This window comes from Dryobates pubescens, chromosome 29, assembly GCF_014839835.1.
Source record: "Dryobates pubescens isolate bDryPub1 chromosome 29, bDryPub1.pri, whole genome shotgun sequence".
Classification (NCBI taxonomy): Eukaryota; Metazoa; Chordata; class Aves; order Piciformes; family Picidae; genus Dryobates; species Dryobates pubescens.
In genome coordinates, this window is record NC_071640.1 from 2918279 (window position 1) to 2988811 (window position 70533).

Consider the following 70533-nt stretch of genomic DNA (forward strand, 5'->3'; position numbering starts at 1 on the left):
GGAACACCAGATGATTTCACTTTCCTAAGACAACTGCAATTATGCCTTTGAGGCTTTAGCAGTCACTGTAGATTCAAACCATGCTGGATGATGTCAGTGGGAAAATATGAAGGCTCTGCTGGCTGCTTAAGGAAGAAAAAAAAATAGAAAGGAAGACAGAAACAAGCAGAAAAGGCAAAAGAGAGCAGTTTCTGCCCTTTCATTTAGCAGCCTGAAGCAGAGGAAGGTGCTGTCCAGATGGGCTCTTTCTCCTTGCTTGCCTAACCTTGGTGGTGCTTTGTTGATCCCTTGGGAGAGGGGGAAATGCCTCCTGTGTCCATCCCCAAGAACCTCCTCTGTCCTGCAAGTCCTTCTTTTGCCAGGAGCCCCCCAGAGTCCCCACGGACAGAGCTGGGGCTGGATGGCTCCCAGCTGAGACACGTCCCAGGCTGAGCTCTTCCTGCTCCCACCACCGAGGGAATAGTTGCTCTGTGGAAGCCCAGCTGGTGAGTGGGGTGAGCAGGAGCTGTTGCTTCTTAGTTTAGCAACTCTGAGGACTCCTATTTTCAGCCAGTTCCCAGCTAACCTTGCCTTGAACTCCTGGGCCAGGCTGGGGAGGCTGGGATGTGGTGTCTGTGTCAGGAGCCTGGAGCCCCAGAGCTGGGGCAGAGCCGCTTGAGAGGATCAGGATGCTGCTGTCAGATTTAATGGACATAGAGCCATAGAATTGTCAGGGCTGGAAGGGAGCTCAAGGCTCAGCCAGCTCCAACCCCCCTGCCATGGGCAGGGACACCTCACACTACAGCAAGTTGCTCACAGCCCCCTCCAGCCTGGCTACAAACACCTCCAGGTATTAGGCTGCCACCACCTCCCTGGGCAACCTGTGCCAGGCTCTCACCACCCTCCTGGGGAACAACTTCTTCCTAACATCCAATCTGAACCTCCCCACTTCTAGTTTTGCTCCATCCCCCCCCCAGTCCTATCACTCCCTGACACCCTCCAAAGTCCCTCCCCAGCTTTCTTGTAGCCCCCTTACAAGACTCAGAGTCTTCTGGGGCAGTAGCTTTGGGGAGAGCCAACTGTGGGCAGCACTCACAGGGCAGCACCAGGGCAGCTATCCTGATGCAAGGTGCCCATCACCCTCCAGATCTCTTCTCCCCATGGGGCAAGGGATGGTGGTGGGGAAGGGACATGGTTTGAGTGGACATCTCCTTCCCTGCCCCTAGGTGAAGCTGTTTTGACAGGGGAGTTGGACTCCATGATCTCCAGAGGTCCCTTCCAGCCCCTCCCATCCTGTGACTCTGTGATCTCTGTGATCTCCAAGGAGGAGATGGATGCTGCTGGGCTGTCCACACAAGAGTCTCTCTTTAAAGCAGGGGTGTGTGTGGGGGGTGTGTGTGTGTTTGCTCCTTACAAATGAGGGCAGGGGAGAATCTCCAGGAGTTTTGGCTGGGGGGAAAAAGGCACAAAAAAAAGAGGGAGAAGAGGCTGTTTCCTCATGTTTTGGCTGCTGAAGCTCAGAAAGCAGTGCTTGGCTGGGAGTTCTCAGCTCACCACTACTGGAGACACAGACCCTGATTATTTCAGCACAAACCCAGGGCTGTCTTGAAGAAAAAAACCACCCAGTGAAAGACAGCTCCTTTGTCAGAAGGAGTTAAAATCCCTTAAAATCGAATGCAAGGGCAGCCCTGCCCTGCCTGGGTGGAAACACCAAGCTCCTGACCACACAAGTGGGACAGAACAGGGCACTGGGTGGCTGTGGTGGCCCCAGAGGTGGTCTCCAGCATCTCCATACCACAGTCAGGCCAGGCCCAGGCTGGGGCTTTTGCCAGAGCCCCAAGCAGGACTGGAGTGATGTGGGATCCTCTACAACCTCCAGGTCTCCCATGCTGGAGGAATGTTGCATGGTGGTTTCTGCCCTCTGTGCCTGAGGAGGGGCTGGTGGGAGAGGTGGGAGATGCCCCTGGAACCATTCCAGGTCAGGTTTGGAAGTGTGAGCAACCTGCTCTAGTTGCTGATCTCCCTGCTGGCTGCTTGGGGGTTGGACCAGATGACCTTTAAAGGTCTCTCTTCCAATCCAAAGCAGTCTGGGATTCTGTGATTCAGCCTCTGGCCTTGCTGAAGGAGAACAACATTTTTGCTGCCTTTATGGCTTCTCAAAGCCAAAAGCTAATTTCCATGCACCCTGGAAACAACAAAGGATGAAAGTTCCTGGAAAGCAAATGCCTCAGGACTGGAGATGTGGATGCATTCACAGTTGGAGCTGGGTTTGATAGAATCCTAGACCCATGGAACTGTTTTGCTTGGAAAAGACCTCTGAGGCCATCGAGCTCAACCATCAAGCCCAACAGCACCCTGGGCACACACTAAAGCCTCTCAGAGGGAGGGATGAGAGAGGCACCTTTGGGGAAACCAAGCCCTGTGTAGGCTTTAGGTCCCTCCTGCTCCACACACAGCATCTAGAGGGGGATAGGGGGAGCACGGCACATGGGACTGGGCCAAGCTTCAACGTGGTTAGGGCTCACTCTGCAGAGCACTGAGGAGAAGGAGAAGAGATCAATTAGTGACATAATCATTCTCTTTTCAGGGAGGAGAGACTGTTGGATTACTTGCTGGATTGCTTCAGCATCATGATGTGTTGGAGTTCTTTAGCATTTTGGGGGGAGAAGGGAAGGGAAGGGAAGGGAAGGGAAGGGAAGGGAAGGGAAGGGAAGGGAAGGGAAGGGAAGGGAAGGGAAGGGAAGGGAAGGGAAGGGAAGGGAAGGGAAGGGAAGGGAAGGGAAGGGAAGGGAAGGGAAGGGAAGGGAAGGGAAGGGAAGGGAAGGGAAGGGAAGGGAAGGGAAGGGAAGGGAAGGGAAGGGAAGGGAAGGGAAGGGAAGGGAAGGGAAGGGAAGGGAAGGGAAGGGAAGGGAAGGATAGAAGTAGAGTAGGATAGGATAGGGTAGGGTAGGATAGGATAGGGTAGGGTAGGGTAGGAAAAGACATTTGAGATCATCCAGTCCAACCTCTCACCCAGCACCATCTGATCAACTAAACCATGGCACCAAGTGCCTCATCCAGGCTCTTCTCAAACACCTCCAGGGATGGAGACTCCACCACCTCCCTGGGCAGCACATTCCTGTGGCCAGTCTCTCTCTCTGGGAAGAACTTCTTCCTCCCATCCAGCCTCAACCTCCCCTGGTGCAGCTCGAGACTCTGAGGTCTGCAGGTCCCGGGATGTGACTCTTGTCTCTGCTTTGTGCTTTCAAGGTGACTCTGCTGGGGGAGCATCCTCTTTATAGATGCAATCCATGCAGCCAATTCACACCTCAGCTGTCCTCTGTGTATATTTTTACCAGCCTGACCTTTCCAGGCTGTTAACACTGTCCGTGGGATGATGCCTTGGACCACTTACAAGACTCTGTTTTCAGTGGTGGCAGTAAATAGCCTCTCCTGACATGTTTGTGGAGATGCAGGTTAAGCCTCGGGGGGGTGCACCACAAGCACCCTGCACACGACGCTCTCAGCAGCCTCAGAGGCTCTGCTGACAACCTCAGAGGGAGGCAGGAGCACAAATAAGCACTCAGGAGTTCACAGCCAGCCTCCTCCAGCCCCTCTTTGTAAGGCATCCTCCTGCCTAAATGTCCTTTGTGTCACAAAGACACAGTGACAGCCCAGAAAGGACCTTTGGGGACCTGAGTCATGCTGGTTTCCATCAGCTGGGTGTTGAATGAGAGGTGCCTGAGCCCCTCTCCAAGCCCTCCCTCAGCGCCTGCCTCTGCTTCCCTGATCTCCAGCTGAAGAAAATATTATTCCTTCTCTGCTATCCTTTTGCACAGGCTGTTACCCAGAGCTCTTGCAGCTCAGGTTACAGCTCCAGCCTCACTGTCTGAAGCCAAGACTAATCCTAAATCATGAATGGATATTAGGCAGATAGGGTGAAGGCGAGGGCACGGCACAACACGCCTGCCTAAGCTCCCCGAGGACGTGGAGGAGCCCTGGCAGGGCTGGGAGCTGCTGGTCCTTGTCAGCCACATCACAGGATCATAGTTTTGGTTGGAAGGAGACAACTTTAAGAGCATTGGGGCCAACCATTCCCTCACTCTACCAAGGCTGCTGTGAAACCATGGCCCTCGGCACCACTTCTCTGCCTCTTCTAAATGCCTCCAGGGATGGGCATTCGGCCAACTCCCTGGGCAGCCTGTGCCAGGCTTTGAGAACCCTTTCAGAGCAGGAGTTTCTTCTCATGTCCAACCTAACCCCCCCCTGGTGCAACCTGAGGCCATTTCCTCTCACCCTGTCACTTGTTATTAAGGAGAAGAGACCAAGCCCCACCTCACTCCTGCCTCCTTTCAGGCAGTTGTGGAGAGCCAGAAGGTCTCCTCTCAGCCTCCTTTGTCCAGAGTAATCCCTGGTGCTACCTCTGTGCTGCTAATGTCTCTTCCTCCTTCTCCTTCTCCTTCTCCTTCTCCTTCTCCTTCTCCTTCTCCTTCTCCTTCTCCTTCTCCTTCTCCTTCTCCTTCTCCTTCTCCTTCTCCTTCTCCTTCTCCTTCTCCTTCTCCTCCTCCTTCTCCTTCTCCTCCTCCTCCTCCTCCTCTTTCTCCTCCTCCTCCTCCTCTTTCTCCTCCTCCTCCTCCTCCTTCTCCTTCTCCTTCTCCTTCTCCTTCTCCTTCTCCTTCTCCTTCTCCTTCTCCTTCTCCTTCTCCTTCTCCTTCTCCTTCTCCTTCTCCTTCTCCTTCTCCTTCTCCTTCTCCTCCTCCTCCTCCTCCTCCTCTTTCTCCTCCTCCTCCTCCTCTTTCTCCTCCTCCTCCTCCTCCTCCTCCTTCTCCTTCTCCTTCTCCTTCTCCTTCTCCTTCTCCTTCTCCTTCTCCTTCTCCTTCTCCTTCTCCTTCTCCTTCTCCTTCTCCTTCTCCTTCTCCTTCTCCTTCTCCTTCTCCTTCTCCTTCTCCTCCTCCTCCTCCTCCTCCTCCTCTTTCTCCTCCTCCTCCTCCTCTTTCTCCTCCTCCTCCTCCTCCTCCTCCTTCTCCTTCTCCTTCTCCTTCTCCTTCTCCTTCTCCTTCTCCTTCTCCTTCTCCTTCTCCTTCTCCTTCTCCTTCTCCTTCTCCTTCTCCTTCTCCTTCTCCTTCTCCTTCTCCTTCTCCTCTCCTTTTCTCCTTCTCCTTCTCTTCCATCCACTGCCACAAGCCTTTCCTCCCCATATGGCCCCTTGGGTCCATCAGAGCACCCACAGGTGACTTGCAGCTCAGTGCCTTTGGCTCAGAAAGTGTTTTAGATCCCAGAACTCCTGTTTTTAACCCAATTAAAATGTTCACCCAAGGACTCCAGGGCTCAGATTCCATCAATTAATTCACTTCCAGGTCCCCAAGCCCATCTTTGCCTCACTTGCTCAGACAAAACCAGGAGAAAGACTTCAATCTCTACCTCCTCCCTCCCCACCCCAACTTCAATTTCTCCTTTTGATGGCTGGGAACTGAGCCTAGATATGAAATAATGAAGCAAACTCCTTCCAAGCTGTCAGAGAGAGAAATATTCCCTCCCTCCTTTTATTATATGTGTTGGTTTTTTTTCCTGGTGTACCAAATCTCCTTCCCATCTGGAGGTATCCTGAGGTGGGGAAGGCAGCCTGAGGAGCCCAGTGTGAGACTGTCAGCACCAGCATGGGAAGCTCTTTAGAGAGCACAAATCAGGCTGGGGAGTGAAAAGCTTCATCTTATTTCTCCCTTTATTGCTTAGTTCAGGTTTGCTCAGCATTTTCTGCCTCAGTGAGGATGTGGTGAGGGAGGTTTTTTCCCCTCCTTGCTTGGCAGGTTAAACCCAAGCCCAAGGTTTGTCATTAGAGCCTTAATTGTGTTCAGCCTTCTCTGTGCTGTTGGCATTGGGCTGTGGCATCTCCCCTCTGCTGAGCCCCAGAACAGAGGCAGTGGCTCCACTTAGGCATCAAAATGCTGGTGGGGGAAAAAATACCTTCTAAGATCATCAAATCCAGCCTTTGGGGCACTCCAGTACCAAGTGTCCCCCTCCTCCAGAAGACCCCTCACAGCTGGCCTCCAGCTGTGCCTCATCTCCTGCCACTTGCCAGCAGCTCCCTTCCCTGCAGCACTCTGGATGGGTTGTACCCCCTTAGGGGAAGCTCTGAAGCCTCCTGCTGAGGGGAAAGGGCCAGATGGCATTTAGGGGACGAGTGCTGGATGCTGGCAGGGCAAACCTCCAAGAGCCACAGCACTGAGTGCCAGCCTCGTCTGTGAGCCTCTGGAACTGTCCTCTCCATGTGCCCAAACCTGGTGTCTGTGTGAGTGGTGCCCAGGGGCTGCCCAGCACCAAACTCTGTGTCTGTGTGAGTGGTGCCCAGGGGCTGCCCAGCACCAAACTCTGTGTCTATGTGAGTGGTGGTCCTGGGGCTGCCCAGCACCAAGCTCTGTGTCTGTTTGAGTGGTGCCCAGGGGCTGCCCAGCACCAAACTCTGTGTCTGTGTGAGTGGTGCCCAGGGGCTGCCCAGCACCAAACTCTGTGTCTGTGTGAGTGGTGGTCCTGGGGCTGCCCAGCACCAAACTCTGTGTCTGTGTGAGTGGTGGTCCTGGGGCTGCCCAGCACCAAACTCTGTGTCTGTGTGAGTGGTGCCCAGGGGCTGCCCAGCACCAAACTCTGTGTCTGTGTGAGTGGTGGTCCTGGGGCTGCCCAGCACCAAACTCTGTGTCTGTGTGAGTGGTGCCCAGGGGCTGCCCAGCACCAAACTCTGTGTCTGTGTGAGTGGTGGTCCTGGGGCTGCCCAGCACCAAACTCTGTGTCTGTGTGAGTGGTGGTCCTGGGGCTGCCCAGCACCAAACTCTGTGTCTGTGTGAGTGGTGCCCAGGGGCTGCCCAGCACCAAACTCTGTGTCTGTGTGAGTGGTGGTCCTGGGGCTGCCCAGCACCAAACTCTGTGTCTGTGTGAGTGGTGCCCAGGGGCTGCCCAGCACCAAACTCTGTGTCTGTGTGAGTGGTGCCCAGGGGCTGCCCAGCACCAAACTCTGTGTCTGTGTGAGTGGTGCCCAGGGGCTGCCCAGCACCAAACTCTGTGTCTGTGTGAGTGGTGCCCAGGGGCTGCCCAGCACCAAGCTCTGTGTCTGTGTGAGTGGAGCTGGGGTTGCTTAGCCTGCAGAAGAGGAGGCTCAGGGGAGACCTTCTTGCTCTCTCCAGCTCCCTGAAGGGAGGTTGGAGCCAGGTGGGGGTTGGTCTCTTCTCCCAGGCAAGCAGCAGCAGAACAAGAGGACACAGTCTCAAGCTGTGCCAGGGGAAGTTTAGACTGGAGGTGAGGAGAAAGTTCTTCACAGAAAGAGAGCTTGGATGGGATGTGCTGCCCAGGGAGGTGGTGGAGTCCCCATCCCTGGAGGTGTTCACAAAAGGCTTGGATGTGGCACTTGGAGCCATGGTTTAGCTGTCAGGAGCTGTTAGGTATTAGGTAATAGGTTGGACTTGATGATCTCTGAGGTCTTTACCAACCTGGTTGAGTCTATGATTCTGAAGCCACCAGAGAGATTTAGGAGCCAGGATTTATTCCTAGGAATCAAGGTGGGGCACTCCTAAGAGCCTTCCCTGCTGTGCTCATGGGTATCAGGTTGACCTTTAACTACAAGCAGCCACAAGCTCTGGTTTTCTGATCTCTGATCACAGAACCCCCAGAACTCTTTGGGTTGGAGCAGCCCTCTCAGATCACTGAGTCCAACCAGCAACCCAACCCCACCATGGCCATCAAACCATGTCCCCAAGTGCCATGGCCACACATTTCTTGGACACCTCCAGGGATGGGGACTCCACCACCTCCCTGGGGAACCTATTCAATGCCTGATGCCCAGACCCACCAAGCCTCCCAGATCAGCTCTGATTCTTGGCTCATCCCAGGCACACCAAGCACTGCTGTGCTGTCTCCTTAAGTGCTGCATGGAACCAGAGCCCCCTGGGACTGCTGACAGCCTGGTCTGCCATGGGAGATGTCTCTGAGATGTCTCCATCACATACACATCCCATGGGGGTTCCCATCTCCCTGCTGGCCTTTGAAGGCACAGGCAGCAGATGAGAGTGGGGAGCTGTGGGAGCTGTGTGTGGGGTAAGCATGGGAGATGCTGCTGCAGCTCTTCCTGCCTCGCAGCAAAACCAAACCATGGGGCTGAGCTTTGCTGCTTGCTGCAGGCTCTGGCAGCTGGAGCTGGGAGCAAAACACTAGATGGCAGGATGAGGCCATGTCTGAGCCCCTGGCTGCCAGCCCAGGCCCAGAACAGAGTGGTGTAGGATCACCGATGGCTCGTGGGGTTGTGCTGACTCTGTTGATTGACTCTCCGAGGTGGAGGAGGCTCAGGACCCTTTCAGCTTTATCCAGCTGCACATTTGCATGGAACTCCTTTCAAACTCTTCCCCTCAGGCTTCTGGGCCTCCAGCAAATTTGGCAGAAGCTGGCAAGGAGGTTGGAGTGGAGGCATGACAGCAATGGAGGCAAGGTGGTGGCCTGAGCACTGTGTTTGCAGAAAGCTGGGCTGAGAACTTGGAGAGGTTATCACAGAGAATCCTAGAATGGCTGGAGCTGGAAGGGATCTTCAAGATCACCCAGGTCCAACCCCCCTGCCATGGCCAGGGACACCAGACCAGCTTGCTCAAAGCCTCATCCAGCCTGGTCTTAAACACTTCCAGGGATGAGGTGTCCACAGCTTCTCTGGGTACCTGTTCCAGTGCCTCATCACCCTCCCAGTAAAGAACTTCTTCCTGATGTCCAATCTAAATCTGCCCTGCTCTAGTTTCAAACCATTGCTCCTCGTCCTAGCACTACAACTCCTTACAAAAAGTCCCCCCCCAGCTCTCCTGCAGCCCCCTTCAGGTGCTGGAAGGCTGCTCTAAGGTCTTAGAATGTGCTGCACACTGGGATGTGCTGCCCAGGGAGGTGGTGGAGTCCCCATCCCTGGAGGTGTTCAAGAGAGGATTGGATGTGGCACTTGGTTTAGTTATTCCTGAGGTGCTGGGTGACAGGTTGGACTTGATGATCTCTGAGGTCTCTTCCAACCTTATTGATTCTATGGTCCTCTTCTCCAGTGTGCACAGACCCCAGTCCCTCAGCCTGTACTTGTAGAAGAGCTGCTCCAGCCCTCTCAGCCTTGCTCTGTAAGCCCTGTGCCCCTGCAGGTGCTGCCTCTGCTCACCACTGCATCCCCAGGCACTTCCGAGCTGCTCAGCAGAAGCTGCAAAGAGCCACACACAGGGAGGTAGGAGCAGGACCCCCCCAGAGGGCAGAGAACCCCAAAAGCCAGCTCCTGCCAGAGCCATCCAGCCATCCACGAGCTCTGGTTGCTCTGAGCAGAGCAAGGCTGCACAAGCAGGACACAAAGTGAGTGCAGAAGGGGACCCTGCATAAACAGGGACAAAAAGGGCTTTCTGTCCCAGAAATAGCTGCTGTTAAAGGCTGACTTTTGAGGCAGAGTTTCTCCTTTCTCCTTTTATTGCATCCCTGCAAGCTAGAGTGCCACATTTACAAACAACCAGGGATCCAGCAGGCACAGGAGGGGCTGATTAGGGACAAGCCAGGACTTCTTAAGGACAAGGACAAAAGGTGAAGCCATTCTCCAGCAGGACACTGGCAGTTACCAGGCTTTGTGCCTGCTTGTAATGGAGTCTGGAGCCATTCGGTGTCCCTGCTTGCTCCTGGGAGCTGCAGGCTGGGGAGCTGTGGAAAACTGGGCAGCAAAGTGGAAGGGATGCAGAGATCTGGGCTTTAGGTCAGTGCTTGCCAGCAAACAGCCAAAGCTGCTGGTGGGCTGTGGTTGCCTGGAGCTCTTTGATTCCTGGAGCAAAACGTTGTTAGGAGCAAAGGGGATGGAGGCTGTGGGCTCCTGCTCCTGGCTGGGAGCTGAGGTCAGTGCAAATCCTGGCTGGGAGCTGAGGTCAGTGCAAATCCTGGCTGGGAGCTGAGGTCAGTGCAAATCCTGTCTGGAGCTGGGCAGCTCCAGGATTGTTGTCCACTCGTGGGAGTTTGACTTTAAAGAGAAGCCAGTGGCTGGGACAAGGCTTTCTCCAGGCCAGTTCTGGAGATTAGAGACGTTTCACATCAGCCATGGCTGAACTCCTGAACTCCTACACACTTCCCAGAGCAGCAGCCCAGCCCCTGGGCTGGCCCTTGGCTCCAAGGAAAGCCACATCAGGGGACATCAGGGGACGTGGCTGCTTAGGGGTGGCTTTTTCACCCAGGGAGCCTCCAACACTCTTGGCACTTCCTCAGCTCAAGGCAAACACTCAGAGCGTGCCAAGAGCTGGAGGAAGCAACATCACCAAATAATCAAGAAGCCAGCACAGGCTCCCCCTGGGGCTGTGCATGCAAAGAGCAGCTGGCTCCTGGCACACCGTGGTCCATCTGCAGAGCAGCACTAGGTGAGGGACCCCCCCCGGGGGGGGCTTGCTCTGAGAAGGGGAATGTGCCAGCTCTGCAGCCTCTTCGTGAGCATCCTTGCTAAGGGCACCGTGCTGAGAGCTGGCAGAGGGGATTTGGGTGAGGACCCAGTGCTGCAGGCTTGTGCTCCCCCATCACCCTCTCCTCCATCACCCTGTTCCCCAGGGTGGGATGCTGGGGAGCAGGACAATCCCTCCAAGCTCTTCACCCCCAGACCTGTGAGTCAGGCAGGTGCTCAGGTTCTGAGCGAGGGCTTTGTGAGCCTTGCTCCTGCCCAGGGTGCTGGTGTGGGCTGCTGGGGGAGACACAGTGACCAGGGCTGTGCCTCAGCAGAAGGGAATGTTCTCCTTGAGAGGTTTTAAAGGCAGCCTGGAGGGCTCAGGCCAGATCTCATGAGTCACCCCCTGCTGCACATGTGGGCTCCAGCACAGCCAGCGTCCCTCACGCCAACAGCAACACACCGTAGCCTAGCAATCGGGAGCAACCCTACCATAATAAACCAGAGGGGGAAGCAAACCCTCTGCAGCAAACCCTCTGCAGCAAACCCCTCTCCACTAATTATTGTTGATGAGGATTTTCCAGCAGGCAGCCAGCAGAGTCTGGGATCCTGACGAGGGAAAGCAGAGGCAAAATATTTGCCTGCTGCAACCTCGAGGTCAGGGCTCTGGGGCTGCCTGCTGCTCCCACACCTCCTCCATCCCCTTTTCCCCTGCCCCATTCTCCCTCCAGCTAGCTCTCAATATTATGTATAGAATACTTAAGGTTGGAAAACACCCTCAAGATCAAGGCCAACCATCACCCCAGCACCACCAAGGCTGCTAACCCATGTCCCCAAGTGCCCTGGCCACAGGTTTCTTGAAGCCCTCCAGGCATGGGGACTCCACCACCTCCCTGGGCAGCCTGTGCCAATCCCTGACCACTCTTGCAGCAAAGAAATCATTCCTGATATCCAACCTAAAGCTCCCCTGCTGCAACTTGAGGTCATTTCCTCTCATCCTATTGCTTGATACTAGAGCCAAGAGTCCAACACCCACTTTGCTGCGACCTCCTCTCAGGGAGCTGTAGAGAGTGATGAGCTCTCCCCTCAGCCTCCTCTCCTCCAGACTAAACAATCCCAGTTCCCTCAGCTGCTTCCCACCCTGACCTGGGGGGGAAATATTTTCTCCTGGGCCATTTCTTTGCTGATTCATGGCAAGAGAAACTCTGGCAGGAGGTCACTGAGCGGAGGTCTGGCTTGTTGCTCCTTGCTGCTTCAGCCCTGTGGTGGGGCTGGCTCCGGGCTGCTGCAGAGGTGCAGTGTGGGCAAACACAGCTATTAGTGTCTCTGAGTGCCTGGTTCAGAGATGAAAAGAAGCCCCATTAAACATCCTGAGCTCAGGTATAAATTAAGTGGCCTGGCTCTGGCCGTTTATGATGTCTTTCAGGTTAACAAATGGTCCTCATTTCTAAGGATTTAGAGTCCCCCACCTGCCTTTAATGGGGACCATTCTCCTCACAGCTCTCACCCTAGGTAAAGACTTAAAGCCACACCATAATTACTCCCAGGGAAGAAACACTGTTTGCTTGTCATGTTCCATTAAACAGTTCACAGCACCAGCCAAAGAATTAATGGCCTTATTATCTGGCCTTCAAAAGAGATCACATGAAAGAGGAGAAGGCAGCTTCTCCTGGGGTTGGCTCAGCCGTGGTAGATGTTTTGGCCCCTTGCACAGCAGTCCCTGCAGACAACTCTCAGTGCTCAGGTGATGGCACAGGTGTTGGTCCCAGGGCCTCGCATGGATGCTCTCCTCCAGGCTCAGCAGCCCCAGGGGCTCTCAGCCTTTCCTCCCCACAGAGATGCTGCTCCAGGCTCCTCAGCATCTTCACAGCCTCTGGTGGACTCTCTCCAGTAGTTTCTCTTGAGCTGGGGAGCCTGAAACTGAACCCAGTACTCCAGGTGTGGCCTCACTAGGGCAGAGTAGAGGGCGAGGAGGAAGAGAAGGTTTCACAGAAGCACCAAGGTTGGAAAAGACCTCAAAGATCATCAAGCCCAACCTCTCACCCAACACCTCATGACTAACCATGGCACCAAGTGCCACATCCAATCCCCTTCATGAACACCTCCAGGGATGGGGACTCCACCACCTCCCTGGGCAGCACATCCCAATGGCTAACAACTCTCTCTGGGAGGAACTTTCTCCTCACCTCCAGCCTAAACTTCCCCTGGCACAGCTTGAGGCTGTGTCCTCTTGTTCTGTTGTTTGGTCAGTGCTTGCAGACCACAGCTTAGCTTTCTCTTCAGGATGGACAGAGCAGCTGGAACACTTTTTAACAGCACTTTCCCTCTCCACACCCCTATGCTGGGAGCTCTTTTTTCTGTGCTTTGGTCTGTGTTGATTCCTTCACCTACTTCTGTAACCTGATGTGAAGACAAAAGGGGCACTCTGCTGCCAGCCTGTTGCCTGCTCCAGCCTGATGACATTCATCTGGCTTGCAGGAGCTTCTCATGATGGGGCTAGGACTAATATGGCACTTCAGGGTTGAAAAATCATAGTATCATAGAATCAGTCAGGGTTGGAAGGCACCACAAGGATCAGCTAGTTCCAACCCCCCTGCCATGGGCAGGGACACCTCACACTACATCAGGCTGGCCAGAGCCTCATCCAGCCTGGGCTTAAACACCTCCAGGGATGGGGCCTCAACCACCTCCCTGCACAACCCATTCCAGGGCTTCAGCACTCTCATGGTGAGGAACTTCCTCCTTACATCCTTGCAGGGTACTTGCAGCACATGGCCTGAATCCAGGGAGTGTGCTTCTACTGCAGGCAGTGATCTCAGCTGAGGACAGTGGGAAGCCTTGGAGTGGCACCAGGCATGCAGCAGCACAGAGGCTGCTGGGGTAGGAAAGCTCTCTTTGGAAATCACACTCAGGAGGAAGCTCTGGATCAGAGATCCATAGAATGGCTTGAGTTGGAAGGGACCTCAGGGGTCAGCCAGTTCCAACCCCCCTGCCATGGCCAGGGACACCTCACATTAGCCCAGCTTGCTCAAAGCCCCATCCAGCCTGGTCTTAAACACTTCCAGGGATGAGGTGCCCACAGCTTCTCTGGGCAACCTGTTCCAGTGCCTCATCACCCTCATAGTAAAGAGCTTCCTCCTGATGTCCAGTCTGAATCTGCCCTGCTCCAGTTTCAAACCACTGCCCCTTGTCTTAGCACCACAGGCCCTTGTAGGAAGTCCCTCTCCAGCTCTCCTGTACCCCCATTCAGTCAGGGACTGGAAGACCTCTCTAAGGTCTCCCTGGAATCTTCTCTTCTCCAGGCTGAACAGCCCCAGCTCCCTCATCCTGTCTCACAGGAGAGGACCTCCAGCTCTTTGATGATCTTTGTGCCCCTCCTCTGGACCCCCTGCAAGAGCAGACATCCCGAGCCTGCTTTGGGCACCTAAAACGCTGTCGAGACACCAGATGTGATCAGGGTCGTTGGCTTTGTGCTCAGTGGCAGTGCTGTGGCTTGGGTTTGGGTGCTGGCTTCTTTTCAAACTGCTCCTCCTCACCCACACAGAAGGGAAAAAAACATCTCCACCTTTCTCTTGCTCCATGGAGCTGACTGACACCCCGAGTTGGGATGGGAATGGAAGCCAGGCTCCTTCAGGACTCCCAGACTGTGTTCCCACAGTTCAACTTGGGCACAGGGAAAGGGAATGCTCGCCAGAAACCGTCTTGGATTTCCCTGGATGAGGGGAAAAATACAAAGCTGATGCCCTCTGGTGGCTTCTCCCAGCCGAGAGCTGGGCTGCAGGCTGGTGGCAGAGCTGCCTCAGCTTTTTGGCTGCTATGGGCTAGGGAAGAGAAGAGGGTTGTGTGTGTGTGTGTGTGTGTGTGTGTGTCCTCCCCACATCCCTTCCTTTCGATGTGATTCCAAGGGCTCGACACAAGGGGGAAATTCTTTACTGTAAGGGTCACAGAGCACTGGAACAGGCTGCCCAGGGAGGTTGTGGCTCCCCAGCTCAAGAGGGACAGGGATCTGCTGGAGAGGCTCCAGCAGAGGGCTATAAGGATGATTAGGGGACTGCAGCACTGCCTGGGGAGGAGAGGCTGAGGGACCTGCGGCTTTTTAGCCTGGAAAAGAGAAGCCTGAGAGGGGATTTAATCAATGTTATAAGTATCTGAGGGCTGGGGGGCAGGAGGGAGGGGACAGGCTCTGCTCACTTGCTCCCTGGGATAGGACAAGGAGCAGTGGATGCAAGCTGCAGCACAGGAAGTCTCAGCTCAACTTCTTTACTGTTAAGGGTCACAGAGCACTGGAAGGGGCTCCCCAGAGAGGTTGTGGAGTCTCCTTCTGTGGAGACTTTCAAGGCCTGCCTGGATGTGTTCCTCTGTGACCTGAGCTAGATTGTATGCTCCTGCTCTGGCAGGGGGGGTTGGACTGGGTGATCTCTTTGGGTCTTTTCCAACCCCTGACATCCTGTGGCCCTCTGAAGGGCTGCAGATGAAAGCTGGAGCTTGACTCATGCCTGTGAGGGAAACTCAGGCTGCCTCACAAGCCTTGGGCAGGGCAGCAGAGGGTGACAGCTTGGTGGATGGGCTGGGATGCAGGCAGCAAGCACTCAGCTGGAGGACTCACTCAGAGTCACAGAGTGGTTGCCTGGTTGGGAAGGACCTCAAAGTCAAACCATAGCTCAACATCTCTCTGTGCACAGCTCCCAGACCAGTCCCTAAGCTCCTCATCCAATCCTCTTTTAAACACCCCCAGGGATGGTGACTCCACCACTTCCCTGGGCAGCCTGGGCCAGTGCCTGACGTTCTGCCTAGCTCCTGGCCTTGGCAGGCTGTTCCCCACCAGGATGCAGTGGGTTTAGAATCCTTTAAGTCAGGTTTTTGGCAATCCAAACAGCATGTTGAAAAAAAAAACCAACCACCCCACCATAAATGATGGCATGAGGGATGGAGGATCCAAAGCTGGTCACCCAGGCAGGCAGCCACAAAGCCCATCCAAGCCAGCAGGAACATTTAGCTTCAGTAAATGAAATCATTTTGGAGCTTTTTGGGTTGGTTTTTTTTTGTTCTTTTCTTCATCAATGGCCACTTCTCCTTTGGCCTTGAACTGCTCTGAAATGCAGGGGGTTTTGCCTGCCTTTGGTGCAAGGCACCCAGGGCCACATCCAAGCACATCCAAACCATTCCCCTCCCCCCCCCCCCCTTTTCTAAGCCCAGACATCAACATTTTAAAGACAATAATTCAATTTCTCCATGTTTCAGAGCCCATGTGCCTGCTCTCCCCCCCCCCTGCCCCCAACCTTCCAGGAAAGACCTCCAGCAGCATCTGCTTCCAATTAAACACCATTGGGTTCCAGCCCAAAATAGCTTCAAAGATTTGTGGCCTTCCATGAGTCCTAAAGAGCTCCCAAAGAGCAGTGAGGAGCTCGGTGCTGGCTCCACTAACCTGCTGGGATGAGACAAGTCCTCCACGCTCCTTTCTCCCAGTCCTCCACGCTCCTTTCTCCCACAGATTGCCAGAACATGAAGCCAATCCCTCCCCATTTGAATGTGAACCAACCTCAAGCTGTTTCCACCATGAAATTGTAGGAATTTAGGGCTAGGTTAAGCAGAGCAGAGATCAAATCAGTGCTCCTCCACATTCCCCAATATCCTGCCCCAGAGCTGACCTCTCATTGCCTGGGGGAACTTCTCATCAGAACGTTTTGGGTTGGAAGTGACCTTTAAAGGTCACCTAGGCCACCTCCCCTGCAGAAGGAAAGGACATCTTGAGCTGGATCAGGTTGCTTAAAGCCCCACGAAGCCTGACTGTGGTTGGGGCAACTGAATACAGGACTAACCAGGTTGGAAAAGACCTTTGAGGTCATCCAGCCCAACCTGTCACCCAGCACCATCTGATCAACTCAACCATGGCACCAAGGGCCTCATCCAGGCTCTTCCTAAACACCTCCAGGGATGGGGACTCCACCACCTCCCTGGGCAGCACATTCCCATGGCCAATCTCTCTCTGTCTGGGCAACCTGTGGCAGTGACTCACTACCCTCACTGTAAAAATGCCCTCCTGTCCCATCCATATCTACACTCAGGCTTCAACAAGGTCTCCCTAGAGCCTTCTCTTCTCCAGGAGGAACAAACCCAGCTCCACAGCTTCTCCCATTGACTCTCACAAAGCATTTCCCTACCAATGTGATGTCCCTTAGGGGCTGGAGTCCTAAACCAGGAGGACCAGAGCTCCTCCCTAAGTTTGATTCAATCCTCCTTCTTCTTCTAAGCGGACATTCCCTCTCTCCCCAGATACATCTTGAGCATCTGACCAAGCCCCACAAGCATCTGGTGGTTGAGAGAGTGCCACATCCTCCAGGAATGAGGTTTTTGGGGAGGGCTTTATCCATGATTCTTTTTTTCAGTCAAAACATTCCTGGAGGATTCTTGTAGTGGTTTTTTCAACTGGGAGTTCTCCTCTGGACCAGAAAGAGAGAAGATTTGAGCTTTGAAAGATAACTTTTTAACTTTCCTTCCCCCCCCCAGCTTTTTGGCAAAGACCCAAACTTATTCTCTTATGAAAAGTGTGAGCTGAGAGAGGGCAAAGTTCCTCCTGTGCTCACCCCACACACCACCAGGAGGATGCTCACAGAAACAACAGGGGAAGTGCTCAGACCTCTCAGCCAAACTGTAGACATCACATTGGTTTCTCCCCACCATGGGCAAGGGCACATTGCTGGGCTGGGAGCCAGCAGCATCCAGCTCTTTGCTCTGCAAACATCCCCTGGAGTGAACATCTGCCTGGGTCCTCCCTGCTGGGCTGCCCCTTAGCCTTTGCCCATGCAAAGCCTTCCTTCCTAGACACAGAATCAAAGAATCATAGAATCATTTCAGTTGGAAAAGACCTCTGAGATCACTGAGTCCAACCAGCAACCCAGCACCACCATGGCCACCAAACCATGGCCCCAGGTGCCATGGCCACAGGTTCCTTGAACCCCTCCAGGGCTGGGGACTCCACCACCTCCCTGGGCAGCCTGTGCCAATCCCTGACCACTCTTGCAGCAAATAATATATTCCTAGCATGCAACCCAAACTTCCTCTGGCACCATTTCAGGCCAGTTCCTCTCCTTCTATCACCTGCTGCTGGGGACAAGAGACCAACCCCTACCTTACTCCAGCTTCCTCTCAGGGAGTTGTAGAGAGCAATGAGGTCTCCCCTCAGCCTCCTCTTCTCCAGACTAAACCACCCCAGCTCCCTCAGCTGCTCCTCACCAGCCCAGTTTCCTACACCCTTCCCCAGCTTTCTTGCTCTTCTCTGGACCTGCTCCAGCCCCTCCCTGTCCTTGGAGTTGGGGACCCAAAACTGACCACATCCTTCTGTGGCCTTGGCTGCCTGCTGGCCAGTACAGAGAGGGATCCTGCATGGCCACACACAGCTGTGATGTTGCTTCTGTGAGCTGAGTGCCAGCCCCCAGAGCTGGGAGGAACTGCCCCACAGAACAGCAGGGAAAGTGCTGAGTCCTTGTTTGTTGAAAAGCAGCCCCAGCACCGCTCCTCCTCGCCTTGACTAAGTGAAAGCTCTCCAGATGCTGTGGGATGGCTCTGGGTTTCCCTTGTGGGGCTGTTTAACTGAAACATGCTTCTCCTGGGGTCTTCCACACCCTAGAAGGGGAAAAAACTACAAAGTCTGACAGGCTCACACCTCGAGGAGCCTCTGGAAGCATCCTCCAAGAAGAGGATGTTGGGGGAAGAAGCCAGCAAAGGAGTTTGGCAGGGAGAAGTCCTGCAGCTGGCCCTGCACGCCTGGATGTGCAGCCCCAGTACTCTCTGCTCATTTCTCACTTTTTCCCTTCTAAATGTCCACTTAAGGCAGAGAAATGGCTGAGAGGAGCACAGCCATGGAGCTGCTTTGGCCACAGGCCTGGAGAGGATCTGGCTGATTGATGGTGGTGCTGGGAGGGATGTGCCCAGCAGGCAGCGGGTGCTGCTGAGCAGCTCTCCGGGGCTCCTTTTATCACAGCTGGTGTTTGAAAGGGGGGCTGGGGGAGTGGGGTGGGGAAGCAGCTGGACAGCCCTGTGTGGGGGCTGCTGGTGGGACTGATGGCTGAGATGCTGTGGCAAGGGGAAGGGCAGAGGGTGCAGAAGGCTGTTTCTGGTAGGGTTTCCCTCCCTGCTCGCAGGCTGTGGTGAGGGCAGGGTGCTGCTCTCTGCCTGAAAGCAGAGGCTCCTTCGAGGGCTTTTGCTTTCCCTCACCCAGACATAAATCCACTAAAAAGCACTGCTCTGGTCTCTGCCAAAAGCTCCATTTCCATCAGGATTTAAGGGACTACTTAGTGGCTCCATTTCCTGGGAAGCCTTTTCCAAGAGCTTTATGCTGCTTCTTCCTCCCTTCGCTGGGGGTCTGTGGGGGAGAGATGTGTGGGGTGAGCACAAAGACTCCTGGACCAAGGGCAAATGTGGGTCTGTGGGGGAGAGATGTGTGGGGTGAGCACCAAGACTCCTGGACCAAGGGCAGATGTGGGTCTGTGGGGAGAAGGTGTGTGGGGTGAGCACCAAGACTCCTGGACCAAGGGCAGAGAGATGTGGGTCTGTGGGGGAGAGATGTGTGGGGTGAGCACTGAGCTTCCTGGACTGAGGATGAGGAGAGAAGCCCTCATCCAGCTGCACTGGTGTTCAAAGCAAGGTGCTGAGCACCACATCCAAGCTGTGCCTCATGTGCTAGAAGGAGTGGAGCTTCCTCCAGGCTCTGCCACTTCTGTCAAGCCAAAGCAATGCCTAGAGAAGGCTGGGAGCATTTTTTTGTCACTGGGTTTCCTTTCCACTGACTCAGGCTGGGCAGCACTGGAGCTGTGTGTGTCTAGTTTCTTGTCACAAGAATCACTGGGTGGGTGAGTGGCAGGGCACAGCAGTTAATGCCAGCCTGGTCTAGCACGGGCTTTGCACCAGAGACAAGGTCTGGGTTGTGTCAAACCCTGGATGAGGCTGCCCAGGGCAGTGGTGGAGTCCTCATCCCTGGAGGGATTGAAAGGATGCTGAGGGACCATGGTTGAGTGGTGGCCTGGCAGTGCTGGTTTAACAGTTGGACTTGATGAGCTAAAAGGTTTCTTCCAACCTAAATGATTCCATGATTCTAATTACCACACTCTGCATGAGTGAGAGCTCTGCTAATTCTCTTTCCCAGGCAGAGAGTGGGGCAGGAGGATGCTGCTGCTCCCCATCTGCCTCCTGACAGGACTGTCTGCCAGTTGCTGCTGCTCTCAGACAAGAAAAGAGCTGGAAAAGCCTCAGCCCTCAAATCCCTTTTGTGCCTGGACAATGTGAGTCCTGCTGAGTGCCCTGGGCACCGGAGGCTGCTGCCTGCTGGCCCCTACTACCCCCAGCACTGTGGCTGCCTCTTTGCCCCACCAATGTGGCAAGGCAATGCTTCTGCCCAGGGCTCAAGGGGGAAGACAGGAGGACATAGGGCACAGGAGGATGTACAGGAGAGGATGGAAGGACAGATTCCAGCAGGGAATGGGAAGAGCAAGCCCCTGAATGGGCTCAGCACAGTGAAAGGAGGCAGCGTGCAGCAGAGGGCTTCAGCAGCAGCGTTCCCAAGCCTTCAGCTCAGCAATGGGAAAGAGGAGTAAATTTGACACATATTTTCCATCCTCAGCTATCCACATTGCCCCTAACCTGATCCCAATTAGATACACAGAGGCAGCTGCCAAGGAACTTTTATGACTCATTTGAAAGGGAGCCTGCACAAGAGCCACGCATCCGAACCCAGCTGCCTCCTCTCTCTTGTTGTTTAGGGAGGACATTTGTGCTTGCTTAGCTCACCTAGGAAAGGGCCAGAGGGGCCCTGGACACAGGGGGAACTGGTTGTCAGCCCAGCCTGGGAACATGCTGTGTATTCCTTGAAAAAAAAGGGAGAGATGGAGCTGAGCTGGCAGGAAGCACAGCTCAGGCTTCAGAGGCGTGGGCAGCAGCCCTGTGCTCTCTTCACCCCATTGCCTTTGGCCTTCATGGGCTTGTGTGTGTGACCAGAGCTATTCCTCACCAAGCATCACTGCCAGGGACCCCAAAACCACTCCAGGGAGGCTTGGCAGCTGCCCTCTCGGCAAAGACAAAGCCCTTCCCCCTTGCAGAGGACCCAGCAAAAGTGAGATGCAGAGAGCAGGGCATGCAAGGTAAAACGGGGCTGATGCTCAGTGGGAAGGGTCAAGTGGCACAGCCAAACCTTGCTCAGGGAGGACATGGGAAATCCCAAGTCAAATGAGACCTGAAGCCCATCTGCATCTCTTAGGACAGCCAGATTCTGCTGCTGGGGTGGCACAGAGAGGACTCACACAGCAGTGGGTGGACTCAGGTTGCACCAGGGGGAGGTTTAGGTTGGATATTAGGAACAATTTCTTCCCTGTAAGGCTCAGGGAGTGCTGGACCAGGCTGCCCAGGGAGGTGGTGGAGTCACCATTCCTGGAGGTGTTTAAAAGACATTTGCATGAGGTGCTCAGGGACATGGTCCTCTTGCCCTCCACCCTTTAGCTCTTGCTGAGCATTGCTCAGATCCCCTCTGGGGCTGCTCTTCTCCAGGCTCACCACCCCCAGGGCTCTCAGCCTTTGCTCCTCACAGAGCTGCTCCGGGCCCCTCAGCATCTCCATAGCTGACACTCTCATTATTCCCTTCCCTGGGGCAGGAATGCCGTGCACAGCACCCGACCCAGCACACCAGCACCCAGCCTGGTCACCGTGGGGTTTTCTGGGGCCAGCTGGCCCGGGGCCTGCCCAGGCAGCGCTTCCTCCACGGGGAGGACCGCAGCCAGCATCACTAGATGGTGCTCACGCTTGTGTTTTCCCAGATCCTGGAGCAGCGTCAGGGCAGAGGGGACCCGATGGATGGGCATGCACTGGGAGGGGCCCAGTGGTCCTCAGGATTCACTCCTCAGGGCCTTGGTGGCCATAGCTGGGTTATCATTGGTAAATGAAGATGCTTCCTTTCTTTCTGCTTGCCTCCAGGCTCTCGAGGGGAAGGGGCTGGGCTCAGTATGTCCTAGAATCATTAAGGTTAGAAAAGACCTCTAAGATCATTGAGTCCAGCCATCAACCCAACACCACCATGGCCACCATGGCCCACAGGGCCATGTCAAACGTTAGTGGAGCACTGGCAGGCATGATGACTCCAGCACCTCCCTGGTCCAATGCCTGACCACTCTTGCAGTGCAGAACCACTTTACAAACATCCAACCTAAACCTCCCCCGGTACCACATGAGCCAGCTTGTCCCTAGGGTGTTAATGGGAACCCCAGAGCTCTGCCCCAGCTGTGGGGACCCCCAGCTTTGCAGCTCATGGCTTTGGTCGATCCTCACGTCTCTCCCAGTGCTGCTGCTGGTACCACCACCCCAGTTGTTCTTGCTCTGGGATGATAAGCAGAGCCAGAAACACAGAAACATGAAGGAAACCACAGAGGGAGACCAAAGCCAAGCCAGCCTCACACCCAGCAGCCAAACCACCCTCACCAGGCTCACAGTGCCGCCGGTGGAGCTCATCCAGGATGGGGAAACACACCCTGAAGGCATTCAGCGTGCAGGGGAAGAGGACCAGCGCTGACCTTCAGCTGCTGCCACTGCTTCCTGCAGAAGGTTACCTCTGGCTAGGTGAGCAGCCCTGGCTGTTTGATCAGATGTATGGCAGTAATTAACATCCTGATGTGGGGATCTGATGGTATCAGGCTGAGCAAACAAGCCCCTGACAGTTTTAATCAAAAGCTCTTCTCCTCACACCGTGTTCAAAGGCAGAGAGGACGCAGGGAGGAGGATGAGGGATGAGTGGCTGCTTCCTCCATGACAAGGACAATGCATCAGACCTGCTGCCATGTGCCAGCCTTGTTGCACAGGGCTCCTCTCCCTGGGCTCCTCTGCCTCCTACGGGGCTCATGTAGAGGTGGTGCTGAGGGACATGGTTTAGCACCAGACTTGGTACAGTTAGGTAATGGTTGGACTGGATGACCTTAGGAAGAAAGGACTGGATGATCTGAGGGAGAAATTCTTTCCAGTGAGGGTGGGGAGACACTGGAACAGGTTGCTCAGGGAGGTTGTGGATGCCCCCTCCCTGGAGGCGTTCAAGGCCAGGTTGGATAAGTCCTTGAGCATCCAGGGGTGGTGAGAGGTGTCCCTGCCCTTGGCAGGGTGGGGGTAGGGTGGTTGGAACTGGATGATCCTTGAGGTCCCTTCCAACCCCAACCCATTCCATGATTCCATGATCTGAAAGATCTCCTCCAACCAAAACGATTCCCTGATTCTCTGCAGCCATGAGTCACTGCAGCCATTCCTGCACCACATCCTCTGAGACAAACCCACCCAGGAGCAAGAGGAGCTCAGGGCACTCTCTGAACAAACTGCTTTCTCATGACTAAACATCAACAGACAGAAAAGAAGGGAAAAAAAACAACAAAAAACCCTCCAAACCCTGAGCCATGACCACAAAAATCAGCAGCAGCAACTCCCCAGCCCAGGGGAAAGTCTGGTGTGGGTGTCTCGACGTGAGGCAGATGCAAGGAGCGGGGTTGCCCCTCTTGGTGAGGGCCCCTCAAACACATCTCCTTTCAAAGAGCTTCCTGTGGCAAGCTAATGAGCTGGGTGGCAGAGATCTCCACTGGGGTGGCCTCCAAAAGGACAGCTTCTTGGCTTTGTTGTTATAAACACTGACTTATTTATTAGCAGCTCCTCGGGAGAGGAGCAGCTGGGCTCTCACCGGCACACAACCCCCGAGGGGGGGAAGCTTCAAACCAGCCTTGGCTCCCTCCAAGTCCCCTTCCCTTGGGCAAGTTGGGGCAGAGCAGGAGCCCCTGGCAGTCAGGCACCCTGCCATGGGGTCATAGAATCATGGAATCAGTCAGGGTTGGAAGGGACCACAAGGATCAGCTAGTTCCAACCCCCCTGCCATGGGCAGGGACACCCCACACTAGATCAGGCTGGCCAGAGCCTCATCCAGCCTGGGCTTAAACACCTCCAGGGATGGGGCCTCAACCACCTCCCTGGACAACCCATTCCAGGGCTTCACCACTCTGATGGGGAAGAACTTCCTCCTCACCTCCAGCCTGAATCTCCCCACCTCCAGCTTCATTCCTTTCCCCCTACTCCTATCACTACCTGCACCAACCAGCACCTTTCTGCAGCTGACTCAAAATCCACTCCAGCCTGCCAGTGGGGACCCTCAGTTTGTACCTTTCTCATCTCACTTCTCCTTGGCTTTGAGGGCACTTCTCTAAGTGCCAGGAATATGCAAGAGAGAGAGAGTTATTGCAGACATGGCTGGGTGCCAGCCACCCTTGTAATTTTGTTAATAGACTAATAGAGGAGCAAATGAAGCTGTTGCAGGTGATATTAACTCTGCCCAGACCCATCATGGCCAGAAATGTTTCAGGCTCCATCATTAATACCTTTTCTCCTGCTAGATCTCACTTGCCCTTGGTTAGATCAGGACTGGGCTGGTGTTGCTGGTGGTTTCAGGTCTTTCAGTGGGGTTTGATTTGTCTTTTTAATGAGTAAGTGTTGATGGAGCATTTAATTTCAGTTTTTAACGAGCTGATTAAAATGACCTAAGGGAGCAAGCACACAGCCTGGGCGAGGAGTGGTCCAAGTTATGGCACTCGAGGTGAAGATGTTAAACACATCCAGTTTAGATGGCCAGGAGAAGCAGACAGCCCTGGGCCTCCCAGCTTACAGGCTGCCCAGGGAAGTGGTGGAGTCACCATCTCTGGAGGTGTTTAAAAGGCATCTGGATGAGGAGCTTAGTGTGCATGGTCTAAGAGCTGTGTACAGGGAGGTGTTAGGTGATGGTTGGACTCGGTGATCTTAAGGTCTTTTCCCAGCCAGGTGATTCTGTGCTTCTGTGAAGCCTGCCCTGGGATGTCTCAGCACAAAAGAGAGTGGAAAATCCCCAAGACAGGCCAGAAATGCAAATTCAGTGCTGTGTGGAGAAATGGCTTTAGCAGAGGAACTCTTCCTGTGATGAGAAGCCTGAGAATGCAAATGCTGAAGCAGAGAAAGCCACCAGTGGCCCTTCACCTCCTTCCTGTGCTCCAGTTTGCATCCACTGCCCCTTGTCCTAACACTGGGCACCACTGAAAAGAGCCTGGCCCCTGCTTCTTGACACCCACGCTTCAGATACTTCCAGACATCAGTAAGGTCTCCTCTCAGTCTTCTCTTTTCCAGGCTAAACAGCCCCAGGTCTCCCAGCCTCTTCTCCTCCTGCCCTTGATAATGAGGAGCACACTGCATCCAGCCATTTCCACACTTGATCCTACCTGGGAAGGAGCAATTCCTGGAGAAATGGTTGGGGGGGAGGGGAAGAGAAACTTAGTCTGAGCAAAGCAGAATCTGTGCCACAGAGCAGAGAGGAAAAGAGTGAGAAGGGCAGAGAGCAGACAGTGCCAACCATGGGGTCGTAAAATCATCGGATCATAGAGCTGTGCTGGTTGGAAAAGCTCTCTAAGGCCATGGAGTCCAACACCACCATGGCCATGAAACCATGGCCACAGGTTTCTTGGACACCTCCAGGGCTGGGGACTCCACCACCTCCCTGGGCAGCCTGTGCCAATCCCTGACCACTCCTGCAGCAGAGAAACTTCCCCTAATATTTCTTTACAGAAAGGGTCCTGCTGGCTTGGAACGAGCTGGGAGGAGGAGGATGTGAGGCCAGGAGAGACTCAAGGGAATAATGTAAGGAGACAGGAGAGATTGCTGCCTGCTGGGGCTAGCCAGGATGAGCTCAACACCCAGACTGTGGTGCTCTCACCCAGCACTGGGGGCAGAGATGGTCTGGAAATACCGCAGGAGGATTTGGGATGGTTTGGGGGAGCCCAGCGCCTGTGGGATGCGAGCTCCTGAGCAGCTCCTGAGCTCTGTGGGCACTGAGAGCTGCCTGACCTCATGCTCCCGAAGCAGGGAGCAAGGGAAAAGGGAGTCTGAGCAGCATGAGCAAACACAAATGTGTTTCCACTTAGCTGGTCCTCAGAGGCCAAATGATGTAACTCCCGTGAAGCCCTGCAGCACGCTGGCAGGAGGAGCCTAGTGACAACTCCAACTGTAAGTTCCTGAGCTAATGAGCAGAAAAGTTGAACAAAAAACCCCCAATAAGAATAAAAAGCAAACAACAATCATAATTTTTTATTACCAAAAAAAAAAAAGAAGCTTTTTTGTTTGGCTCAACGTAGTCATCCTCCCCAGGACTCTTCTCTGAGCAGAGGAACAGCAGCCTGGAAGCAAAAAAAATCCAGCCCCTGGCTCCTCTCCTCTGGCTCCAAAGGGGCAAAGCCCTGGGATCAGCACCCCTTGGGACAAGGAAGAATTTCCAACCCCACAGAGCTGGGGCTTGGGCTCAGGCTGCTGAGATGCTGAAGCTCCAGGAGCAGCTTGCTGCCATCCTGCTGTCCAGCCTGCATGGAGTTAACCACAAACTCTGATTCCTCAGGGTGGGTTTTTTCTTTGCTGGTTTTGGTGTGTTGTGGGTTGGTTTTTTTTCCTCCTCCCCTCTCTCTGTGCTTGTGTTACCAGCAAAGAATGTTTTACTACAGCTCTCCACACAGCCACCAGCCTCCAAATGGACCATGTTACAGTAGAGCTAACTGTGGTGTCAGGGACCATGTGTTTCTTGTAAGATGGGCTTGAGCCACAACTGTGTAGGAAATTGTTTATCTCTCTCCACCCCCCGACCCCCCCCTCCCTCTTTCTGCCTTTATCCTCCCCCAGGCCGTGTGGACAGCCGGGCTGCTGGCGATGGGAACTTGCCTGGGGATGCTGCAGGAGCCGCTGGGGTTTCTTTTTTTCCCCAGCCCATGCCTGCAGGGAGGAGCAAGGGCAGCGTCTCAGGGTGGCTGCGGGCTTTGGTGACTCCCTGTCTCCTGCTTGCCATGCCGAGGGGCACAGGCAGCTGGCTCAGCAGGCTTTGCTGCCACGATGCGCTGGCCCGGCACGAAGCGGGGCCAGAAGCTCTGCTGCAGGCTGGCTCAGCACCACAGATGCCTGGGGAACCTCTGAGGGAGGGTTTGGATGGAGCAAACAAAAGCATGATGCTGATGTGTGTGTGTGTGTGCATGTTTATTTGGCCAAAGAGGTGCTGCCAGCACTGGGCTTGAGGCGGAGGTGAGCCTCCTTCTGCGAGTTTGAGGTGTGACTCTCACGATTCAAGGCCAAGTGCAAGGTCCTCAACCTGGGTTTGGGGCAATGCTCAAGAGCAATATCCTTGGAAGGGATGGGATTGAGAGCAGCCTTATGGAGGGCTTGGGGGTGCTGGTGGATGAAAAGCTGGGCAAGAGCTGGCAGTGTGCGTTCCCAGCTCAGACACAGCTGCGTGCTGGGCTGCATCCCCAGCAGCTTGGGCAGAGAGGGGATGCTGCCCATCTGCAGAGAGGATAGGCAGAGCAAACTCTCTGAAAATGGTTTTATTGCTGCTGGAGCTGACACAGGGAAGAGAAATCATCTGAATGCTGGCCTGAGGCTGCCCAAACCATCAACAAGACCCTGCTGTCACCATGGGCACCTTGGCTTCACGCTCAGATGCTGCACGTCCACCCATGGCTCAGTGCTTGGTGGAGGCACCACGGGGAGGAAAAACCTCTTTTGCCTTCACTGAGAGGGAGTCAGGAGGCTTGAGAGCTGTCTCCTGCACTGCTCTGTGCTGTCAGGGAAACTTGAGCTTCTGGTGCCTTCCTCTCCTTATCCATCCATCTCGACGCCATCCCCAAATGCACAAAGCCACTTTTCCTTTCCACTGTCTCTGCTCTCTCCTGGCCACCGATCTGCACAATAGCATAATTGTCTATAAACATCTGATTTCTTTTACTTTGCCTCAGTAATAGCTTGTAGCAAGCCTTTCCAACATCTATTAATACTGTGCCATGTATTAGATCCAGACTTCAGAGCCCCCAATGTGACTATCTCCAGAATAAAGTGGGGGGAGAGGCTGAATGCAGATCAAAGGTTTGCCCTCTGGTTGGTTTTAAATATAGCATGAAGCACATCTCTCTACAAATTTAGCCAAAGCTCTTGCTTCTAAACTCCTGGCACTTTTCTCTCAGGGACAATAGTGCAGATGAAGCCCACCTGGGTCAGGCTAACCACCTCTAAGCATCACTGCCCCAGGTGGCAGGGAGGTTGGAGCTGGACGATCTTCAAGGTCCGGTCTGACACGAATCATTCTATGACTCTATGAATCTGCATCCCTGCCCGTGGCAGGGGGGTTGGAATTAGATGATCCTCAAGGTCCTCAAGGATTTGTGTCCAACACAAATCATTCTATGATTCCATGAATCTGTGTCCCTCCTCACTGCAGGGTGGGGGCTGGACAAGATGACCTTTGAAGGTCCCTTCCAACCCGCTGCGTTCCGTGACTCCCTGAGTCCCTGCTTGTGTGATTCTACGATCCTGTGCTTGCCTTGTGTCCCGAACAAGAAGAGCTGGAACAAAAACAGAGCCTGGCCAAACGTGCACATCCTTGCAGAGCAATAACCCCACCCCTGAAAGCAAGCTGCAAAGCCAGAGAGGAGCCAGCCTCCAAGCTGCAGACACAAAGAGCAGAGCGAAGGAGATAACTGCCTGCTGAGCGGCGAGGAAGAAATACCCTCAAATCCTTCTGAGCTCATTCATCACCCCGGCTTCACTGATCATCTCAGCAATAAATTCCCTTATCATCCAATTGGAATTTGACATTAATGACCTGCCTGCTATTTCAGAGGGGAAGATGGACTGTAACCAGTGGGTAATTGGAAGGAAGAAATTGCTGGTTGTAGCAAAGATCGGGTAGCAGCGGAGTAGTTACACCAGCAAAGGAGGAGATTAGGGAGCTCTGTTTATGACAAGGGGCTTATTCATCCTGGAAAAAACCCCACACATTAGCTGCCCAGAGCCTTCCTCTTACATCCTCACTCCCCTTCTGAGGCTTCTCAACATCAGCACTAGCACAGTGTTCTCCCAGTGGCTCTGGGAGCATGGGCAAGCTGGGGAGGGGCTGCTTCCAAGGGCACACAGCAGTAGGGTGAGGGGAAATGGTTTGAAACTGGACTTAGGTTGGACATTAGGATAGGATAGGAGTAGGAGAGGATAGGAGTAGGATAGGATAGGATAGGATAGGGTAGGGTAGGATAGGGTAGGATAGGATAGGATAGGATAGGGTAGGGTAGGGTAGGATAGGATAGGATAGGATAGGATAGGATAGGATAGGGTAGGGTAGGGTAGAATAGGATAGAACAGAACAGAACAGAACAGAACAGAACAGAATAGAATAGAATAGAATGGAATAGAATAGAATAGAGTTGAATTGAATTGAATTGCATTGACTTGACTTGAATTGAATTGAATTGAATTGAATTGAATTGAATTAACCAGGTTGGAAGAGACCTTTGAGATCATCGAGTCCAACCTATCACCCAGCACCATCTGATCAACTAAACCATGGCACCAAGCACCCCATCCAGGCTCTTCCTAAACACCTCCAGTGATGGGGACTCAGCTCTGCACAAGGAGGGTGGTGGAACACCCAGAAAGGTTGCCCAGGAAGGTGGTGGAAGCCCCATCCATGGAGACATTCAAGGTCAGGCTTGATGGGGCCCTGAGCACCCTGATCTAGTTAAAGATGTCCCTGACTCACTGCAGTGGGGTTGGACAGGATGACCTTCAAGGGTCCCTTCCAACCCATTCTGTGGTTCTGTGCTTCTTGTGAGCTTCTATGAGGCCATTTATAACAGAGCTTTGTGGGCAGTAAAACATCACAACAAAACATCTGCCCTGCCTGCCCAGCTCTGACTGTAACTTCCCTTCATGCCCTGCACCTTTCTGGGAAGAACTGGGGATGGTGGTGGGGAAATTGCTTCACCAAGCCAAAGGGTGAAGTTTCACAATCACCTTCACTGGAGCCAGGGCTGCTTTTAACCCTATGTATTCCCCATCTCTCTGGGCTCCCCACCACTGCAAGGAAGTGATGGAGGGATAGAAATGCTCCTTTTCCAGCCAAATTCTCCCTGGAGGGTCCACAGGAGATGGAGATGGCCCCAAAGCCCTCCTCTGAAGCAGACTGGTTTGTTCTGCAGGGGAAAAAGAATCATCTTGCAGATGTCAGTGTGGAGGTGTGTGCAAGAGGCTCTGCTCTGTGCCCTCTGTGCGTGGCAGGGAAATGATCTGCTGCTTGTCCTTGATAGCACCACAGGATGCTGTGATTTGGTGACAAGGTCCATGGCAGCAAGATCCCTCTAAAGCAGCAAAACTACCCAGGGAGAAGGATTAGCTGGAGCTCTCCTCTTTAAAACAGAGGTTTGAATTCAGGCTTGAGGCAGAGATGGAGAGTCAGACCCACAAAGAGGGAGCAGAGCTTGGAGGGGCAGATGGAAATTCTGAGCTTCACTCTGGTAGCATCTGAAAAAAGTAGGATGCAACAGACCTGAGGCAGCAGATCTGAGGCACAGCACAGTGGCCCAGGGCTGATCCATCCCCTCTGATGGCTTTAGCAGCAGCTGAGAGTCAGTTCCCACACCTCTGGTGCCAGCAAGAGGGGAAGTTGCAGGTATAGAGCTGTGGCCATGCTTCTCCTGGAGATGGCCACACTAGAGACCCAGAGGCTGGGTTTCTTTCCTAAAGCCATATAAGGACTGCTGTGGCAGGACCTGAGCCTGTGAATCCCAGCTCCTTTTCCCAGGAGGTTCTTCATGCTGAAAGCCACCAGCAGGATGAATCAAATGCTGCTGTGGTGGCCACCTTCCCATATGCTCCTTCTGCTCTTCCACTTGCCTCACCAATAAAGAAGCCAAGATATGTTGTGGAGGCTGTTTTGAACACACTCTGATCAACTGAATTCCTGGGCAGAGCCCTCCCACCCCACTTGCTGGACATTCCCCCAGGGATGCATTTAATCCCTGCTCGCCCTGGGTCAGTGGGGATGGTGTGTCCCCCACCCCCAGCCTGCTCCCTGTTGGCCATGGCACCATGCCCAGGGGCAGGCTGCTTGCTGCTGGTCTTCAAGGCCAGGCAGCAGAATGAAAACATTGGTGACAGCCTGGAACAAGCCTCAATTCCTCCTTGCCTTGTTGAAAGGCCTTTTATTTACCACAGACAAATTGGAGATGAACCCACCACGAGAGTCCAGTGGGTTCATAAAGCAAACCTCTGAACAATAGCAGTAAGGGAGAGGGGGTTTTTATCTTGCCTTTTTTTTTGTGCTTTTCTCTCTCTCCACTCCCATCTTGGACTAATCACTACCAGACCAGCAGCCTTCAAACAGCTTTGTTTGGAGTCTTGGCATCAGCTCGTGGTAGCTGAAGCCTCCTTGCTTTGCCTGCAAAAAAACCCTCAGAGCCCGTTTGGAGGGGAAGGAGAGCTCCAGAGCTCAACTCAGAACCTAAGCAGCACATGCTGCAAACAAGATGAGAAGCAGAAAGCTGCCAAAAACACCATCTCTGGCCCCTTCCCTGCACATCTCCAGCAGAACTCCCTCCCCTTCAGCCTGTGGCTGCTGAGTTGCAAATGCTGCAGGGCTGAGCCCGGCAGCCTCCCGTGGTTTGTTCTTTACGTGCTCCTGAGGTGGCTTCCAAAAGGAGTTGGAAGGCTAGCAGTCTTCTCCCAGACAGCCCCAGGCAGTGGTGTGTCTGGGTCTGTGTGAAAGCCTGGGGGTCCATCTGCACCCAGCAACAGCTTTAGCAGCTCTCCCCCCGGGCTCCTTGCCTGGCTTCTCGCCCACAGTGGTGGCAAATGGGGTGCTGGGAGGCAGGCTCCCTGGGATCTAGAGCAAAAAGAGGTTGAGCGGCTCCTGAAAGCTGGTGAGAGAGATCCTTCAAGGGCTGCTGTGCTCTGGAGGAGCTGAGCAGCCCCTCAGGCTGGGGGAAATGGTCTCTGCTGACCAGAGCTGAAGCACAACTGGGACTATGTTTTGGGATGGGGATCACAATCATGGCACTGACCTGAGGACCAGACTCTTGCCAAGATCATAGGATGGGTTGGGCTGAAAGGGATTCTTGAAGATGATCTCATTCCCATGGGCAGGGACACCTCCCACTAGCCCAGGTTGCTCAAGGAGTCATCCAACCTGGCCTTGAACACCCCCAGGGAGGAGGCATCCACAACCTCCCTGGGGACCTGTTCCGGTGTCTCACCACCTTCACTGTGAGGTGCAGGAGACCACAGTGTAAGGTGCAGGAGATCATTAGCTGAGGATGGGAAGAACCTTCCTGCTCAAAGGTGGAAACTGAGGATTTAGCATCTTCCTCAGCTGGACATTTCAGCCAGTGGCAAAACCAATGCAAAGCCCCTCAAAACCCCTAAAAACTCCATCCCTTAGCCAGAGGGAAGGATGATGCCTGGGCAGGGAATGTGTTGTCCCTGTGAGTCTGGGAGTCATCCTGGTTGTGAGCAACACACTAGTCAAGAGTTGTCTAATGTGTACATCAAGACACATACAGATAGGTGTGCTCTTCTTCTGAATCTTTCTCTTTACCTGAACCTTCCCTTGTGGCCTTCCAGTGTCTGATGGGGGCCACAAGAAGGCTGGGGAGGGACTTCTGAGGGTCTCAGGGAGTGATAGGACTGGGAGGGATGGAGCAAAAATAAAATGGGTTCATATTGAATGTTAGGAAGAAGTTCTTCCCCAGGAGGGTAGTGAGACCCTGGCACAGGTTGCCCAGGGAGGTGGTGAAGCCTCATAGTATAGTATCAGTCAGGGTTGGAAGGAACCACAAGGATCATCTAGTTCCAACCCCCCTGCCATGGACAGGGACACCCCACACTAGATCAGGCTGGCCAGAGCCTCATCCAGCCTGGGCTTAAACACCTCCAGGGATGGGGCCTCAACCACCTCCCTGGACAACCCATTCCAGGGCTTCACCACTCTGATGGGGAAGAACTTCCTCCTCACCTCCAGCCTGAATCTCCCCACCTGCAGCTTCATTCCATTCCCCCTGGTCCTATCACTCCCTGAGATCCTGAGCAGTCCCTCCCCAGCCTTCTTGTAGCCCCCTTCAGATCCTGGAAGGCCACAATGAGGTCACCTCGGAGCCTTCTCTTCTCCTTCTCTCATCCCTGGAGGTGTTTGCAGCCAGGCTGGATGTGGCTGTGAGCAACCTGCTGCAGTGTGAGGTGTCCCTGGCCATGGCAGGGTGGGGTTGGAACTGGCTGAGCCTTGAGCTCCCTTCCAGCCCTGGCAACTCCATGATTCTCTGAATCTTTCTCTTGGATGGTCCCAGAAAGCATCCAAGCTGCTAACACTCTGAGGAAGATGACGCAGCGAGCCCAAATGTTCTAGCAAGAAACAGAGAAATGGGATCTGCACATGTTTTGATGCTGTGTTTTTTGTTTGTTTTATTTTCTGGGAAAAACATCAAGTTTCATCTTGTCACAAGATGAATGTGTTGGAAAGCAGCTTGTAAAACTCAAAGCCTGATTTAAGCACTCATTTGTCATGGGGCTGTCACCTACGCTCCATCTGAAGGGGGCCTGCAAGGAAGCTGGGGAGGGCCCAGCAGTGATAGGATGAGGGCCAGTGGTTTGGGATGGAAGAGATGAGATTGAGACTGCAGATTAGGAAGAAAGTGAAGGTGGGGAGACACTGGGACAGGATGCCCAGGGAGGTTGTGGCTGTGCCCTCCCTGGAGGTGTTGGAGGCCAGGTTGGATGAAGCCTTGAGCAAGCTGGGCTGGTGGGAGGTGTCCCTGCCCATGGCTGTGGGGTTGGAACTGGATGATCTTGAAGGTCCCTTCCAACCCAACCCATCCTGTGATTCATGAGGGCTCCTCAACCCTCTGCCCCAAAGGAAAGATAGCTGCTGCTGTTTGCCTGATGGTTTGATGGAAGAGCAAATCCCAGAGAAGGAAGTGAGAGGAAGGGGCAGGCGACTGGAGAAGCCTTCCCTGGAGGCAGCAGCAGGGTGAGGAAAGTTTATGGAACACAGAATCACCCTCCACTTGTTGCAGAGCTGTTCTCAAGGAGGTTGGGAGCATGGTGAGAAATGACTCTCAGAAAGCCTGGGGCTTCATCTTGGCTGAGGGACAGGCTGCTGGTGTCTATCCCAGCGCTGCAAACCTGATTTTCCGCTCACATTCCTGCTTATAAATCAGCAGTAAATGCACTTATGCCGACATGCCAAGCTTCCCCTTGGATGTCATTCTGGAGGCACATGTTCTTTCCACCACAGGTGGTTAGATGTGATGAAGAAAGCACCGAGTGGGGTCCTTTGGTGGCTGCCAGCAGGGGCTGCAGCTCCGTGAGCGCTGTGCTGCCTTTTGCCCTCAGCCCTTCTGCCTGTGCTGCTGAAGCCGATGAGAGATGCCAGCGGAGACTGCGGCCCAGAGGAGACCCAGCTGCTGGGGGAGCCTCTGTCTGCAAAGAATCCTTCAGACTGTAAAAACTGGGTTGGAAATCTCTGAAGAGGGGTTTTTTTCTTTGATTGATGGAAACTGCATTTTGTGTGTGTGAGTGTGTGTGCAGCAGAATAAAGCTTTGGGTTATGCCCACGGCCCCGTGAGGTTTGTTCACTCTGAGCTTGCTTTGCTAACTATGCTCAGCTCTTCTCTTTTGCTTTCATTTAAGAGTGTTCCTTCTTGCTCTCTACAACTCCCTGAAGGGAGGTTGTAGCCAGGTGGAGGTAGGTCTCTTCTCCCAGGCCACCAGCACCAGAACAAGAGGACACAGTCTCAAGCTGCGCCACGGGAGGTTTAGGCTGGATGTCTGGAAGAAGTTCTTCCCAGAAAGAGAGATTGGCCATGGGAATGTGCTGCCCAGGGAGGTGGTGGAGTCACCATCCATGGAGGTGTTTAGGAAGAGACTGGATGGGGTGCTTGGTGCCATGGTTTAGTTGATTAGGTGGTGTTGGATGATAGGTTGGACTTGATGATCTCAAAGGTCTTTTCCATCCTGGTCTATTCTATTCTATTCCATTCTATTCTATTCTATTCTATTCTATTCTATTCTATTCTATTCTATTCTATTCTATTCTATTCCATTCCATTCCAATTCCTATTCCTATTCTATTCCATTCCACCCCACCCCATCCCAATCCATCCCACTCCACTCCGTTCCATTCCATTCCATTCCATTCTATTCCAGTCCATTCCATTCCATTCCATTCCATTCCATTCCATTCCATCCCATCCCATCCCATCCCATCCCATCCCATCCCATCCCATCCCCACACAAGCCAAGGCCTGAGCCTGCAAACCAGAGCCACCAAAACACAACCCAAGCTGTAAGAAGGAGGAGGTGAGGGCTCCAGGCAGGCTCCTGCCAGCTGCAGGAAAGGACTCCCTTGGAAATTGGGGCACAAGCTGAACCAGGATTTTCATTCTATCTGGATTGATTCATCTGTCCCTCATTAATAATAGCTTCCCAGGGCATGATGTAAGAATATGGAGAAGGTTTTGAAATGAATAACTCTCAGCTAGGATGAAGCATGGCCACTCTCAGACAGCTCTTTTTATACGCCAATAGAGATTCGTGCAGTCAAGGATGAAAAATAGATGAGATCCCACAGCTGAGAGCTGAAGCCTTTGGAGTATGGATCCTCTCTTCTTCCCCCATTTATTGTGGGGGAAAAAAAAAACCAGTCACTTTTGCACAGCCCCTGCTTTAATATCTGCATTTTGTGTTGCTGAGCTCCCTTAAGCTCCCCGAAGCGCACGAGGCGTGATGCTGCGCTGGGGGGTAAGGCACAGAAACGGCCTCTGATTGTTCTGGAAGTCCCCAGACCAGCTGGCAGAAAGCTGTGCTCTTGAATGACACCTCAACAAAAGAAAGGAAGCAATTACTTTGATTAAAAACCCATAGTTTCCCAGCTTTTCATGGCAATGATGTGAAGCTGGGCCACAGGCTGGCCTCTCTTGCTGCTTGATGCACAGTCCTTGCCTCTTCCCTATCATTCCTTTATAGCATAGTGTCATAGAATCAGTCAGGGTTGGAAGGGGCCACAAGGATCACCTAGTTCCAACCCCCCTGCCATGGACAGGGACACCCCACACTAGATCAGGCTGGCCAGAGCCTCATCCAGCCTGGGCTTAAACGCCTCCAGGGACGGGGCTCCAACCACCTCCCTGGACAACCCATCCCAGGGCTTCACCACTCTGATGGGGAAGAACTTCCTCCTCACCTCCAGCCTGAATCTCCCCACCTGCAGCTTCATTCCATTCCCCCTAGTCCTATCACTACCTGAGATCCTGAGCAGTCCCTCCCCAGCCTTCTTGTAGCCCCCTTCAGATACTGGAAGGCCACAGTCATAACCATATCCTAGCCATAACTCCTTGCACCATTCCACTTCTCACTCCCTTGTGCTCACACCCCTGAACTCCTCCTGTGCTGCTCTGCTGTCCATTTCTCCAAGTCACCTCTCTGAGCCCAGCTATACCTCCAGGCTCTAAGTCTTCCTCCTAAACCAGTCCCTTCTGGGCCCTGACCATTTTCTGATTATTTCCATGAGCTGAAGAATTGTCAGGGTTGGAAGGGAGCTCAAGGCTCAGCCAGCTCCAACCCCCTGCCATGGGCAGGGACACCTCACACTGCAGCAGGTTGCTCACAGCCACCTCCAGCCTGGCTGCAAACACCTCCAGGGATGAGGCTTCCACCACCTCCCTGGGCAACCTGTGCCAGGCTCTCACCACCCTCCTGGGGAAGAACTTCTTCCTAACATCCAATCTGAATCTCCCCATTTCATTTTTCTTCCTCTAGCATCAATAAAGGTCTAGAAGCCAAGAGCAGAGTGAGAGGAGGAGGAGGAGGAGGAGGTTCCTAGGTTCAGTTTGTAACTGAAGCAAAAGCTGAGGCTGGGGGATGCTGTGGATGGTCCTCGCCGAGGAGGTGAAGAACCAGGGCATGACTCGTTGAGCAGATGGTGATTCTGGACTGCAGATGAGCACTAAATTACTGTGTTCAAATCACATCTTTGATACACTTCCAGCTTCTATCAGATGGTTCCACTCAATGTCTGGCACAGCTGATGTGAAGGGAAGGCCAGGAGAGGAATCAAACAGCGTCAGCAGCTGAAGCAGCCCAGAGCAGGAGAAGGGCCCCATCCCCAGGGTGCTCTGGTCCTTCCCCACCTCCCAGGCAGCAGCACGTTGAAGTGAGGACTCCCTTGACTTCTCCCACTCTTCCAGCACCTGCAGAGCTGTGATATTCACCCCTAGATGCAAAGACCCTCCCAGCTGATCACAGGTCATGCAGGCTCTGCTCCCTCCTGCCACATCACTTCACGTTGCGAGCAGCTCGCCCAGGCGAGGAGGATCCAAGACAAAATATCTGAGAGGATTGATGGCTTGTGAGCAATTTCTCAGAGCTGAAAGACTCTCTTCCTTGGGTTTTGGCTTTGGATGACCCCTCACTCCTCACTTAGTTCACCCCTGCCAGTGCAAATGCTCTTGTTTATGAGGTCAGTAACCACTTTCTATCAGCATGCTCTGAAAATCTGCTCATGCTGCAGGACTTTCCTTCAAGTCAATCCTTCCCCATGGATCTCCTCAATACAAGCCATGTCCAGGGCCTGCTCAGGACATAGGAGAGGACTTCCAAAGGACTCCCACTGAGTTCAGCTGGCTCAGGCCTCAGGAGGACACCCCAAGCTCTGCAGGCACTTCAGGAGGAGCGTGAAGTTGACCTAAGATCTTGTTGAGTGAGTTCAAGAAGTGGGAGACTTTGTGCTGAACTCATAAACCTCCTGGGTTAAAGAGGGGCTCCTGCTCAGCTCTGCACCTTGGGGCTGACCAGTGCAGGAGGTTTTTCTGTCCCAGAGGCTGCAGAGGTGTTGCTATGGGCAGGTAGACTTCTCTCCTGCCATGGCTGCACAGAAGTGTGGACTTCATCTCCATTGCTGTCTTCTGCCACTGCTGCAGAAGCCTCTGGAGAAGGTGCTGACTGCTGGATGTTTCATGGGGAGCTAAGACTTTGCTGCTAAGCCCTGACACACAAATGGCTTCAAGGACAGTGAAACTCAGAGTCTCCTGGCTATCAGCACTTGTTCCAACCCTAGTTGGAACAGCCCCAAATGCTCTGGAGGGTCATGGCAGCAGTGAAACCCAGTGGCTGTTCTGGTGGGGCTGTCAGAGGGCAGCAAAGCTCCTGCAGCTTTCTCTGTGTTTGGAAAGCACAGTGCCCTCAGATGACCCTGGCATGCTCTCATCTGTCTCTGCCCTCCTTTCCCTCTGAAAGCACAGGGATGGATGGAAGGGTGGGTCTGGGTCTGGTGGATCAGGTCAGAGCACGTTTCCACCAGGCTTGCAGCAGCTGGCAGCTGCAGGAGGTATGAGCTGCCTGTGGGCTGAGCCCTGCATGGAGCTCCCCACCAAATCCCTGCACCTCTGAGAGCAGGCTCAAAACGCTGATAGCTCCAGGTAAGGTTCTGCCCAGTGCTGAGGACAGCAAAACCTTCTCCAGTACTGAAATCCCTTTTAAAGTCATCAGGCAGGGGGCTTGTCAGCACTGCCTGCTGTGGCATGATGATCAGAGGGCTGGAGCACCAAGGTGGTCAGAGGGCTGGAGCACCAAGGTGGTCAGAGGGCTGGAGCACAAAGATGGGCAGAGGGCTGGAGCACAAAGGTGGGCAGAGGGCTGGAGCACAAAGATGGGCAGAGGGCTGGAGCACCAAGGTGGGCAGAGGGCTGGAGCACCAAGGTGGTCAGAGGGCTGGAGCACCAAGGTGGTCAGAGGGCTGGAGCACAAAGATGGGCAGAGGGCTGGAGCACAAAGGTGGTCAGAGGGCTGGAGCACAAAGATGGGCAGAGGGCTGGAGCACAAAGGTGGGCAGAGGGCTGGAGCACCAAGGTGGTCAGAGGGCTGGAGCACAAAGATGGGCAGAGGGCTGGAGCACCAAGGTGGGCAGAGGGCTTTGGAGGGTTTTGGAACTGGATGATCTTGAAGAACCCTTCCAACTCAAGCCATTCAGTGTGTGGTGGTTGTCATTGCACAGCAGCAGCTGGTCACCAAACCTGTGTGGAGCTGCTGCTGTGGGGTGGTTTCCTTGCAGAAAACTGCACTCATTTAAAGACAGGCTTGCAAAAAAATGGGGAGACCATCACACTAATCCACCTATGATGGATTGCCTGGGCTAGGAGGACCTTTGCTTGGCCAGGCCTGACAGCCAAGTGCCTTGGGAAGGTCAGGACTTGGCTGCAGCCCTGCCTCCAGCCCTTGTTTTGAGAAGGTAGATCACGTTCCCTGGGGACTGGGCTGATCTCAGCATGCCACGTCCCTCCCTGGTACCTCCAGGGTGGACTGAGCAGTAGCCCATGGGGTGAGGGCTCACCCCAGCAAGACAGCCCAGGATAAAGAATCACAGATGTTTAATATTTCTGCTCCCTGCTCCAAGGAGAGGGAGAGAGGAGCTGCAGAAAACACAGCAACATCTTTTCAATACATTCCATATGTTTCCTCCATAAGTCAAGATTAAACTGTGGTGCTGGTGGAATAGCAATCAGCCTGCCTGCTGCTCTGCTGCCTTTGGAGGATCAATGAGCCCTAGCACGGGCTCTGACCCAGCTCAGGAAGGCCTTTCCACGGGGACCAGTGGCTTTGGCATACCCACTGCCACCACTCTTGCCTTTGCACCTCTCATTTTGGCCCAGCAGCTTGGAGACCCTGTGGTGTCCTCATGCTGCAGCCCAGCGTGGCACTCCCAGGCACCCTGTGATGCCCTCCAGATCCCCCAGCCCAGTGGGCAGGCACAAAGGTGGCATGATGGTCCCTTGGCACCCTCAGCCAGCTGGCCCAAGCCCTTGGTTATCCACCCTCCCACAAGCACACACCAGGGCCACCAATCACCTTTTGTTGCCCCCCTGCTTCTTTCTATTTCTGTCACAGAATCACAGAATCATTGAAGTTGGAAAAGACCTTCAAGCTCACAGAGTCCAACCTTCAACCCAACACCACCATGGCTGCTAAACCCTGTCCCCTGTGCCATGCCCACATGTCTTTTGAACACCTCCAGGGAGGGGGACTCCACCACCACCCTGGGCAGCATGTCCCAATCCCTGACCACCCTTTTCCTCATCCCTTTCTGAAGGCCATCCTGGAAGGGATTCCAGGCAAGCATCTTACCAGGAGTTCCTCCCACACCCAAAGGCAGTGTTCCTCTGGAGAGGCCATGGCTCATGAAGGTTCTCATAGTCTCATTCCTGAGCTTTGTAGCCTTCAGAGGGGACTGAGACCAGGTGGAAGCAGTCTTGCCAGTGGTGAGCCACTACCCAGCACTCCAATCCCTCCCCAGCCTCCTGCAACACTCGGAGCAGGGAGTGACCCCAGCAGATGCAGCTCTGTGTTGCTAAGGGACAGGATGGAAATAAAGGCATGGTGCTACCACAGCCCTTTCCTTGGGACACAGGGAGCCTGTTTGCTCCATTTTCCCTTTTTCTTAATGCCCTTTCTATTTGGCTTCTCCCTCTGCTCCTGGAAGCCAAATTAGCTCATGGTCTGAGGCTCCAGAGCTGAACAGAAGCAGAAACAAGATGACATTGGCCTGAAATAGAAGCAGCAATGGAGCTGTTTACCATCCTGTTTCACTTTGACACTTTGAGGGGGTAGGAAATAATCTCAGGGCATGGACACTCACACACCAGCCACCAAAAATACATCTGCAAGGGGGACTGTTTGCCAGGCAGCAGCTGCTTTATGGCTGCTGCTTATAGCCACTCTGAAATGCTATGGGTAAGGACATCACCTACAGAATTAACCAGGTTGGAAAAGACCTTTGAGATCATCAAGTCCAACCTATCACCCAACACCATCTGATCAACTAAACCATGGCACCAAGTGCCTCATCCAGGCTCTTCCTAAACACCTCCAGGGATGGGGACTCCACCACCTCCCTGGGCAGCACATCCCAAAGGCCAATCTCTCTTTCTGGGAAGAACTTCTTCCTAGCATGCAGCCTAAACCTCCCCTTATCTCCAGAGGTCCCTTCCAACCCCAAGGATTCTATAATTCTAGCTTTCAGACCATTTGTGTAGCTAAAGATTCCCAGTCCTGAGTCCAGGACTGCCAACATCATGAAGAGTTTCTTTACCCAGCTTCCACACAACCCTCCAAAGGGAACTGCTGTCATGCAGGAATGACTGCCCCAGGGGGACTCCATGAGGCCACTAAGTCTTCCTGGTGGAAAATCAGCTTGCTCTGGTCCAAGCCATGCTGGCAGCAGCCTAAGGTTGCAGCAAGTTTGCTGCTGGGCTGGGAGCTGCTGTGGGCAGGACAAGTTTCCTAATGGTGAGAACAAATCTAACCTAGGAGCAATGTACTCTGCCTGTAGAAAAGCATCAGGACCTCAGTCAGCCATGCTGCAGGGAGCTGTCAGAGCACAACCCCCACCCTGGTTACTGAAGGCATCACTGCAATGAGTGCTGGCACTCAGCTTGATCTGGAAATTAAGTTACCTAACAGCCCTCTTGTTTGAACTTGGTGAGCAGACCACAAGTTGAGTCTGCAGTTTCCATCCCCACACCATCAGCTGAAGGGTTTTTAGCATCTGCACCACTCAGCTGGGGGCTTGCTCATGAAAGCTTGAGGGAAGAGGAGCTCACCATCAGGCACAGCTCTACTGAACAGCTCTACAATGATTTGCCTCTTGAATGCAGACCCAGTCAACAGCCAGAGGTCATTTTACTGGGCTGAAACCCCTTGGACTCCTCTAAGAACAACAAAAAAGTGACATTTGGGTGGAGATGTAGAGAAAAACAGACTCTGGAGTGCTTGGGTCCAAAATTACTTCTGCCAAGCTCTGTTTCTCCTGCAGAAGAACCTGGTGCTGCTGGGGGCAGGAGAGCTGGCTCAGCACTGCAGAAAGCAGGTTTCCAAATGGCCACTTTCTAAGCTGGTGGCCTAAACAAAAGGGACAGGAAAGGAGACACTGGCTGAGGTGTGATGGAGTTCAAATTCATTCCTAAAAGGGCTTGAAGGAGGAAAATCAGAGGAGCTTCTTGGCCCTGGCAGAGGAGCGGAGGTTCAATAGCTCCCATGACCAGGAGCATTAAGAAGATGACAGGGTGAGAAAAATGAGAGCTTTTGTGCCTTTCAAACCCTTCTGGTTGGTTTGGTTTGATGGCTCTTTCTTTTCAAGACCTGCTGCATCCCCTGGATGTGGAAACAGCATGGAGAAGAGGATGGCATTGGGCACCTGGGACGACTCCACATGGCAGCCTGCTCTGGGGAGCTGCTGGGACTGGGCAAAGTTAATGGGAAACAGAAGCTTGCAAAAAGTGGGTGGGAGGAAGGCTTGGAGGTGCAGCAAAGTGGTTTGCATGCAGATTGCAGGAACATTTAATGACTCAGTGTGTGTGCTGAGTTCTGAGCTAGGGATGTTGTCAGCCCCTTAATGGTTTCTCCATCCATGGGCCCACTGTGATGGGACTGATGTGCTCAAGCCATGAGTCACTACAGCAGCCCTTAAAAGGCAAAGAAACACAGAGGGAAAAGATGAGATGGATCCTTGTTACATCTGTGGATCACTAACCTCAGGAGCCCTCTGTGTCCTCTGAGGGCTGTCATTCCAAACCAGCATGGGAACCCTCCCAGTGCCACACCACAAGGGTGACTGGGCAGTCTGTGCCACAGCCAAGGTTTATTTTTGGCTGTGGGTCCTACTTTAGAGGGCCATGATCCCTGCTTCCATCTGCTGGCAGCATCCTAGGCTCCTTCCAGCCTGGGACCATCCCTGTTCCTTGGATGAGAGCTCATTTCAAAAGCAGACAAAGCTTCCCACAGCTATTGTCCTGTGGCTGTCTGCATATTTCAGCCCTTCACTACCCCTGCTCCCAGCAAGCATCTGACCAGAAGCTCTGCTCTCCATCTGAGAGCACACAAACTAAACTTTGAACTAAAGAAGATGACACACATCACCCCCTAAACCCCACCCCCCCACCTCCTTCCCCCCTCTCCCCATCCCAACCTTTACTGAAATAACTCTTTAAAAAACAATTCCTTCTATATTCTAAGCTCCAAACCATCTGGGCTTCCAAGCCTCAGGAAATTACAGCTCCCATTCTGGAAATAAAATACATGCTTGGCCATACATCACATTAATTAAACCCCCTAAGATGGGAAGAGGGCAGCAAAATGCTTTCCTGATGGCTGGCAGATTTGCATGTCACTTACTGGTAATAATGCTAATAATAGCTCTGCTAATGCTACTAATAGTAATTATAGTCATAATAATAATGATGATTTTTGTTGTTGTTGTTGAGTGTAGCTCTGAAGGAAGGGACTTGGAGGTGTTGGTTGGTGAGAAGCTCACCATGAGCTGGCTGTGCCCTCATGCAGCCCAGAAGGCAAATCCTGTCCTGGGCTACATCCAGAGGAGTGGGGCAGCAGGGCAAGAGAAGGGATTCTGCCCCTTGAGTCTCCTCTGCTGAGACCCCACCTCCAATCCTGCCTCCAGTGTCCCCAACAGAAGAAGGACACAGAGCTGTTGGAGTGAGGCCAGAGGAGGTCACAAAGATGCTCCAAGGGCTGGAGCAGCTCTGCTGGGAGCACAGGCTGAGGGAGCTGGGGCTGTGCAGCCTGCAGAGGAGAAGGCTCCAGGGGGACCTTAATGCTGCATGCCAGGACCTGAAGGGATCCTGCAGGAAGGCTGCAGAGAGACTTCTCATGAGGGTGTCTAGAGACAGGCCAAGGGGAAATGGTTTGAAGCTGAGGTAGAGCAGGGTTAGACTGGAGCTGAAGAAGAAGCTCTTCAGTAGGAGGGTGCTGAGATTCTGGCACAGGCTGCCCAGGGAGGCTGTGGCTGCCTCCTGCCTGGGGGTGTTGAAGGCCAAGTTGGATGAGGCATTGAGCAGCTGAGTCTAGCTGAGAGGTGTCCCTGCCCATGTGGGGAGGTTGGAATAGATGCTCTCTGAGGTCCCTTCCAACCTGAGCCATTCTAGGCTTCTATCATCATCATCATCATCATCATCATCATCTTTTCCTTCATGTCAGCAGTGTGCAGAAAGGTGCTGTATTCTATGGTGAGCAAGTAAGAAGAGTGTTTGCTCTCAGAGTGACCTGATTAGTCCTTGTATGCCTTGTCCCACCCTGGGGAATCCCAATGCCTTGAAGCTGTGCTGGCTCCTCGACTGTGGGATGTGATCTGTAGCAAGGAAGAAGATTCAAAGCTGAGTTATGACGCTAACAATTCACAAAACCAAGCTCTGACAGCCTGAGGAAGGCTGCAGAGCTGCCCTCCACCAGAAGAGCTTTGGTTCTGTCCCTCAACTTCTGCCTTCAAAGTCAACCTCCCACCTGCCTCTGTGGATGGAGGAAGCCCTCGGAGCTGAAGCGCGCTGGGTGCCACCGGTCCCGCTCCCGAGCCATGCTCCTGCAGCCTGTGAGTGGGATGGGAGGAAATGCCACATCAGAAACATTCCAGCTACTGGGGAAGATGATTTGGGGACTGGGAAAACTGCAGACTTCAGTTGTTCTTTGTGGCTTTTGCATTCTTTCCTGGTGAGGTACAGGGCATGGAAAGCCACCGTGGACTGTGTGGTCACAGGTTCTTTTTTTCCCCAAAAGCAGAGCAGTTGCACATTGTTAAACTATTCTTAGCTTAGCTGCCACTGGGAAGGTTCTCTTAGCCTTCTCCAACAGGACTGAAGCAAACATCCATGGGTTGCAGGAGTTATTATGGATGCACAGCACCCCCACAGCGTGCCCTGTCTCCCATCTGTCCCCTCAGCCTCTGCCCCTTCTCCCCCCAGCAGCAGCCAGAGGTGAGAAGTCCATGCCTTGGTCAGGGGGAATGCTTTGCAAAGAGATGGGCTGGACTTGTGGATTCTGAGCAGGGTCCAGATTGTCTCAGACTTCAATGCATGCCTTCATTCCCCTCTTGTGTCAGCCCATCTGAAGCTGAGGAAGTGGCTGCCAAAGGAAATCTGGACACAAGCTTTGAATTCCAGCCTCTGAAGCTGGCAATGTTTGTGTGAAGAAATATGACACATTTAGGGAAGACTCATGGCTAATTTCTGGTTGTTTTTATTTCTGCCTGGACAGAGCTCATGCCATTCAGCTGTGCCAACATCAATACCAGCTTTGTGATGTGTTTCTGATGGCATTTTGCTGTCACAGGGGAAAAGGCATCACTTTATCTGCAGAAAGACCACGTAGCAAAGCCAGCTTCTGATCCTCCTCCAAGGGGGCATCCATTAGAACAAAGTTTGAACTAGAAGCAGCTCTGAGTCTCATCCTGAGCCTGGAGTGACCATCCTGCTGTCAAAGGAGGAGGATTCAAAGTCCTGCTGAAGGGAGACTGCCAAGAAACGTGGCAGTCTGCACCAGTAATCTCCCTGCCATGAAGATCTGCTGCAGAGACAGCTGGTACCAGTGTGTTCCATCACCAGTCCTGGGATAGGAATGTGTCCTGCAGCCCAGCCTCAGTTCATTGTCCTCCCCAGAGCTCCTCAGCCTTTGCAAGGAGTTCAGGGCTTCCAACTCCCTCGGCAGCCCAGGCAGGCTTCACTCCCTGCAATTACCAGCAAGGCTATTGTCAGCCAAGTAACTTTACACCCCATGTGTGATGTGCAGGAGATCTGGTGACAGCTCCCTCACCTCACAGAGCAGGGGATGTAGAACGAGACAAAACATCCCATTCCCTCTCCTCCCTTGCTCAGATGAATGTCATAGGCTGTGATCAGCTTCTGTGTACAGGAACGAAGCCAGCAGGAGAAAATCAAACATCAAAAGTGGGGGGAAGGAAAAGAAAGAAAGAAAGACAGAAAGAAATCCACCCTAACAGGATATTGACATCAAGAGGAGCTGTGTGAATGGAGATGAAATGGAAAACCGAGTAGCAGTTTGGCTGAGGGAAGCTAAAGATGCTGTTAACCCCCGAGCAGATCTGCTGCTGACAGGAAAGGGAGGAGGGCTGTGAGGTCCCAGGGCTCCTTGTTCCTACACAGGCACCTGGGATGGGGTTTTCCTCAGGAATCTGGAGGGAATTTGCCACCCAAATCCCTTGCAGAGTTAGACACACATTGCCACAGACTCCTTGGACCACTGCTACAGACCAACACATCAATGGGGAGCAAACCACTTCCCTTCATTATTGTCTTTTTTTTTTGCTTGCAATAATTTCCCCCTTGGCCAGCACTGAATAAACTCCCAAGGGAGGTGATGGATTCCCTTACAGTGGACAGTTTCAAGGCCCAGCTTGCCAGGGTGCTGGGCCAGCTCACTTGAATGTGTTCAGTGATGGGCAACAAGGCTGGTGAGAAGCCTTGAGCACAAGCCTTATGAGGAGAGGCTGAGGGAGCTGGGGTTGCTTAGCCTGGAAAGGAGGAGGCTCAGGGGAGACCTCATTGCTCTCTACAACTACCTGAAGGGAGGTTGTAGCCAGGAAGGGGTTGGTCTCTTCTCTCTAGCAACCAGAACAAGAGGACACAGTCTCAAGCTGTGCCAGGGGAAGTTTAGGCTGGAAGTCAGGAGAAAGTTCTTCCCAGAGAGAGTTGTTGGCCATTGGGATGTGCTGCCCAGGGAGGTGGTGGAGTCCCCATCCCTGGAGGTGTTCAAGAGGAGATTGGATGTGGCCCTTGGTGCCATGGTTTAGTCATGAGGTCTGTGGTGCCAGGTTGGACTTGATGATCTTTGAGGTCTCTTCCAACCCTGGTGATACTGTGATATTCTTACCCTGGAAGCTCGGATTAGAGGATCCTTGAGGTCCCTTCCAACCTGTGCATCTGTGAGGCGGCAAAGGAGAAAGAGAGGGGAGATGCAGGGCAAGATTTTTCTGCCTGTTTTGTTTTAGTGTGGGTGAGAAATCCAAGAGAGAGAACTCAAAGACTCTCCTGGTGACGAATTCCTAGCAGCATTAATGTCACAACCCCCCTGACCTTTGACCACCGCAAGCAGAAAGCTCCTGCAGACACCCTGACGCGTTCCCAGCGCCCTGGGCTGGACTCATCCACCCTTGCCAGGAGGAAAGCTCAGTTTGGGAAATCAGACCCCCCCCCCAAAAAAAAAAACAAAACCCAGTTCTGAGGAGTCAAGAATTCATCTTCACTCCCCCCACTGGCTTGCACATCCCAGCTCTGACCCCTACCCAAAGGCCATGCCCTGAAGGGCTGTGTGTGGATTCATTGGCACCCCTTAGGAAATTCCATTTATTCCCTTAACATCTTCTTATTTGTTTACTCTCAGAACTATCCAGGCCTGGAGGTTGCACTAAGGACTGCCTGCTCCTGCCCATTTTTGATCTGAGAGGGCAAAGGGATTTGTTTCTGCAGTGCAGGAAGAGCCAAACAACTTGGGAAGGCACACTCTAATTCCATCCATTGGAAGCTGGTTCCCAGCTCTGCAGCAGCCCCGGATAGCTTAAGAAGCTGAAGGCCAGGAGGGATTTGTATCTGGCTGCCTGGGAAAGCATCTCCATGACTTTATCAGTGGCATCTCCACACAAAGCTGTTGGTTAAACCAGAGGAAGTGGGAGCAGTTGTTGCAGGATTTGGGATGAAAGCCTGGCTGTTTGCTGGAGGGCCTCCTTTCCCCACAAGAGATCCATCCCACAGGCTTCTGTGGCATGGGTGAACGTGGGAGAGATGCACAAGACCTGTTGTTTTGATAGGGGTGGACACCATCTCTTCAAGGGACCTCAGCTGTGATGGAAGGAAGCAGAATAACTCCATGCTGAGGTTTCCAGGACCCTGGCAGAGTGAGCAGGTCCCACCCTGGACACAGACAGGCACATCCCCCACCAGGGTAATGGATATGAACTACAGCACAGGAGGCTCCACCTCAACATGAGAAGAACTTCATCACTGTGAGGGTCACAGAACACTGGAACAGGGTCCCCAGAGAGGCTGTGGAGTCTCCTTCTCTGGAGCCTTGTAAGACCCATCTGGGCTGGTGAGCAGCCTTGAGCACAAGTCCTATGAGGAGAGGCTGAGGGAGCTGGGATTGTTTAGCCTGGAGAAGAGGAGGCTCAGGGGTGACCTCATTGCCCTCTACAACTACCTGAAAGGTGCTTGTAGCCAGGAAGGGTTTGGTCTCTTCTCTCTAGCAACCAGCACCAGAACAAAGGGACACAGTCTCAAGCTGTGCCAGGGCAAGTTTAGGCTGGAGGTGAGGAGAAAGTTCTTCACAGAGAGAGTCATTCATCATTGGGATGTGCTGCCCAGGGAGGCGGTGGAGTCCCCATCCCTGGAGGTGTTCAAGAGGGGATTGGATGTGGCCCTTGGTGCCATGGTCTAGTCATGAGGTCTGTGGTGCCAGGTTGGGCTCGATGATCTTTGAGGTCTCTTCCAACCTTAGTGCTACTGTGATGTGTTCCTGTGTGACCTGTGCTGGAGTCTATGATCCTGCTCAGGCAGAGGGCTTGGCCTGAATGATCTTCAGAGGTCCCTTGCAGCCTCTGACATCCTGTGCCCCGGCTTTGACTCTCAATTGCTCTGTCTGCTCTGCCGATGCCAGCTGCTAACCAGCACCATTTGCTTGGCCCCAGCTGACCCAGCTTGGTACCTGGAAGCAATGAAGTGGAGAGGCCAGGAAAGCAAAGGGCTTCTTATCTGACGTGTTTCAAGCCCCGAGCAATGCAGCCATCAGCAGGCCCCCGGTGTGGTGGCATTCAGGAGGAGGCGAGGGCGATTTTGCAGCATCACTCTGAGCGCTGTCACTCAGCAGCTGCTGGGGGGATGGACCCGTGGAGCCCGAAGGCTGAAGCTCCGGTCCCTGTGCTCCGTGCCTTCAGGGTTTGCCGTCGCTGAACTTCAGGGGGTTTAGCTCACATTTAAATCCCCTGTTTCATAGAAACAGCCCTAATTATTCCCTGTTGCAGCAGGGTTAGGACAGAGTTGATGGGCTGCAGGTTCTCCTGCACACAAGCTCAGGCTGAAAGCAATTCCCACCCCTGCGGTGCTGCAGCCCTGGGTCACAGCGAGCACAGCAGCTGAGTTGGCACTTGAGCTCCACTTGAGACAGACCTTTGAGGGCAAGATGTGCAAGAAGGGGCAGACAGGAGGCTGTGGGTGCTCATCTCCCAGCAGGGTTGGGCAAAGGCTGAGTCACCAGCCCGGCTCTGCCCTTTGGAGCTGGGCTCCTGGCCGTGTGGTATCGCACAGAGGTGATGACACAGGACATATGGAGCTGTGTGTTTCAACATCCATCTCCAAAAAGCTATTTAAGACATTCCTTTGCCTCCAGTAATGCCTTGGAAAGGAGCCAGGCTTGGGGGATGTTTCTATAAACACATCATCTCTTGCTGCCCTTCAGCCTAACTTCTGCTGGGAGCTGAAGGATATGGTATTTCCCCCCACCCCCACCTTCCCTTGCTGTGCAAACCTTGGATGGTGCTGAAGAGCTCTCTGGCCCATTAAAGGCTGATCTTTCTCTCTTACCCAGCTATCAAGGCAGGCAAGTCCACATCAGAACACCTCACAGCCTGCCACGTTGGGTACAGTCTGTGCCTGCAGGAGATGATTTCCTAGCAGCAGCCTTCTCCTTCCCCAGCTATGCAAACATTCCCAATACATCCTGGATGTGGAGATGATTATACACAGCCCACACCTGTCCCCCTCCCATCAGCCCATCATCAGCTTTTTTGGGTGTTTCTAGGTGTTTGAATTGTTACTGGAGGGAGGTGACACCTCCTCACACTGCTTCTTCAAGCAGAAAATCCAAGCTGCAAGACACTGGAGGGCTTTGAAAATGTGCATTGAAGCTACCATCATTTAAGGGAGGGTTGGGGGGGGGAAGATGAAGATTTGAAGTTATTTTGCCTCAGAAAGTTGCTAACAGCACGTTGAAGATCTCCATTTCCATAGATCAGATCTCTCTGGGGTTTTCTTCTCCCCCCTGCCCATAGGACACCAGCAAAGACAGCTCTGTGAGCTGCTGGAAGCATCTAATCTGTCAGAGTGGGAGGTTTCCCTTTGAGAAGAGCAAATCTTGTCAAAGCTTGGGCTCAAACCCAGCTGCTTTGGTCAAACCCAGGCAAGATGTGCCTGGGTTTCTCCGTGGGGGCACCGTGGGACACAGTTATCCATGGGACAGCAATGTGCTCTGGTGGCCAGGAAGGCCAATGGGAAGCTGGGGTGCAATAAGAAGAGTGGGCCCAGCAGATCAAGGCAGGTTCTCCTCCCCCTCTACTGTGCCCTGGTGAGACCTCATCTTGGAGAAGAGGAGGCTCAGGGGAGACCTTATTGCGGTCTGCAACTCCCTGAAGGGAGGTTGTAGCCAGGAGGGGGTTGGTCTCTTCTCCCAGGCAAGCAGCACCAGAACAAGAGGACACAGTCTCAAGCTGTGCCAGGGGAAGTTTAGGCTGGAGGTGAGGAGAAAGTTCCTCCCAGAGAGAGTTGTTAGCCATTGGGATGTGCTGCCCAGGGAGGTGGTGGAGTCCCCATCTCTGGAGGTGTTCAAGAGGGGATTGGATGTGGTTCAGTAGTCAGGAGGTGTTGGGTGCCAGGTTGGACTTGATGATCTTTGAGGTCTTTTCCAACCTTATTGATTCTATGATCTTACAGATCTTGAAGGTCTTTTCCAGCCTGGTTAATTCTATTCCATTTTTCATGACGTGGAACCAGTGTGGGGCAGGGGGGAGGTAAACCAAAGCAGCTCTATTTTCTGTGACCCTCCTGTGGCCTCTGCTTCAGAAAAAAAACCCCAACACCCAAACAACCATATTTGGCATCCCTAAGGATCAGGGCTTTGGTTGAAGGACGTTTTCATTTGGGGCATATTAAAGCAGCCTGTTTCCCATCAGCCCTCTCAGCACAGCCAGGGAAGAGGAGGCTCACAAGAAGCTCTCCAGCTCCAGAGTCCCAACGTGTGTGCCCCAGATGCCATCAGGACATCTCAGCTAGGCAAAGCCAGTTGATTTAAAGGAGGGCAGGGGGGTGGGCTTAATTGAAACCATTGTGTTGTGATAAGCAAATGTCCTCCAGCTTCTGCCTCTTCTGCCCTAGATGGGCAATGCATACTGAAAGCAAGGAATAAGAATGCTATGTCCGTTTGCAGGCAGAGATCAAAGGATCTCCTGGAAAGAGGAACCCTCTTGTCCCTTGAATGCAGCTGGGCTGCAGACAGCCTCTGGAAAAGCTGATTGCCTTCCTTCAGGAGGCAGAGGAATGCAGACTGGATGCTTTGAAAAGGGCAGGGGCTGCTGGAGGGAGGCAAAGGCTCTGTGTCACAATGGGAGCTGGGGAGTGGGGAGACTTCAGCATGGCCCAGCTCATAGCACTGTGGGATCCTTCTGAAGAGACCTTTAAGATGCATTGAGTCCAACTGGTAACCCCACACTGCCAGGTCACCACTGAACCATGGCCCTCAGCACCACATCTCCACAGCTATGAAACTCCTTCAGGGATGGGAATTCTACCTCTGCCCTGGGCTTGGCAACCCTCTGGGGGAAGAAATTGTTCCTCATGTCCAACCTAAACCTCCTCTAGTGCAACCTGAGGTCGTTTCTCTTGTCCCATCCTTCTTCCTTAGGAGAAGAGCTCAAGCCCCACCTGGCTCCAACCTCCTTTCAGGGAGTGGTAGAGAAGGTCTCTCCTTTTTGTAGCTCTCATGCTCTTGGCAGAAATCTATCCCTTCACCCAGACCATGGCCTCAGAGGCAGTTCTGCCTCCCCCTACCCCCCTTGCTTTCAGCTTGGATTTGAACTGGAGTTGGTGAATGCAGTGAAGCTTTCTCTGCAGCTAAGGAGATGCTGTCCAGATGAATCAGAATCATCCCAGCCCTGGCAAAGGCAAAAAGCAGACGGCCTTTGCCTCTTGGGATCGCCCTGACACGTTCCTCTGCAGAACATCTGCTCCTGCACACCCCAGCTGCTGCTGCTGCTGCTCCTGCTGGGGCTGGTGCTCACCTTCCCTGCTCCTGGTGCTCCTGCCTGACCCCACAGCTCCCCACATCCAGGAGTCACTTTGTCAGTGGCTTTTGGCACTGAACCAGGGAGAGATCTCCTCCTTTACCACTGATCACTGTTGTTGCAGGAAGGCAAATGGCAGTGCTGGAGAATGACATGGTCTGAAGAGGTTTAGGCTGGAGGTGAGGAGAAAGTTCTTCACTGAGAGAGATGTTGGCCATTGGAATGTGCTGCCCAGGGAGGTGGTGGAGTCCCCATCCCTGGAGGTGTTCAAGAGGGGATTGGATGTGGCACTTGGTGCCATGGTTTAGTCACAAGGTCTGTGGTGAGAGGTTGGACTTGATGATCTTTGAGGTCTCTTCCAGCCTTGGTGATTCTGTGAAGGCTCTGGGGTGACCTTATAGTGACCTTCCAGTACTTGAAGGGGGAGCCTACAAGGAAGCTGGGAAGGGACTTTTGACAAGGGCTTGTAGTGACAGGAAGAGAAGGAATGGATTGAAGCTTGAGGAGGGCAGATTTAGACTGGAGATGAAGAAATTCTTTACAGGAAGGGTGGTGAGACTCTGGAACAAGATGCCCAAGCAGGTTGTGGAGGCTCTGTCCCTGGAGGTGTTCAAGACCAGGCTGGATGAAGGCTTCAGCAATTTGGGCCAGTGGGAGGTGTCCCTGCCCACGGCAGGGGGTTGGAGCTGGATGATCTTTAAGGTCCCTTCCAACCCAAACCCCTCTGTGAATCCATGAATCTATGAACCTTGCTGTGCTCCAGCAGGGTTGGACTTGGTTTCTCCTCCCAGAAAGGCAAAGAACCATCAGTGTAGCTGCAAATGAAGCTCAGACAACCTGAGGCCTCTTTCCCTGCTGTAACCATGGGATCAGCCAGCCTCAGCACAGGATAGATTAATGACCTGGACATAATTAGTGCAAATGAGAAACAGAATATGGAGGGGAAAGGAGAGATGATGTGCTCCTCTGGTGCAATTTGGCCATGCTCTGGCTGGCTCCAAGGACACCTCTGTCCTTTGCTCAGGAAGAGATTCCTGAGGAAATAAGGGGTGGGTTTGGCTGCTTTTGCCTTGCACCAGATGGTCAAGAGATATTTTCTCCTTCCTCCTGGGAGGATGCCCTGTGAATCACCCCACAGAGCTTTATTGCTTTCTGCTGCATCCCCTGGCAAATTTCTAGAGTGCAGAACCTCGTGTTTTGTTTGCATGTATAATGAGGCCTTTGGAAACATCTGCCAGCAGCTCAGCTTCCCAACCAGACTAGAAACCCAACCCCCCTCCCCCCCCAACTTTCATTTAGGGGTCTTTTAAACAGCAATTAAAATCCCAGCCCATCTCCTCCTCCTCCTTCCACCAGCCTCAAGAGCTCCTGGGAGCAGAGCTTGCTTGCCTCTGTCTCCTCCAGCCTCATCCTGAAGCCCTGAAGGACAACACAACAACAGCAGAGCCTGATTGAATGCACACCACCGAGGGGCTGGTTTTGCTAAACATTTATGAGGTATTGGAAAATTCAGCTCCATGTTTCATCAGCTGCAGCTAAATGCTTCAGTACAGATGGACAGAGCCCAGATGGCAACCTTGGCTGTGGAATTTGTCTCTGCTCTGGACCATATGCTGCTCACAAGTGAAAAAAGGCAAGAGCAAGAGCTTGCTTTGAGGCTTGGGGCTGTGGTGCTCCGTGGGTGCCACATGGGGACTCAGAGCTCCTCATCTGCATGTGACCGACCTCTGAACTGAGCCCTGGGGACATGGCAGTGCCACCAGCGTGTGCCCTTGGGAGCAAGAGGTGTTCCAGGGGGCCATGGGCATTCATGTTGGGACTGTGTGAGCCCAGGGCAGTTGCAAAGATGCTGAGGGAACTCCTCTCTGTGAGGAGCAAAGCCCCTGGGGCTGAGAGCCTGGAGAAGAGCAGCCCCAGAGGGGATCAACGCTTAGACAAGAGGTAAAGTCTGGGGGGCAAGAAGATGGTGCCAGACTCTGCCCAGTGGTGCCCAGTGACAGGGCAAGGGGCAATGGGCACAAACTGGGACCCAGCAAGTTCCACCTCAACACGAGAAGGAACTTCTCTTGAGGGTGCTGGAGGTCTGGAGCAGGCTGCCCAGAGAGGTTGTGGAATCTCCTCTGTGGAGAGCTTCCTACCCCCCCTGGCCACTGTGCTCCTGGGCAAGCTGCTGGGGGTGCCCTGCTTGAGCAGGGGGTTTGGGCTGGGTGATCTCCAGAGGTGGCTTCCAACTCCCCCCCTGCTGGGAGGCTTGGATTCTGTGACAGTGAATAAGACAGCTGAGGAGGAGGTCATCAGGGCTTGTGGAATGGTGACAACAGAGTGAGAAAGTTTGGATAGTGTGGGGCTGAGCATGCCCTTAAGAGCAGGGAGTCCTTTGTGGAGAGGGAGAGAGCTGAGCAAGCATCTTCATCAGGAGCCTGTGCAAGTCTGCAGCTGAGTATTTTTTCCCCTCCTCCCTGAAGTGCTGCTGCTCTGCCTGCAGAAATCAGCCTCCTTTATGTCTGCCACACTCCCTGCCACACTCTGCTGAAGGTGCCAAGCTTCAGATGAGTAACACTCCCCAACTGTGCATCGGTTTTGTCAACACCTGATTAGCCAAGCAGCAGAATCAGAGTGAGGGGAGGAGGAGGAGGGCTCCCAGGCATGTGCCTAATTGCTGAGGCTCACTTTTCATCCTCAAGCCTGGGTGCAGAGTGACAAACTGGGGACAGGGGCTGCCTTGCTGCAGCACGCAGGCACAGTTCTAATGAGCTGCTCACTGAGCCTCCAGATCAGGAAAATGCTTTGGGGGATGACAAGATGCAAGAAGCTGCTTGACAGAGGCACTAAGTGGCTGGTGGAGAAACCATGAGAAGGGGTTGGAACTAGGGAATCTTCAAAGCCCCTTCCAACCCAAACCATTCTAGGATTCTATCATCCTGTGAATAGATTTAATCCAGCTGTGGTTTCTCATCAGGATTTGCTCTGACTGGGGAAGGCCACACCTCGAATACTGGGTTCAGGTTTGGGCTCCTCACTCCAAGAAGGACATTGAGGTGCTGGAGCAGGTCCAGAGAAGGGCAATGAAGCTGGTGAAGGGTCTGGAGAACAGGGCTGGGGAGGAGCAGCTGAGGAAACTCTGGGGTTGTTCAGCCTGGAGAAGAAGGGGCTGAAGGGAGACCTCATTGTTGGTCTCTTCTCACAGCCATTTACCTTTGCTCTTGGGCATGGGGTACAGCTCATGGCACACTCCAGGAGACCTTCTCCATCAGCACCATCTCCATCACACTGCTGTCCTTGCAAAGAGGAGAGCAGGACAGCTGAGTGGCCTCCATCCCACCCTGAGCACCAACTCCCTTCCATGAGCAAGGACCAGACAAGACCCTCAGAGAGTCCTGCTCAGTGCTCACGTTTCAGAGAGACAGTTTTAAAGGCAGCAGATGTTTGAGAATGCCCTTTGCCAAGTCTCACTGCTCTGGGAGCCTTTTCCTCACTCATTACCTCTGGAAGCAGGAACATGGTGTCAGCCTGCCTGGAGCTGCAGTTTATTGAGCTTTCCAAGCAGCTTCACACAGAATCACCAAGGTTGGAAGAGACCTCAAAGATCATCAAGTCCAACCTGGCACCACAGCCCTCATGACTAAACCATGGCACCAAGTGCCACATCCAATCCCCTCTTGAACACCTCCAGGGATGGGGACTCCACCACCTCCCTGGGCAGCACATCCCGACGGCTAACAACTCTCTCTGGGAAGAACTTTCTCCTCACCTCCAGCCTAAACCTCCCCTGGCACAGCTTGAGACTGTGTCCTCTTGTTCTGGTGCTGCTTGCCTGGGAGAAGAGACCAGCCCCCACCTGGCTACAACCTTTCTTCAGGGAGTTGGAGAGAGCAATGAGGTCTCCCCTGAGCCTCCTCTTCTGCAGGCTAAGCAACCCCAGCTCCCTCAGCCTCTCCTCCCTTCAGGTACTTGTAGGTAGTTTCATCCATCCCTTGCACCACAAATCTTTTCATTTCCCCTTCCCAGCCCTCTGGCATCACCTTGGGCACTCAGATCTGGGCAGTGAGGGCAGAGCTGGATCCTTCCCCTCCCACTCTGCCATCCCCCCTCTCCGTTTGTGGCATGGCTCTAAGGCAGGAGGAGGGAGGCATTTTTCTTGCCCCCACAGCTCCCTGCAGCTTCTCCTTTAGCATTTGTTTTTTCCTAGATATCCCCACATTCATCCCCAGCCCCTTCTCCAGCCAGGGAGCTTAATTTGGCATCAGATGTGGAAACTTTTAGGCATCTGATCAGAATCAGCACAAGCTTCTGGCAGTTGCTTGCCAGCTGAAAGGGGGGAAAAAAAGCAAAGGGCCAATATTAAAAGAAGGGAAGGGGGTTGGGGAGGTGGGGGAGGGAGGGAAAGGGAAGCTTTTGCCTTAATAAACACAAGTCCTGCAAACATAAACACTTTAAAATGCTAATAGCTTTATTTTGATAGCTCTGGTGAACTGTTTAAGTGAAAGAGTCATCCCCCCTCCCCCCCAGCAATGAGGCACATGAGGGAGGAGAGGCTGAGGGAGCTGGGGTTGCTTAGCCTGCAGAAGAGGAGGCTCAGGGGAGACCTTCTTGCTCTTTCCAACTCCCTGCAGGGAGGTTGTAGCCAGCTGGGGCTTGGTCTCTTCTCCCAGGCAAGCAGCACCAGAACAAGAGGACACAGTCTCAAGCTGTGCCAGGGGAGGTTTAGGCTGGAGGTGAGGACAAAGTTCCTCTCAGAGAGAGTTGTTAGCCATTGGGATGTGCTGCCCAGGGAGGTGGTGGAGTCCCCATCCCTGGAGGTGTTCAAGAGGGGATTGGATGTGGCACTAGGAGCCATGGTTTAGTAGTCAGGAGGTGTTGGGTGAGAGGTTGGACTTGATGATCCCTGATGTCTTTTCCAACCTTATTGATTCTAATGATTCTAAAGGCCTGGTGAAGGGCTGGAGTGGTGCTTTCTCCATCTCCTCCCTTCCTTTTCTCCCTCCCTCCTTCCCCCAGCCACAGTGCTGCAGGTTGCTCAGTTGTCACTGCAGAGGATGCTTGCTGTCAGGTGCCAGCAGCTGAGGGGTTGGCAGCTGTTGTTCAACTCTTCCTGACACACAGAGATCCAGAAGAGAGGAGATGAAAACCTCTCAGCTGGCCCTTCCTGAGCACCTTTGTTTGCTTCAGTCTAGAGCAGGCACCCAACAAAAAGTGGAGCTAGAATCAGAGAATCATCATGGAATGGTTTGGGTGGGAAAGGACCCTTAGAGCCCACCCAGTCCAACTCCCCTGCAGCCAGCAGGGACATCTGCAACTGGAGCAGGGTGCTCAGAGCCCCAAACAACCTCACCTGGAATGGAGCATCCACCCTGGCAACCTGGGCCAGGGTCTCACCACCCTCAGCATCAAAAATTTCTTCCTTCTCTCTAGTCTGAATCTTCCTCTTTCAGTTTCAAACCATCCCCCCTTGTCCTGCCACAACAGGCTCTGCTCAAAAGTCTGTCCCCAGCTTACTGAAGCACTGCAAGGCCACCAGTAGGTCTCCCTGGAGCCTTCTCTTCTCCAGGCTGAACAGCCCCAACTCTTTCAGCCTGGCCCTTAGAGCAGAGGGCTTCCAGCCCTCCCAGCATTGCTGGGGCTCCCTCTGGAGCTGCTCCAACAAGCTCAGGAGGGGAGCCTCACATCTGCTCCTACCCTACCTTCACTCACACTGCCTTCAGAAGCAGTGGGGGCAGAACCCCTGGACTCAGGTGGCTGCTGCTCAGCAGAGCTTGGTGGCCTTGTCTGCTCTCTTCTATTATTGCTGTGATTTTCCTGAGGCACTCAGGCTTTGGCATGTCCAGCACTGCAGGTGCAAAGCCTGAGAGGCGCTCTTGCTGCTTAAAGACCACAAGCTTTGCAGGTGGGACCTGAGTGTTTTACCCATCAGGCTTCCAAGGTCACAGCAGCTGAACGTGCAAAGAGCAGAGCGCTCCCCACACCCCCAGGGATGGCCAGAGCCTGATGCTCTCCTGCATCAGCTGCTGTGATCAGGGAGCCAAGCCTGCCTGTCCCTGTCCCCCACCCTCTCACACCCCTCCACTGCCAGAGCCTTCCCTCCAGGGCACATGTCAAAAAGCCTCCTTCATTTTCCTGACGTGCTTTTCCTGCTCCCAGGGCGAAATTAACACCGAACGAGACCCAGATTCCTCTGTAATTGAGGGCCTCTGCTCCACATCAGCCTGGTACTGGAGATCCTCCTCCATCACAAGGAAGTTTGCCTGTTGCTTCTCCTTCACCTCATCCAACCCCAGCTCTCCCAGCTCCCTCCTTTTCTTTACAGCTCCTTGTCCCATTCCCCTGGGCTGCAGCTTCCTGTTCCCCTTTCCACTGGCAGCAAGGGCTGTGAGCACAGGGGGCTGCTGGGTTTCTCCCACTGCTTTCCCTGTTCTTGGAACTGAGTGTTTTTAATAGAATCATAGAATGGGTTTGGCTGGAAAAACCCTCCAGGATCACCCAGTCCAAGCAGGAACCCAACCCCACCATGGCCATCAAACCATGGCCCCAAGTGCCATGGCCACAGGTTTCTTGGACACCTCCAGGGCTGGGGACTCCACCACCCCCCTGGGCAGCCTGTGCCAATCCCTGACCACTCTGGCAGCAAGGAAAGAAATGGTTCTTAATCTCCAACCTAACCCTTCCCTGGCACAGCTTGAGGCCATTCCCTTTCATCCATTTTCATGACTCTGAAAGCTACTTAGAATAGAACAGAATTAGAATAGAATAGAACAGAATTAGAATAGAACAGAACAGAATAGAAGAGAATGAACCAGGTTGGAAGAGACCTCTGAGATCATCAAGTCCAACCTATCACCCATCACCATCTAATCAACTAAACCATGGCACCAAGCACCCTATCAAGTCTCTTCCTAAACACCTCCAGTGATGGGGACTCCATCACCTCCAGCCTAAACCTCCCCTGGCACAGCTTGAGACTGTGTCCTCTTGTTCTGGTGCTGTTTGCCTGGGAGAAGAGACCAACCCCCACCTAGCTAAAACCTCCCTTCAGGGAGTTGCAGAGAGCAAGAAGGTCTCCCCTGAGCCTCCTCTTCTGCAGGCTAAGCAACCCCAGCTCCCTCAGCCTCTCCTCACAGGGCTGTGCTTGAAGCCCTGTGGATAAAAATAGCCCCAAGAACCAAACTGCCCAGAACAACCTGGAAACAAAAATGCTTGGCCAAGGTCAGGAATATTTGTTTTCCCTGTTCCCATGCAAGTCTGACTTCTTTCCAGCCTTGTCATCTCCCACTCTCTCCAGCTACCAAGGCTTGAGGAATCTCTAGAAAGGGTTGAGCCCATGGAGGCCCAAAGAGAAGTGGAAATCTTCTCCAGCAAGCTCATTTGCAGGAGAATGCTTCCCCATCCCTGTGCTTTATGCACTTTGTGGCAGGACTGGGGTTTGCCTCCTCCACTTCAGCTCCCTGGCTCCCACGGAGGCACCACTGCACAGCCCAGGCCAAGCAGCACGCCAGGAACTTGACCTCCTCGTGAACTTTGGGGCTCTTTTCTCGTCTGCCCCCAGCTCTTTGCAGGCAGAGCTGTCTGGCCAGTGGATTCTGGCCCTTTTGCATGGAAAATGAGATGTGTCAGCCTGCATGGATGGGTGGCTTGCCAGCTGTGTCCCTAACAGCACTTCCCAGCCTCCTCCGGCTCCTCCCTGCCTTGTTCAACAAGTTGCCTTGGCTCACATTCACTTTGTGACTGCAAGGGTCTGCAAGGAGGGGACCTGTGAGCTGGTCCTTGGGGGCCTTAGCTGGCTGACCCCCAGTTTTCCCACTGAAGCCACCAGAATGCCCCTTGACTCAACAGAAGTTAATGCAGGACACTTCCTCCCTCACTTCTCCCTTCCTGTTTCCAGAGCTCATCTTTCCCCATTGCCCCAGCTTTCAGTGCAGGAGAAGGGATGAGCCTTGCCCTCTGCCCTCACAGCAGTTGAATCTTCACTGCCTAAGGTCCAGTTTGTGCTGGAGCTAAACCCAGAAGCACTCCAGACTCAAACCCATGCTTTCCAGCCCAGCCTAAGGCAAGGTTATGCTGATATTCACGTGGAGACATCAGGTTCCAGCACTAAGGATCTGCCTGGAGCTCAGTGCTCAGGACTTTAGTTGGCTCTCAGAGCAACCTCTGCTTCCTTCCCTGGGCCACCAATGTTTGTAGGGGCTTCCATATCTCACCAGGCAAACCTTTGTCTCCCTGAGTGATCAGGGACAGCCTCAGTACTCCCAGCCCTCTTCCTTGTTCCTTCTGCACTTACATCCAGGGGACATCCTTACTTAAGTGGTTAACTGAGATTTCCAAGCCAGCTTGAACTATTTTTTTCCCCCCTCTGCATTTACCATCATGAAACTTAACCACAGTGGAGAAGATGCAGTGTTTCCCTCTCTGTTCTTCATGACATTTGCCTTGTGCTGCCCAGGGAGGTGGTGGAGTCCCCATCCCTGGAGGTGGTCAGGAGGATGTGGCACTTGGTGCCATGGTTTAGTAGTTATGAGGTGTTGGGTGGCAGGTTGGAGTTGATGATCTTTGAGGTCTTTTCCAACACTATTAATTCTATCATTCTATGATTCCTAAGAAGTGATTCTCACTTTCCAACCTGCCCCTTCCTGATGGATCCCTGTTCAGAGGTGATTGAGGTCTCCAGCACAAGCCCCATGAGGAGAAGCTGAGGGAGCTGGGGTTGCTTAGCCTGCAGAAGAGGAGGCTCAGGGGAGACCTTCTTGCTCTCTGCAACTCCCTGAAAGGAGGTTGGTGTCAGGTGGGGGTTGGTCTCTTCTCCCAGGCAAGCAGCACCAGAACAAGAGGACACAGTCTCAAGCTGTGCCAGGGGAGGTTTAGGCTGGATGTGAGGAAGAAATTCTTTACAGAACAAGACATTGGCCATTGGGATGTGCTGCCAGGGAGGTGGTGGAGTCCCCATCCCTGGAGGTGCCAAAAAAGGCTTGGATGTGGCACTTGGAGCCATGGTTTAGTTGTCAGGAGGTGTTGGGTACTAGGTAATAGGTTGGACTTGATGATCTCTGAGGTCTTTTCCAACCTTATTGATTCTATGATTCACAGGGAGGGGATCATCCCCCTGTGCTCAGCACTGGTGAGGCCACACTTGGAGTACTGTGTTCAGTTCTGGGCTCCTCACTAGAGGAAGGGCATTGAGGTTCTGGAGCATGTTCAGAGAAGGGCAACAAGACTCATGAATGGCCCTGGAGCACATGGACTATGAGGAGAGCCTGAGGGAGCTGGGATTGCTCAGTCTGGAGAAGAAGAGGCTGAGGAGAAACCTCATTGCTCTCTTCAACTACTTGAAGGGAGGTTGGAGTGAGGAGGGGAGCATGTTCTTCTCCTTGGTGTCAAGCAACAGGACTAGAGGGAATGGTTTCAACAAGCTGAACCAGGGGAGGTTCAGGCTGGGTGCTACAGGATACTTCTTCACAGAGAGTGTTGTCAAACATTGGGCTGCCCAGGGCAGTGGTGCAGCCACCATCCCTGGAAGGGTTTAAGCAGCATGTGGAGCTGGTGCTTAGGGACATGGTTTAGTTATTGACCCTCCAGTGCTGGGTCAAAGGCTGGGCTGGATGAGCTTGGAGGTCTCTTCCAAGCAGATGTTTGCTGTGCTTCTGTGGCTGCATTTTCCAGATCTGCTTTATTTTAACTCCTTTCCTTCCTTCCTTCTGAAAGGCAGCAGGGAGAGGGAAGAAATGGTCTGTAAGTGAGGCACAAAAGCAGAGACTGGTTGGAGGATGAGAGCAGACTCCAGGGGCCTCCAGATCAGTGTAATGAGCATCATGACCTATGAGTAAACAGCTCCTGCTCCACCACCACCACTCCTGCACCCAGCCCAGAGCCAGGGGCAAGACCCTCACCAGCCAAGACACCACCCAGAGGAGCTCAGCCCCAGTGAGGAGCCCCAGCCAGCACCCATGGGGGATATTGGAGGAGTCATCAATCATAGCCCTAACAACCGGGGGGCCACCAGGCCCCCCGGCCTTTGTAGTCACCACCACCATCACCCAGTGTGCACCACAGGCACTCACCAGTGATGAGAGGAGGATCCTCCAGCCCAGATGGGCTCAGCTTGGGGCTGCTGCCCTTCCTGTGGGGGATTAAATAGGGGAGTGAGTGGGGAGGGCCAAGTGGCCACACCTGGGGTGGGAGGAGACTCCAACAGAGCCCAGGTGCTGTGGGTTTGAGGGGAAAAGGGGGGAAATGGGGCAGGGGAGGGACTCTTGGGGTGCCAGGCTGGGATAGGACTCAGGGGGGATGGGAAAAATATAGAGATGGGTAGATTCAGCTTGGATGCTAGGAAGAAGTTGTTGCCCATGAGGGTGGTGAGAGCCTGGCACAGGTTGCCCAGGGAGGTGGTGGAAGTCTCTTCTCCGAGGCAACCAGCACCAGAACAAGAGGACACAGTCTCAAGCTGTGCCAGGGGAGGTTTAGGCTGGATGTTAGGAGGAAGTTCTTCCCAGCAAGAGAGATTGGCCATTGGAATGTGCTGCCCAGGGAGGTGGTGGAGTCCCCATCCCTGGGAGTGTTTAAAATAGGACTGGATGAGGCACTTGGTGCCATGGTTCAGTTGATCAGATGGTGTTGGGGGATAGGTTGGACTTGCTGATCTCAAAGGTCTTTTCCAACCTGGTTAAGCCTCTGAGTCACCCTATTAATGAGCTGCTTTTTTTTCCCCCTCCCCAACCACCCTATTAATGAGCCTTTTAATTAGTATCTGTTTGTTTTGCTAATTGCTACAGTGTCAGATCCACCTGGGAGATGCTAATGAACTGGAAGCAGGACGGTGCAGAGGAGTGGAGGAGCTGCACACTGCTGCTAACACCTTCTGACAGGCTGCATTAGGAGGAGCAGTGGCAGCCCTGGGCAGGCACTTGCCTGCTGGGGGTTGCCCAGTTTCCTCCTCCACCACACACCTGCCCAGCAGCCCCTCTGCCTGCCCTGCCACACTGACAGCTCCCAGGCAGCTGCCTGCTGCCTGCCTTGCTGCTAAATTCACACCACTGACCTGGAAAGACATTGTGCAAGGGAGTGGAGTCGTTTGAGCTGCAGAACTGAGGATGCATTTTGCCTGCAGGAATCACTGCTGCAGGCAGGGGCCAGGTGAAGGCACAGAAAGATCTGCAGGGAGGATGCTGTGCTCAGCAGAATTAGGTTGAAGTTTTGGAATACATACATAGATCACTCTCCTCTAGTGACCAACCACAGAAATGATCCCTGAGAGTATAGTCTTTGTGCTCACAAGGCTCTCTCAGGCTCTGCTTGAACCTTCCTTTTACATTGGGACAGCCTCATGTTACACCAGGGGAGGTTTTGTTGGGATAGTAGAAGAAGCTTCTTCACTCAAAGGGTTCTCATGGCCTGGAACAGGCTGCCTGGGGAGGGGCAGCTGAATCCCCATCCCTGGGGGTGTTTAAAAGCCACAGAGATGTGGTGCTGAGGGCCATGGGTTAGCAGCAGCCTTGGCAGAGTTAGAGACTGGTTGGACTGGATGAGCTTAAAGGTCTTTTCTAACAGAAATGATTCCAGGATCTAATGATTCAATGACTTTGTGATGCCAGATGTCACCAATCTCCACTGCACTCTGGCAGAGGGAAATCTGGGCAGGCAAGTGAGCAGGCATGGCCCAGGCAGCCCAGCAGATCCCAGTCCTCAGCAAGATCTCATCTCATTTATTGACAGTCTGCTTCCTCCCAGGTCTGACTGTACCAGCCCTCGAACAGCCACACTGCTCACATGCTGAGCTGCCTCTTGCTCTTGAGCTGCTCAGCTTCTGCTTGCAACGAGCTGCTCAGCACCACTTTGGTGCTGAGTATGACTTCCCCCAGCGTGGCTGCTGTCCTCACAAACCAGGGCAGCAGCAGCCTATCCCTTCTGGGAAATCATAGAATCAGTCAGGGTTGGAAGGGGCCACAAGGATCTTCCAGTTCCAACCCCCCTGCTGTGGGCAGGGACACCCCACACTACATGAGGCTGGCCAGAGAAATGACTGAAAAAACCTCAGCCAAAGCTGCCTTTTGCCTGAAAAAAAGAGGAAAACAAAGGAGGAAATGCCCAAAGTGGCTGCTCTGGGGAAGAAGAACCTTTGAGTTGAACAGGAGAGAGATGCCAGACCTCAGGCAGTAGATATTTGCATACAGCAAGAGAAGCAGAGCCAGCAGGGCCAGGGAGGTGATTCTCCCACCCTCTGCTCTGCCCTGGTGAGACCACAGCTGGAGCTCTGTGTCCAGTTCTGGAGTCTCTGTTACAGGAAGGGTCTGGAGGTGCTGGAAGGTGGCCAGAGAAGGGCCAGGAGGATGAGCAGAGGGCTGGAGCTGCTCTGCTATGAGGACAGACTGAGGGAGCTGGGGTTGTTCAGTCTGGAGAAGGCTCTGAGGAGACCTAATTGTGGCCTTCCAGTATCTGAAGGGGGCTCCAAGAAAGCTGGGGAGAGACTTCTGAGGGTGTCAGGGAGGGATAGGACTGGGGGGGATGGAACAAAACTAGAGATGGATAGATTCAGATTGGCTGCGAGGAAGAAGTTGTTCCCCAGGAGGGTGGTGAGAGCCTGGCACAGGTTGCCCAGGGAGGTGGTGGCAGCCTCCTGCCTGGAGGTGTTTGCAGCCAGGCTGGAGGTGGCTGTGAGCAACCTGCTGTAGTGTGAGGTGTCCCTGGCCATGGCAGGGGGTTTGGAACTGGCTGAGCCTTGAGCTCCCTTCCAACCCTGACAATTCTCTGATTCTATATTAGGTAAAGATGCTCAGTCATGTAATTGGGATGAGGCTGTGATCAAATGAGCATCAGGCTCTTGGCACACAGCACAGCCTCTGGGAGAAGGCTTAGCTGAGATTTTACCCACTGGCCACAGCCTTCAACATCCACAAAACAAAGGGACAGCAAGAGAAAGGTTGATGGACTTCATCCTGCCCAGGCTGGCTCCCTGCCCAGGCTTGTCTGGGTGTCTCTTATACACTTCTGTATCCTTATCATTAGGGGCAATGGCTTGGAAGTGGAGCAGGGTAGATTTGGGTTGGACATCAGGAGGAGTTCTTCACAATGAGGGTGGTGGAACACTGGAACAGGTTGCCCAGAGGTGGTGGAGACCCCATCCCTGGAGACACTCAAGGTCAAACTTGATGAAGCCCTGAGCAACCTGACCTGGTTGAAGATGTTCCTGGCTGGCTGCAGGGGAGTTGGACAAGATGACCTTGGAGGGTCTCTTCCAACCTGATGCAATCTGTGACCCTATGATTGGAGCTTTGTGTGCTCTTAACCCTGTCTAAAGTCCAGCATGGAGCTGCAGCCATCCCTGCTCCAGAGGAGCCAGGGTCTACAAGAGGGCTCCCTAGGCAGCACCTGGGCTCTCCAGCTCAAGCTGCAGGGCTCAGCCTGCTGCTGCAGCCTGTTAAAGCTTGCAAGGAAAAGCAGGAGGAAGGATCTGAAACCCCAAGGAGGAGCTGGGGCTGGCAGTGCTGCTTGCAGGTAAAGATCTCACTGGGAAACTTCCAGCTCAGCTAAATTCATCTGGTGCACAATAACTGAGGACCTTTGTAGCAGTGCTGCTCACAGCTCACAGCTTTAAGAGCACATTTTCTCCAGCACCATGACCAATGTTTCCTTTGTCAATACAGCAAGTTCCCCACGAATCCACAGCTCCCCCCTTCTCCCTGAGGCAGCATCCAAGTGGCCATCAGCCCTGCTTGCTTGCTTGCTTGCTGCTGCCTTTTATCCTCTGCATCCCCCAGCAGAGCTCACAAGTGATGCTTTGTGCCAGAGCTGGGAGGGAAAAATGAGAGACCTGTGCTCTACCACACAAAAGAAAGAAAGAAAAACCAACCAACCAGCCACCAAGAAGCAAAGTCTCATCTCAGGCCTGGTGTTTTTCCTGGAAGTGGCACTGTTTAATGCATCAAATGATCAGAATCCCTTCTCCCCTTTTGTTTGCCTTGGCCCTCCCAGCCCACGTGGAACGTGCCAAGGTAAACCTGCCTGCACCACAGGAATTTGGGGCACAGCCTCGGTGCTGGGCTCTGAGAGGGGAAGGGCTCCAAAAGCCCATCTCCCTGGCTCTGCTTGGTGGGTCCCAGCTAAGCCATGGGTGCAGCTGGGCCCTGGCTCTGCTTGGTGGGTCCCAGCTAAGCCATGGGTGCAGCTGGGCCCTGGCCTGCGGAGCATCCAGGAGCTCGCCGGCCGGCGTCCTCCTCCCGCTCCGCGGTGAGGCTTGACCACGCGTCTCCATCTGCAGACATTCACTGCCAGAGACCTGCCTGGAAGAAAACCTTTTGGCCCTGGCATCAAGGAGGAGAAAAGCAGGAAATGTGTTGGGATGTGTGGGAGATTTCAGCTGGGAGCAGCCCGGGCTGAGGAGCTGGCAGAGCTACATGGGAGCGGTGTGGGATGCACCCAGCCTGCAGCAAAGGGCAGCTGCTGCTCCCCTTCTCCTTGCACAGATGCTGCTGAGTCTTTTGTTTTGGCTGGCTTTGCCCCCAGGTGCAGATCAGAGCTTGGGTTGGTACTTGAGGGTGAAAGGCTGATGCTGAATGCTGGGGAGGAGAGGGTGCAGCTGATGCTCAGTTTTGGGGCCAGAATTGTGGCAGCCCCCCAAAAAAAAAGGTCTGAGTGTGACTCTCATGGCTCAGAGGGCAGAGATCTCCCTGAATTCCTGATGGGACATTGAATGAGTTGCTTTGTGTTTGGAACTGGGAGTGTGGAGGAAGGTCCCATCGCCTCTGGGCACTGTGGAGGTGGTGGTAGAGAAACCAACCTGTCCTGGGTAAGATGGGAGGTGTACCACCAGTCTGAGTTGCTCAACATCCCTTTGGCATCCAGTGTGCCATCCATGATGATGTAGGTAGGTGGATGGAGAGAGGGAAGGAGGGAGGGAGGGAGGGATGCAGAGATGCAGGGAGGGAGGGAGGAATGGATGGATTCATGGATGGATGGATTGAGGGAGGGAGGGATGGATGGATGGATGGATGGATGCAGGGAGGGAGGGAAGGAAGGGTGGATGGATGGATGGATGGATGGAGGGAGGGAGGGAGGGAGGGAGGGAGGGAAGGATGGATAGATGCAGGGAGGGAGGGAAGGAGGATGGATGGATGGATGGAGGGAGGGAGGGAAGGATGGATAGATGCAGGGAGGGAGGGAAGGAGGATGGATTCATGGATGGATGGATGGATTGAGGGAGGGAGGGAGGGATGGATGGATGGATGCACAGAGGTAGTGAGGGTTGGATGGAGGGAGGGAAGGATGGAGGGAGGGAGAGAGAGAGCAGGGCTGGATGGATGGAGGAAGGGATGCATGGAGGGAGGGAGAGAGAGAGGGAGGGATAAACTGATGGATGGTTGGATGGATGGATAGATGGACGGTCGGATGGATGGATGGATGGATGGATGGATGGACGGATGGACAGCAGAGCCAGTAAGAGACACAGAGAGGAGCAGCCAAGGGCAGCAGCATGGGCCCTGCATGCTGAGCTCCTGCCTGCTCCCAGCAGTGGCTGTGGTGGCAGGTTGAGTACCTGTCTAGAGGTGGTTAAAGGCATTTCTTGAGGGCTAGCTGTGCTGTAGGTACAGCCCCTGCTCAGATTTGCTCAGTTTCAGCAGGTCTGTTTCCAATAATTGCCTCATCTTTTAAAGAAATGAATAAAACCTCTGCTACTAAACCCAGCCCCTCTCATTAGCAGACATTAACTGCATGCTCAGAAGCAGATGTCTCTAATAGCTGCAGCACAGGAAGGTAGTACAGAAGGGATCTGTCCTGGAATGCATGCAGTCATCATCCCAATTATTGGCTGTCATCAAGCATCCACTAATGAAGTGAAGGAAATCCTCTCATTAGTCACTTTGCACCAAGAAACAAAGACAAATAGAGGCAAGAAATAAGAGCAAGGAAGGTGGTGAAGGTCTGAGGAGGAACAGCTGAAAGGACCTGGTTTAGTCTTCAGAAGAGGAGGCTGAGGGAAGACCTCATCACCTTCTCCAACTACCTGAAAGGAGGTTGGAATGAGGTAGGAGTTGGGCTCTCCTCACGTGCCACAAGTGACAGGACAAGAGGAAGTGGCCTCAAGTTGCACCATAGAATCAGTCAGGGGTGGAAGGGACCACAAGGATCATCTAGTTCCAACCCCCCTGCCATGGGCAGGGACATCCCACACTAGATCAGGCTGGCCAGAGCCTCATCCAGCCTGGGCTTAAACACCTCCAAGGACGGCACCCCAACCACCTCCCTGGACAACCCATTCCAGGGCTTCACCAGGGGAGGTTCAGGCTGGAGATTAGGCAAAATCTCATCCCACCAAGGGCACTGGAACAGGCTGCCTAGGGAAGTGGTGGAGCCTCCATCCCTGGAGGTATTGAACAGACTGATGGATGTGCTGCTGAGGGTTCCCATCTGCTGCTGAGTCCAGCCTGGGACTTCCCCAGTGCCTGCCCCCAGCATCAGTGGTGGACTCTCTCCAGCAGTTCCCTGTCTCTCCTGAACTGGGGAGCCCAGAGCTGGACCCAGTGGCCTGAGCAGGGCCATAATAATTTGTTTGAGTGCACAAGATGCTAAGAGGTGCTCTCTGAACCCTGCTCCTTTGAGAAGTGTTTAAGAAGTAACCAAAAGCACCAAAGGAAACCCACCCTTCCCCCCACCCCAGCCCCTCACTGAGCACAGTGCCAGCGACCCCACTTCAGCCTCCCATCAATCCCAACTCCTTGGTCAGGAATCGGCGCTCTGGGTGACCCTGGAAGAGGGCCAGCTGGGTCCAACCCTTCCAGATCCACTTTAGACCCTGCAGCAGAGGGGGATTGTTTGTTGATCCTCCAGTCCTCTGGTGGGGTGTGTGTCAGCTCAAGCTGCTTCTCTGTTTCAACATCTCTCTGAGCTGAAAAGGAAAGCACACTTCCTGCAGCCGCCCGAAGCAGGGGGAGCGGTGCTGCTTTGTCACATCTCATTTCAGGCAGCTCCTCTCCTTAAGCTCCTCATGAACAAGCAGAGGATAAATGGAACACATAACTCCTTTGGAAAATGATTCTCCCACACTGAGCCCTCATCTGCTGCTGTCTGAGGCACTTTGCTCAGCAGGATGCCAGCTCTGGCTCAAAAACTCCACAGGAGCTGCAGCCACGGAACTGGATGTGATTTGCATTCGTCCTGCTGGCTCTGAGAGCTGTCACAGGGGCTGGGTTCTGCTCTCTCTGGCTGCCACTGATGTCTGCTGAGGAATCCCATGTTATCACTGCTGTCATCTTCCAAGCTGCCTGTTAGATGGAGAAGGAAAGCTGCCAGGTTGCTCTGCGAGCCAGCAGGTATTCTTGGAGACAACAACCTGAGCCTGGTCCCAAAGCTGCTGTTGAAGCTTGACTTGGGTTTTGTTTCCTTCAGAGTTGGACTCTTCTTCCCTTCTGTCAGCTCACAAACCTGCAGCCTGGCTCAGGCCAGCTGTGTTCTGCCTTTCAAACCAGGGACCTGCTCCAGAGCTCAGCAAAGCCAGAGAACCAGCTCCTGTTGTCAGTTGCCTCTCTTGAACTAGACCCAGTACTCCAGAGGCCTCGATATGTGGCCCTTTCCCACTGCTTATTCCCAGGGAATGGATGCACAGCCCCCTGTTCCCTTCAGCCAACACCCCCCAGCAGCCAGGTCTAGAGCAGGGGCACTGCCATGCTTTGCTCTCAGCACACCCCAGCTCCCCAGAGGTACCTCCTCTGCCCTGCTCTGCTGGGCTGCTCAACCTGATCTGCTCTAGCAAGGGAAGGTCTTCATCTGCTGGTGATTCCTCTGTTCTTCTCCCTTAGGAAGGGAAATTGGAGGACTCCTTGTGGACCCACAGTCAGAAAGAACTGCTGGCCCCCACATTAGAAGTGAGTTGGACAAGTGAGATAAGGAGAGGCAAAAGAGAGACTTGGCTGGAAGGTGTCCAGAGAAGGGCACCAAAGCTGGGGAGGGGTCTGGAGCACAGCCCTGTGAGGAGAGGCTGAGGGAGCTGGGGTTGCTTAGCCTGGAGAAGAGGAGGCTCAGGGGAGACCTTCTTGCTCTCTGCAACTTCCTGAAGGGAGGCTGTAGCCAGGAGGGGGTTGGTCTTTTCTCCAAGACAATCAGTACCAGAACAAGAGGACACAGTCTCAAGCTGTGCCAGGGGAGGTTCAGGCTGGATGTTAGGAAGAAGTTCTTCACAGAGAGAGTGATTTACATTGGAATGTGCTGCCAGGGAGGTGGTGGAGTTGCCATCCCCACAGATCTTCAAGGAAAGCCTGGATGAGGCACTTGGTGCCATGGTTTGGTTGATTAGATGGTGTTGGGTGAGAGGTTGGACTCAATTATCTCAAAGGTCTTTTCCTACCTGGTTAATTCTATTCTATTCTATTCTATTCTATTCTATTCTATTCTATTCTATTCTATTCTATTCTATTCTGTTCTATTCTGTTCTATTCTATTCTCTTGGCTCTTTTGCAGCCAAGCAGCCCCAGCACAGAGCAATTACACAGCTTGACAAAGGTCATGCAAAGAACAGGTGGCAGAGCAGAGATGGAACCCAGGTCTGAGCCTTTCACCACGAGGCTGCTTTCCTGCACAAGTCCTAAGTGCTCCTGAGCCTTGTCCTGATCCCAAATGAAAGCATGAAAGTTGATGGGTGACATTCATGCCCCAGTCCTGGAGAAGGCACCTGTGTGCCCCTGGGACAGCAAACAGCAGGGCTGAAGCCTTCACACTCACCTCCCTCAGCCAGAGTAACTTCTCCAGGCTGGAGGGCTGAGCGCTGGACAGATGTCTGTCCGATGTGAGCTCCAGGGGAAGACAGAGGCTGGACAAGTGTGGAGAGGGCTGATGTGATCATCACAGCACTTGCTGTGGCTGTGGCAGAGCAGGAGGTGCAGCCCAAGGTGCCAAGGAGGCTCTGAACCCATCTCTGAGGACATGCTCCACCTTCACATCTCACCTACGTCAAGGCTGACCTCATGTCCATAACTCCAGCACTTTCCAGCTGGTTCAGCCAAGACTTTAGCTGCTAAATTAAAGTTTCTACCTCTCCCTGGAGAGTTATTTCCCCTCCCTTCTTTTTATTAATACATTAATAAGAAAGTTCTGTGTTGGAGAGACACAGAGGACCCTGGTCCAGGCACGGCAGAGAGGCTCAAACGTGAGCATCAGCTTGTTTGTAAGCACTGCTGCCTGCAGGGCTTGGGGAGCAGGCCCCAAATCCTCTGCTTAGGACTTGCCAGAGCAACTGAAAGGTGTGGTGGATGTTTTCATGGGAAGGAAGCCTCCTTCTTTCTGCCCACACCGTGGCAAAGCTCATCCAAGCAGGCAGCCAAGTCCTGCCCCATGGTGGGGTCTGATCCCTGCCTCTTTTTCCCCAGCCTTTGGGTGATTTACGAGGACCACAAGGTGACTCCACAAAGGCTTTCTGGGTTCTTTTAACATTAGATTCATAGAATGGTTTAGGTTGGAAGGGACCTTAAAAATTAGCTAGTTCCAACCC